The following is a 72,089-nucleotide window of genomic DNA, read 5'->3' as shown; positions in this document are numbered from 1 at the left end:
CTATATTATGCTTTCCGTATTCTCTATCCTATATTCTGTTTTCTACATTGTATATTCTAAATTCTATATTCAGTATTCTGTATTCTATATTCTAAATTCTGTGTTCTACATTGTATATTCATATTCTATATTCAGTATTCGGTATTCAATTTTCTAAATTCTGTGTTCTACATTCTAAATTCTAAATTCCATATTCAGTAGTCTGTTTTCTATAATCTAAATTCTGTGTTCTGCATTCCATGTTCTAAATCCTGGGTTCTATATCCTGTTTTCCATATTCTAAATTCTGTGTTCTACATTCTATATTCTGTACTCAATATTCTGCATTCCCTATTCTATATTCTATATTCTGTGTCCTACATTCTATATTCTAAATTCTATATTCAGTATTCTGTATTCTATTTTCTAAATATTGTGTTCTGCATTCCATGTTCTGAATTCTGGGTTCTATATACTATACTCTATATTCTATATTCTGTGTTCTACATTGTATATTCTAAATTCTATATTAAGTATTCCGTATTCTATATTCTATATTCTGGGTTCTACATTCCATGTTCTAAATTATATATTCAGTATTCTATATTCTATATTCTGATTGCTGTGTTCCGCATTCTAAGTTCTAAATACTATATTAAGTATTCTGTATTCTATACTGTAAATTCTGTGTTCCGCATTCTATGTTTTAAATTCTATATTCAGTATTCTGTATTCTGTATTCTAAATTCTGTGTTCGGCATTCCATGTTCAAAATTCTGGGTTCTACATTCTCTATTCTATAATCTATATTCTGTGTTCTACATTCTATATTCCAAATTCTATATTCAGCATTCTTTATTTTATATTCCAAATTCTGTGTTCTGCATTCCATGTTTTAAATCCTGGGATCTAAATTGTGTTTTCATTATTCTAAATTCTGTGTTCTATATTCTATATTCTGTATTCCATATTGTGCATTCCGTATTCTACATTCCATATACTCTGTTATACATTCTATATTCTAAATTCGATATTCAGTATTCTGTATTGTATATTCTAAATTCTGTGTTCTACATAAATTCCATGTTATAAATTCTGGGTTCTATATTCTGTATTCTTTATTCTATATTTTGTGTTCATTATTCTATATTCTATATACAATATTCTGCATTCCGAAGTGTATATTCTAAATTCTGTGTTCTACATTCTATATTCTAAATTCTATATTTAGTAATCTGTATTCTATATTCTAAATTCTGTGTTCGGCATTCCATGTTCTAAATTCTGGGTTCTGTATTCTGTTTTTCATATTCTATATTCTGTGTTCTACATTCTATATTCTGTATTCTATATTCTGCATTCCGTATTCTACATTCCATATTTTGTGTTCTACATTCTATATTCTAAATTTTATATTCAGTATTCTGTAGTATATACTCTAAATTCTGTGTTATGCATTCCATGTTCTAAATTTTGGGTTCTGTATTCTGTTTTCCATATTCTATATTTTGTGTTCTATATTCTATATTCTTTATTATATATTCTAATTTCCGTGTCCTATATTCTAAATTCTGAGTTCTATATTCTATATTCTAAATTCGATACTCAGTATTCTGTATTCTATATTCTAAATTCTGTGTTTTAAATTCCATGTTCTAAATTCTCTGTTCTATATTTCCTATTCTATATTCTCTATTCTGTGTTCTAAATTCTATATTCTAAATTCTATATTCAGTATTCTGTTTTCTATATTCTAAATTCTGTGTTCAACATTGTATATTCGAAATTCTATATTCAGTATTCTGTTCTCTATATTCTAAATTCTGTGTTCTGCATTCCATGTTCTAAATTCTGGGTTTTGTATTCTGTTTTCCATATTCTATATTCTGTGCTCTACATTCTACATTCTGTATTCTATATTCTGCTTTCCGTATTCTATATTCTTTATTCTGTTTTCTACATTGTATATTCTAAATTCTATATTCAGTATTCTGTATTCTATATTCTAAATTCTGTGTTCTACATTGTATATTCATTTTCTATATTCAGTATTCGGTATTGTATATTCTAAATTCTGTGTTCTACATTCTAAATTCTAAATTCTATATTCAGTTGTCTGTATTCTATATTCTAAATTCTGTGTTCTACATTCTATATTCTAAATTGTTTATTCAGTATTCTATACACTATATTCTTAATTCTGTGTTCTACATTCTATATTCTAAATTCTATATTCAGAAATCTGTATTCTATTTTCTAAATTCTGTGTTCTGCATTCCATGTTCTAAATTCTGTGTTCTATATTCTGTTTTATATATTCTAAATTCAGTCTTCTACATTCTATATTCTGTATTCAATATTCTGCATTTCGTATTCTACATTACATATTCTGTGTTATACATTCTATATTCTAAATTCGATATTATGTATTCTGTAATCTATATTCTAAATTCTGTGTTATTCATTCCATGTTCTATATTTTGGGTTCCATATTCTCTATTCTATATACTGTATTCTGTTTTCTACTTTCCATGTTCTTAATTCTGGGTTCTATATTCTCTATTCTATATTCTATATTTTGTGTTCATCATTCTATATTGTGTATTCTATATTCTGCATTCCGTAGTCTATATTCTATATTCTGTGTTCTACATCCTATATTCTAAATCCTATATTCAGTATTCTGTATTCTATATTCTCAATTCTGTTTTCTGCATTCCATGTTCTAAATTCTGGGTTCTATATTCTCTATTCTATATTCTATATTCTGTTTACTACATCCTATATTCTAAATTCTATATTCAGTATTTTTTATTGTATATTCTAAATTCTGTGTTCTGCATTCCATGTTCTAATTTTTGTGTTCCATATACTCTATTCTATATTCTATATTCTGTGTTCTCCATTCTATATTCTGTATTCTATATTCTGCATTCCATATTCTATATTCTATATTCTGTGTTCTACATTGTATATTCTAAATTCTATATTCAGTAATCTGTATTCTATATTTTAAATTCAGTGTTCTGCATTCCATGTTCTAAATTCTGGGTTCTATATTCTGTTTTCCATATTCTAATTTCTGTGTTCTACATTCTATATTCTGTATTCAATATTCTGCATTCCGTTTTCTGCGTTCCATATTCTGTGTTCTACATTCTATATTCTAAATTTTATATTCAGTAATCTGTATTATATACTGTACATTCTGTGTTCTGCATTCCATGTTCTAAATTTTGGGTTCTGTATTCTGTTTTCCATATTCTATATTTTGTGTTCTACATTCTATATTCTGTATTCTATATTCTACATTCCGTATCCTATATTCTTAATTCTGTGTTCTAAATTCTTTATTTAAAATTCTATATTCATTATTCGGTATTCTATATTCTATATTTTGCATTCTGCATTCCATGTCCTACATTCTGGTTTCTATATTCTCTATACTATATTCTATATTCTGTGTTCTTCATTCTATATTCTAAATTCTATATTCAGTTTTCTGTATTCTATATTCTAACATCTGTGTTCTGCATTACATGTTCTATATTCTTAGTTCTCTATTCTGTTATCCATATTCTATATTCTGTGTTCTGCATTCTATATTCTGTATTGAATATTCTGCATGCCGTATTCTATATTCTGTGTTCTAATTCTATATTCAGTATTCTGTATTTTATATTCTAAATTCTATGTTCTGCATTTTATGTTCTAAATTTTGGGTTCCATATACTCTATTCAATATTCTATATTCTGTGTTCTGCATTCTATATTCTGTATTCTAAATTCTGAATTCCGTATTCTATATTCTATATTCTGCGTTCTACATTCTATATTCTAAATTCTATATTCATTATTCCGTATTCTATAATCTATACTCTGTGTTCAACATTCTATATTCTAAATTTTATATTAAGTCTTCTGTATTCTATATTCTAAATTCTGTATTCTGCATTCCATGTTCTAAGTTCTCGGTTCTATACTCTTTATTCTCTATTCTATATTCTGTTTCTACATTCTATATTTTATATTCTATATTCAGTATTATTTATTTTATATTCTAAATTCTGCGTTCTGCATTTTATAGTCGAAATTCTATATTCAGTATTCTGTTTTCTATATTCTAAATTCTGTGTTCTGCATTCCATTTTCTCAATTCAGTGTTTTGTTTCTGTTTTTCATATTCTATATTCTGTGTTCTACATTGTATATTCATATCCTATATTCAGTATTCGGTATTCTATATACTAAATTCTGTGTTCTGCATTCCATGTGCTAAATTCTGGGTTCTATATTCTCTATTCTACATTTTGTGCTCATTATTCTATATTCTATATTCTATATTCTGCATTCTATATTCTAAATTCTATATTCAGTATTCTGTATTCTATACTCTAAATTCTGTGTTCTACATCCTATATTCTAAATTCTATATTCAGTAATCTGTAGTCTATATTCTAAATTCTGTGTTCTGCATTCCATGTTCTATATTCTGACTTCTATATTCTGTTTTCCATATTCTAAATTCTGTGTTCTATATTCTATATTCTGTATTCAATATTCTGCATTTCGTATTCTGTATTCCATATTCTGTGTTCTACATTCTATATTCTAAATTCTATGTTCAGAAATCTGTATTCTATTTTCTAAATTCTGTGTTCTGCATTCCATGTTCTAAATTCTGACTTCTATATTCTGTTTTCCATATTCTAAATTCTGTGTTCTATATTCTATATTCTGTATTCAATATTCTGCATTCCGTATTCTGTATTCCATATTCTGTGTTCCACATTCTATATTCTAAATAAGATATTATGTATTCTGCATTCTATATTCTAAATTCTGTGTTCTACTTTCCATGTTCTTAATTTTGGATTCTATATTCTCTATTCTATATTCTATATTTTGTGTTCATCATTCTATACTCTGCATTCTGAAGTCTATATTCTATACTCTGTGTTCAACATTCTATATTCTAAATCCTATTTTCAGTATTCTCTATTCTATATTCTCAATTCTGTTTTCTGCATTCCATGTTGTAAATTCTGGGTTCTATATTCTCTATTCTATATTCTATATTCTGTTTTCTACATTCTATATTCTAAATTCTATATTCTATTTTTTATTCTATATTCTAAATTCTGTGTTCAACATTGTATATACATATTCTATATTCAGAATTCGGTATTCTATATTCTAAATCCTCTGTTGTGCATTCAATGTTCTAAATTTTGTGTTCTATATTCTGTATACTATATTCTGCATTCCGTATTCTATATTCTATATTCTGTGTTCTACATTGTATATTCTAAATTCTATATTCTGTATTCTGTATTCTATATTCTAAATTCTGTGTTCTACATTCTATATTCTAAATTCTATATTCAGTATTCTGTATTCTATTTTCTAAATTCTGTGTTCTGCATTCCATGTTCTAATTTTTGTGTTCCATATACTCTATTCTATATTCTAAATTCTGTGTTCTCAATTCTATATTCTGTATCCTATATTCTGCATTCCATATTCTATATTCTATATTCTCTGTTCTACATTGTATATTCTAAATTCTATATTCAGTAATCTGTATTCTATATTTTAAATTCAGTGTTCTGCATTCCATGTTCTAAATTCTGGGTTGTATATTCTGTTTTCCATATTCTAAATTCTGTGTTCTACATTCTATATTCTGTATTCATTATTCTGCATTCCGTTTTCTGCATTCCATATTCTGTGTTCTACATTCTATATTCTAAATTTTATATTCAGTAATCTGTATTATATACTGTAATTTCTGTGTTCTGCATTCCATGTTCTAAATTTTGGGTTCTGTATTCTGTTTTCCATATTCTATAATTTGTGTTCTACATTCTATATTCTGTATTCTATATTCTACATTCCGTATCCTATATTCTAAATTCTGTGTTCCACATTCTTTATTTAAAATTCTATATTCATTTTCGGTATTCTATATTCTAAATTCTGCATTCTGCATTCCATGTTCTACATTCTGGGTTCTATATTCTCTATACTATATTCTATATTCTGTGTTCTTCATTCTATATTCTAAATTCTATATTCAGTATTCTGTATTCTATATTCTAAAATCTGTGTTCTGCATTCCATGTTCTATATTCTGAGTTCTCTATTCTGTTTTCCATATTCTATATTCTGTGTTCTGCATTCTATATTCTGTATTGAATATTCTGCATGCCGTATTCTATATTCTGTGTTCTAATTCTATATTCAGTATTCTGTATTTTATATTCTAAATTCTATGTTCTGCATTTTATGTTCTAAATTTTGGGTTCCATATACTCTATTCAATGTTCTATATTCTGTGTTCTACATTCTATATTCTGTATTCTAAATTCTGCATTCCGTATTCTATATACTATATTCTGTGTTCTACATTCTATATTCTAAATTCTATATTCAGTATTCTGTATTCTATATTCTAAATTCTGTGTTCTACATTCTATATTCTAAATTCTATATTCAGTAGTCTGTATTCTATATTCTAAATTCTGTTTTCTACATTCTATATTCAAATTATATATTCAGTATTCTGTATTCTATAGTCTAAATTATGTGTTGTGCATTCCATGTTCTAAATTCTCGTTTCTGCATTCTGTTTTCCATATTCTACATTCTGTGTTCTACTTTCTATATTCTGTAGTCTTTATTTTGCATTCCGTATTGTACATTCTATATTCTATGTCCTACATTCTATAATCTAAATTCTATATTCAGTATTCTGTATTCTATATTCTAAATTCTGTGTTCTGCATTCCATGTTCTAAATTCTGGGTTCTATATCCTATACTCTATATTTTATATTCTGTGTTCTAAATTCTAAATTCTATATTCAGTATCCCGTATTCTATATTGTATATTCTGGGTTCTGCATTCCATGTTCTATAATCCATATTAGGTATTCTGTATTCTATATACTAAATACTGAATTTTGCATTCCATGTTCTAAATTCTGTGTTGTATATTTTCTATTCTATATTCTATATACTATGTTCATCTTTCTATATACTATATTCTATATTCTGCATTCCGTAGTCTATATTCTATATTCTGTGTTCTACATTCTGTATGCTGTATTCAATAGTCTGCATTCCGTATCTAACATTCCATATTCTGTGTTCTATATTCTATATTCTAAGTTCGATATTCAGTTTTCTGTATTCTATAATCTAAATTCTGTGTTCTACATTCCATGTTCTTAATTCTGGGTTCTAATATACTATTCTATTTTCTATAATTTGGGTTCATCATTCTATATTCTATATTCTATATTCTGCATTCCGTAGTCTATATTCTATATTCTGTGTTCTACATTCTATATTCTGTATTCAATATTCTGCTTTCCGTATTCTATATTCTATATTCTGTTTTCTACATTGTATATTCTACATTCTATTTTCAGTATTCTGTGTTCTATATTCTAAATTCTGTGTTCTACATTGTATATTCATATTCTATATTCAGTATTCTGTATTCTATTTTGTAAATTCATTGTTCTACATTCTAAATTCTAAATTCTATATTCAGTAGTCTGTATTCTATATTCTAAATTCTGTGTTCTTCATTCCACGTTCTAAATCCTGGGTTCTATATTCTGTTTTCCATATTCTAAATTCTGTGTTCTATATTCTATATTCTGTACTCAATATTCTGCATTCTGTATTCTACATTCCATATTCTGTGTTCTACATTCTATATTCTAAATTTTATATTCAGTATTCTGTATTACATACTCTGAATTCTGTGTTCTGCATACCATGTTCTAAATTTTGGGTTCTGTATTCTGTTTTCCATATTCTATACTATGTGTCCTGCATTCTATATTCTGTATTGGGTATTATGCATGCCTTATTCTATATTCTGTGTTCTACATTCTATATTCTAAATTCTATATTCAGTATACTTTATTCTATATTCTAAATTCTCTGTTCTGCATTCCATTTCTAAATACTGCGTTCTATATTCTCTATTCTATATTGTATATTTTGTGTTCTTCATTCTATATTCTATATTCTATATTCTAAATTCCTTTGTCTATATTCTATATTCTGTCTTATTCATTCTATATTCTAAGTTCTATATACAGTATTCTGCATTCTATATTCTAAATTCTGTGTTCTGCATTCTATATTCTATATTGTATATTCTGCATGCCGTATTCTATATTCAGTGTTCTACATCCTTTATTCTAAATTCTATATTCAGTATTCTGTATTCTATATTCTAAATTCTGTGTTCTGCATTCCATGTTCTATATTTTGTGTTCCATATACTCTATTCTATGTTCTCTATTCTGTGTTCTACATTCTATATTCTGTATTCTATTTTCGGCATTCCGTATTCTTTATTCTCTATTCTGTGTTCTACATTCTATATTCTAAATTCTATATTCAGTATTCCGTATTCTATATTGTATACTCTGCGTTCAACATTCTATATTGTATATTTTATATTAAGTATTCTGTATCCTATATTCTAAATTCTGTGTTCTGCTTTCCGTGTTCTAATTTCTGGGTCTATATTCTCTATTCTATATTCTATATTCTGTGTTCTACATTCTATATTCTAAATTCTATATTCAGGATTCTTTATTCTATATTCTAAATTCTGTGTTCTACATTGTATATTCGAAATTTTATATTCAGTATTCTGTTTTCTATATTCTACATTCTGTGTTCTGCATTCCATGTTCTCAATTCTGGGTTTTGTATTCTGTTTTCCATATTCTATATTCTGTGTTCTACATTCTATATTCTGTATTTTATATTCTGCATTCCGTATTCTATATTCTAAATTTGTGTTATACATTGTATATTCTTAATTCTATATTCAGTATTCTGTATTCTTATTCTTAATTCTGTGTTCTACATTGTATATTCATATTCTATATACAGTATTCGGTATTCTATATTTTAAATTCTGTGTTCTACATTCCATGTTCTTAATTCTGGGTTCTATATTTCTATTCTATATTCTATACTTTGGGTTCATCATTCTATATTCTATATTCTGCATTCCGTAGTCTATATTCTATATTCTGTGTTCAACATTCTATATTCTAAATTCTATATTCAGTATTCCTTATTCTATATCCTAAATTCTGTGTTCTGCATTCCATGTTCTAAATTCTGGGTTCTATATTCTGTATTTTATATTTTGTGCTCATTAATCTATATTCTATATACTATATTCTGCATTCCGTACTCTATATTCTATATTCTGTGTTCTACATTCTATATTCTAAATTCTATATTCAGTATTGTGTATTCTATATTCTAAAATCTGTGTTCTGCATTCCATGTTCTAAATTTTGGGTTCTATATTCTCTATTCTATATTCTATATTCTGTGTTCTAATTTCTATATTCTAAATTCTATATTCAGTATTCTATATTCTATATTCTTAATTCTGTGTTCAACATTCTATATTCGAAATTCTATATTGAGTATTCTGTTTACTATATTCTAAATTCTGTGTTCTGCATTCCATGTTCTCATTTCTGGGTTTTGTATTCTGTTTTCCATATTCTATATTCTGTGTTCTATATTCTATATTCTGTATTCTATATTCTGCATTCCGTATTCTATATTCTATATTGTGTGTTCTACATTGTATATTCTTAATTCTATATTCAGTATTCTGTATTCTATATTCTAAATTCTGTGTTCTACATTGTATATTCATATTCTATATACAGTATTCGGTATTCTATATTCTAAATTCTGTGTTCTGCATTCCATGTTCTAAATTCTGGGTTCTATATTCTCTCTTCTATATTTTGTGCTCATTATTCTATATTGTATATTCTATATTCTGCATTCCGTAGTCTATATTCCATATTCTGTGTTCTACATTGTATTTTCTAAATTCTATATTCAGTATTCTGTATTCTATATTCTAAATTCTGTGTTCTACATTCTATATTCTAAATTCTATATTCAGTGGTCTGTAGTCTATATTCTAAATTCTGTGTTCTTCATTCCATGTTCTAAATCCTGGGTTCTATATTCTGTTTTCCATATTCTAAATTCTGTGTTCTATATTCTATATTCTGTACTGAATATTCTGCATTCGATATTCTACATTCCATATTCTGTGTTCAACATTCTATATTCTAAATTTTATATTCAGTATTCTGTATTACATACTCTGAATTCTGTGTTCTGCATACCATGTTCTAAATTTTGGGTTCTGTATCCTGTTTTCCATATTCTATACTATGTGTCCTGCATTCTATATTCTGTATTGTGTATTATGCATGCCTTATTCTATATTCTGTGTTCTACATTCTATATTCTAAATTCTATATTCAGTATACTTTATTCTATATTCTAAATTCTCTGTTCTGCATTCCATTTCTAAATTCTGCGTTCTATATTCTCTATTCTATATTGTATATTTTGTGTTCTTCATTCTATATTCTATATTCTATATTCTAAATTACTTTGTCTATATTCTATATTCTGTCTTATTCATTCTATATTCTAAATTCTATATACATTATTCTGCATTCTATATTCTAAATTCTGTGTTCTGCATTTTATATTCTATATTGTATATTCTGCATGCCGTATTCTATATTCAGTGTTCTACATTCTTTATTCTAAATTCTATATTCATTATCTGTATTCTATATTCTAAATTCTGTGTTCTGCATTCCATGTTCTATATTTTGTGTTCCATATACTCTATTCTATGTTCTCTATTCTGTGTTCTACATTCTATATTCTGTATTTTATATTCTGCATTCCGTATTCTTTATTCTCTATTCTGTGTTCTAAATTCTATATTCTAAATTCTATATTCAGTATTCCGTATTCTATATTCTATACTCTGTGTTCAACATTCTATATTGTATATTTTATATTAAGTATTCTGTATCCTATATTCTAAATTCTGTGTTCTACATTGTATATTCGAAATTTTATATTCAGTATTCTGTTTTCTATATTCTACATTCTGTGTTCTGCATTCCATGTTCTCAATTCTGGGTTTTGTATTCTGTTTTCCATATTCTATATTCTGTGTTCTACATTCTATATTCTGTATTCTATATTCTGCATTCCATATTCTATATTTGTGTTATACATTGTATATTCCTAATTCTATATTCAGTATTCTGTATTCTATATTCTAAATTCTGTGTTCTAGATTGTATATTCATATTCTATATACAGTATTCGGTATTCTATATTTTAAATTCAGTGTTCTACATTCCATGTTCTTAATTCTGGGTTCTATATTTCTATTCTATATTCTATACTTTGGGTTCATCATTCTATATTCTATATTCTGCATTCCGAAGTCTATATTCTATATTCTGTGTTCAACACTCTATATTCTAAATTCCATATTCAGTATTCTGTATTCTATATCCTAAATTCTGTGTTCTGCATACCATGTTCTAAATTCTGTGGTCTATATTCTGTATTCTATATTTTGTGCTCATTAATCTATATTCTATATACTATATTCTGCATTCCGTAGTCTATATTCTATATTCTGTGTCCTACATTCTATATTCTAAATTCTATATTCAGTATTCTGTATTCTATATTCTAAAATCTGTGTTCTGCATTCCATGTTCTAAATTTTGGGTTCTATATTCTCTATTCTATATTCTATATTCTGTGTTCTAATTTCTATGTTCTAAATTCTATATTCAGTATTCTATTTTCTATATTCTAAATTTTGTGTTCAACATTCTATATTCGAAATTCTATATTGAGTATTCTGGTTACTATATTCTAAATTCTGTGTTCTGCATTCCATGTTCTCATTTCTGTGTTTTGTATTCTGTTTTCCATATTCTATATTCTGTGTTCTATACTCTATAATCTTTATTCAATATTCTGCTTTCCGTGTTCTATATTATATATTCTGTATTCTACATTCTAAATTCTAAATTCCTTTTTCAGCTGTCTGTATTCTCTATTCTAAATTCTGTGTTCTACATTCTATATTCAAAATTTATATTCAGTATTCTGTATTCTATAGTCTAAACTCTGTGTAGTGCATTCCATGTTCTAAATTCTCGTTTCTGTATTCTGTTTTCCATATTCTACATTCTGTGTTCTACATTCTATATTCTGTGTTCTATATTTTGCATTCCGTATTGTATATTCTATATTCTGTGTCCTACATTCTATAATCAAAATTCTATATTCATTATTCTGTTTTCTATATTCTAAATTCTGAGTTCTGCATTTCATGTTCTCAATTCTGGGTTTTGTATTCTGTTTTCCATATTCTATATTCTGTGTTCTACATTCTATATTCTGTATTCTATATTCTGCATTCCGTTTTGTATATTCTATATTCTGTGTTCTACATTGTATTATCTTAATTCTATATTCAGTATTCTGTATGCTATATCCTAAATTCTGTGTTCTACATTGTATATTCATATTCTATATACAGTATTCGGTATTCTATATTCTAATTTCTGTGTTCTGTATTCTATATTCTGAATTCTGGGTTCTATATTCTCTATTCTACATTTTTTGCTCATTATTTTGTATTCTATATTCCATATTCTGCATTCCGTAGTCTATATTCTATATTCTGTGTTCTACATTCTATATTGAAAATTCTATATTCAGTATTCTGTATTCTATATTCTAAATTCTCTGTTCTGCATTCCATTTCTAAATTCTGTGTTCTATATTGTCAATTCTATATTGTATATTTGGTGGTCTTCATTCTATATTCTATATTCTATATTCTCCTTTCCTTTGTCTATATTCTATATTCTGTGTTATTCATTCTATATTCTATATACAGTATTCTGCATTCTATGTTCTAAATTCTGTGTTCTGCATTCGATATACTATATTGTATATTCTGCATGCCGTATTCTATATTCTATATTTGTGTTATACATTTTACATTCTTAATTCAATATTCAGTATTCTGTATTCTATATTCTAAATTCTGTGTTCTGCATTCCATGTTTTATATTTTGTGTTCCATATACTCTATTCTATATTCTATATTCTGTGTTCTACATTTGATATTCTGAATTCTATATTCTGCATTCCATATTCTATATTCTCTGATCTGTGTTCTACATTCTATATTCAAAATACTATATACCGTATTCCGTATTCTATATTCTATTCTCTGTGTTCAACATTCTATATTGTAAATTTTATATAAAGTATTCTGTATTCTATATACAAAATTGTGTGTTCTGCTTTCCGTGTTCTAAATTCTGGGTCTATATTCTCTTTTCTATATTCTAAATTCTGTGTTCTACATTCTATATTCTAAATTCTATATTCAGTATTCGTTACTCTATATTCTAAATTCTGTGATGTACATTCTATATTCGAAATTTTATATTCAGTATTCTGTTTTCTCTATCCTATATTCTGAGTTCTGCATTCCATGTTCTCATTTCCGGGTTTTGTATTCTGTTTTCCATATTCTATATTCTGTGTTCTACATTCTATATTCTGTATTCTATATTCTGCATTCCGTATTCTATATTCAATATTGTGTGTTCTACATTGTATATTCTTAATTCTATATTCAGTATTCGGTATTCTATATTCTAAATTCTGTGTTCTACATTGTATATTCATATTCTATATACAGTATTCGGTATTCTATATTCTAAATTCTGTGTTCTGCATTCCATGTTCTAAATTCTGGGTTCAATATTCTCTCTTCTATATTTTGTGCTCATTATTCTATATTGTATATTCTATATTCTGCATTCCGAAGTGTATATTCTATATTCTGTGTTCTACATTGTATTTTCTAAATTCTATATTCAGTATTCTGTATTCTATATTCTAAATTCTGTGTTCTACATTCTATATTCTAAATTCTATATTCAGTATTCTGTATTCTATATTCTAAATTCTGTGTTCTACATTGTATATTCATATTCTATTTACAGTATTCGGTATTCTATATTTTAAATTCTGTGATCTACATTCCATGTTCTTAATCCTGGGTCCTATAATTCTATTCTATATTCTATACTTTGGGTTCATCATTCTATATTCTATATTCTGCATTCCGTAGTCTATATTCTATATTCTGTGTTCTACATTCTGTATTCTGTATTCAATAGTCTGCATTCCGTATCTAACATTCCATATTCTGTGTTCTACATTGTATATTCTAAATTCGATATTCAGTATTCTGTATTCTATAATCTAAATTCTGTGTTCTGCATTCCATGTTCTATATTTTGTGTTCCATATACTCTATTCTATGTTCTCTATTCTGTGTTCTACATTCTATATTCTGTATTCTATTTTCTGCATTCCGTATTCTTTATTCTCTATTCTGTGTTCTATATTCTATATTCTAAATTCTATATTCAGTATTCCGTATTCTATATTCTATACTCTGTGTTCAACATTCTATATTGTATATTTTATATTAAGTATTCTGTATCCTATATTCTAAATTCTGTGTTCTGCTTTCCGTGTTCTAATTTCTGGGTCTATATTCTCTATTCTATATTCTATATTCTGTGTTCTACATTCTATATTCTAAATTCTATATTCAGGATTTTTTATTCTATATTCTAAGTTCTGTGTTCTACATTGTATATTCGAAATTTTATATTCAGTTTTCTGTTTTCTATATACTACATCCTGTGTTCTGCATTCCATGTTCTCATTTCTGGGTTTTGTATTCTGTTTTCCATATTCTATATTCTGTGTTCTATATTCTATATTCTGTATTCTATATTCTGCATTCCGTATTCTATATTCTATATTGTGTGTTCTACATTGTATATTCTTAATTCTATATTCAGTATTCTGTATTCTATATTCTAAATTCTGTGTTCTACATTGTATATTCATATTCTATATACAGTATTCGGTATTCTATATTCTAAATTCTGTGTTCTGCATTCCATGTTCTAAATTCTGGGTTCAATATTCTCTCTTCTATATTTTGTGCTCATTATTCTATATTGTATATTCTTTATTCTGCATTCCGTAGTCTATATTCCATATTCTGTATTCTACATTGTATTTTCTAAATTCTATATTCAGTATTCTGTATTCTATATTCTAAATTCTGTGTTCTACATTCTATATTCTAAATTCTATATTCAGTAGTCTGTATTCTATATTCTTAATTCTGTGTTCTACATTCTATATTCAAAATTTTATATTCAGTATTCTGTATTCTATAGTCTAAACTATGTGTTGTGCATTCCATGTTCTAAATTCTCGTTTCTGTATTCTGTTTTCCATATTCTACATTCTGTGTTCTACATTCTATATTCTGTAGTCTTTATTTTGCATTCCGTATTGTACATTCAATATTCTATGTCCTACATTCTATAATCTAAATTCTATATTCAGTATTCTGTATTCTATATTCTAAATTCTGTGTTCTGCATTCCATGTTCTAAATTCTGGGATCTATATACTATACTCTATATTCTATATTCTGTGTTCTAAATTCTAAATTCAAAATTCTATATTCAGTATCCCGTATTCTATATTGTATATTCTGGGTTCTGCATTCCATGTTCTATAATCCATATTAGGTATTCTCTATTCTATATACTAAATACTGAATTCTGCTTTCCAAGTTCTAAATTCTGTGTTGTATATTTTCTATTCCATATTCTATATACTATGTTCAGCTTTCTATGTACTATATTCTATATTCTGCATTCCGTATTCTACATTCTATATTCTGTGTTCTACATTCTGTATTCTGTATTCAATAGTCTGCATTCCGTATCTAACATTCCATATTCTGTGTTCTACATTCTATATTCTAAATTCGATATTCAGTATTCTGTATTCTATAATCTAAATTCTGTTTTCTACATTCCATGTTCTTAATTCTGGGTTCTAATATTTTATTCTATTTTCTAAATTTTGGGTTCATCATTCTATATTCTATATTCTATATTCTGCATTCCGTAGTCTATATTCTATATTCTGTGTTCTACATTCTATATTCTGTATTCAATATTCTGCTTTCCGTATTCTATATTCTATATTCTGTTTTCTACATTGTATATTCTACATTCTATTTTCAGTATTCTGTGTTCTATATTCTAAATTCTGTGTTCTACATTGTATATTCATATTCTATATTCACTATTCGGTATTCTATAATGTAAATTCATTGTTCTACAATCTAAATTCTAAATTCTATATTCAGTAGTCTGTATTCTATATTCTAAATTCTGTGTTCTTCATTCCATGTTCTAAATCCTGGGTTCTATATTCTGTTTTCCATATTATAAATTCTGTGTTCTATATTCTATATTCTGTACTCAATATTCTGCATTCGATATTCTACATTCCATATTCTGTGTTCTACATTCTATATTCTAAATTTTATATTCAGTATTCTGTATTACATACTCTGAATTCTGTGTTCTGCATACCATGTTCTAAATTTTGGGTTCTGTATTCTGTTTTCCATATTCTATACTATGTGTCCTGCATTCTATATTCTGTATTGTGTATTATGCATGCCTTATTCTATATTCTGTGTTCTACATTCTATATTCTAAATTCTATATTCAGTATACTTTATTCTATATTCTAAATTCTCTGTTCTGCATTCCATTTCTAAATTCAGCGTTCTATATTCTCTATTCTATATTGTATATTTTGTGTTCTTCATTCTATATTCTATATTCTATATTCTAAATTACTTTGTCTGTATTCTATATTCTGTCTTATTCATTCTATATTCTAAATTCTATATACATTATTCTGCATTCTATATTCTAAATTCTGTGTTCTGCATTCTATATTCTATATTGTATATTCTGCATGCCATATTCTATATTCAGTGTTCTACATTCTTTATTCTAAATTCTATATTCAGTATCTGTATTCTATATTCTAAATTCTGTGTTCTGCATTCCATGTTCTATATTTTGTTTTCCATATACTCTATTCTATGTTCTCTATTCTGTGTTCTACATTCTATATTCTGTATTTTATATTCTGCATTCCGTACTCTTTATTCTCTATTCTGTGTTCTAAATTCTATGTTCTAAATTCTATATTCAGTATTCCGTATTCTATATTCTATACTCTGTGTTCAACATTCTATATTGTATATTTTATATTAAGTATTCTGTATCCTATATTCTAAATTCTGTGTTCTACATTGTATATTCGAAATTTTATATTCAGTATTCTGTTTTCTATATTCTACATTCTGTGTTCTGCATTCCATGTTCTCAATTCTGGGTTTTGTATTCTGTTTTCCATATTCTATATTCTGTGTTCTACATTCTATATTCTGTATTCTATATTCTGCATTCCATATTCTATATTTGTGTTATACATTGTATATTCTTAATTCCATATTCAGTATTCTGTATTCTATATTCTAAATTCTGTGTTCTAGATTGTATATTCATATTCTATATACAGTATTCGGTATTCTATATTTTAAATTCAGTGTTCTACATTCCATGTTCTTAATTCTGGGTTCTATATTTCTATTCTATATTCTATACTTTGGGTTCATCATTCTATATTCTATATTCTGCATTCCGTTGTCTATATTCTATATTCTGTGTTCAACATTCTATATTCTAAATTCTATATTCAGTATTCTGTATTCTATATCCTAAATTCTGTGTTCTGCATTCCATGTTCTAAATTCTGTGTTCTATATTCTGTATTCTATATTTTGTGCTCATTATTCTATATTCTATACACTATATTCTGCATTCCGTAGTCTATATTCTATATTCTGTGTCCTACATTCTATATTCTAAATTCTATATTCAGTATTGTGTAGTCTATGTTCTAAAATCTGTGTTCTGCATTCCATGTTCTAAATTTTGGGTTCTATATTCTCTATTCTATATTCTATATTCTGTGTTCTAATTTCTATATTCTAAATTCTATATTCAGTATTCTATTTTCTATATTCTAAATTCTGTGTTCAACATTCTATATTCGAAATTCTATATTGAGTATTCTGGTTACTATATTCTAAATTCTGTGTTCTGCATTCCATGTTCTCATTTCTGTGTTTTGTATTCTGTTTTCCATATTCTATATTCTGTGTTCTATATTCTATAATCTGTATTCAATATTCTGCTTTCCGTGTTCTATATTATATATTCTGTATTCTACATTCTAAATTCTAAATTCCTTTTTCAGTTGTCTGTATTCTATATTCTAAATTCTGTGTTCTACATTCTATATTCAAAATTTATATTCAGTATTCTGTATTCTATAGTCTAAACTCTGTGTAGTGCATTCCATGTTCTAAATTCTCGTTTCTGTATTCTGTTTTCCATATTCTACATTCTGTGTTCTACATTCTATATTCTGTATTCTATATTCTGCATTCCGTTTTGTATATTCTATATTCTGTGTTCTACATTCTATAATCAAAATTCTATATTCAGTATTCTGTATTCTATATCCTAAATTCTGTGTTCTACATTGTATATTAATATTCTATATACAGTATTCGGTATTCTATATTCTAATTTCTGTGTTCTGTATTCCATGTTCTGAATTCTGGGTTCTATATTCTCTATTCTACATTTTTTGCTCATTATTTTGTATTCTATATTCTATATTCTGCATTCCGTAGTCTATATTCTATATTCTGTGTTCTACATTCTATATTCAAAATTCTATATTCAGTATTCTGTATTCTATATTCTAAATTCTCAGTTCTGCATTCCATTTCTAAATTCTGTGTTCTATATTGTCAATTCTATATTGTATATTTGGTGGTCTTCATTCTATATTCTATATTCTATATTCTCCTTTCCTTTGTCTATATTCTATATTCTGTGTTATTCATTCTATATTCTATATACAGTATTCTGCATTCTATATTCTTAATTCTGTGTTCTGCATTCTATATACTATATTGTATATTCTGCATGCCGTATTCTATATTCTATATTTGTGTTATACATTTTACATTCTTAATTCAATATTCAGTATTCTGTATTCTATATTCTAAATTCTGTGTTCTGCATTCCATGTTTTATATTTTGTGTTCCATATACTCTATTCTATATTCTATATTCTGTGTTCTACATTTGATATTCTGAATTCTATATTCTGCATTCCATTTTCTATATTCTCTAATCTGTGTTCTACATTCTATATTCAAAATACTATATACAGTATTCCGTATTCTATATTCTATTCTCTGTGTTCAACATTCTATATTGTAAATTTTATATTAAGTATTCTGTATTCTATATTCTAAATTGTGTGTTCTGCTTTCCGTGTTCTAAATTCTGGGTCTATATTCTCTTTTCTATATTCTAAATTCTGTGTTCTACATTCTATATTCTAAATTCTATATTCAGTATTCGTTACTCTATATTCTAAATTCTGTGATGTACATTCTATATTCGAAATTTTATATTCAGTATTCTGTTTTCTCTATTCTATATTCTGAGTTCTGCATTCCATGTTCTCATTTCTGGCTTTTGTATTCTGTTTTCCATATTCTATATTCTGTGTTCTACATTCTATATTCTGTATTCTATATTCTGCATTCCGTATTCTATATTCAATATTGTGTGTTCTACATTGTATATTCTTAATTCTATATTCAGTATTCTGTATTCTATATTCTAAATTCTGTGTTCTACATTGTATATTCATATTCTATATACAGTATTCGGTATTCTATATTCTAAATTCTGTGTTCTGCATTCCATGTTCTAAATTCTGGGTTCAATATTCTCTCTTCTATATTTTGTGTTCATTATTCTATATTGTATATTCTATATTCTGCATTCCGTAGTCTATATTCCATATTCTGTATTCTACATTGTATTTTCTAAATTCTATATTCAGTATTCTGTATTCTATATTCTAAATTCTGTGTTCTACATTCTATATTCTAAATTCTATATTCAGTAGTCTGTATTCTATATTCTTAATTCTGTGTTCTACATTCTATATTCAAAATTTTATATTCAGTATTCTGTATTCTATAGTCTAAACTATGTGTTGTGCATTCCATGTTCTAAATTCTCGTTTCTGTATTCTGTTTTCCATATTCTACATTCTGTGTTCTACATTCTATATTCTGTAGTCTTTATTTTGCATTCCGTATTGTACATTCAATATTCTATGTCCTACATTCTATAATCTAAATTCTATATTCAGTATTCTGTATTCTATATTCTAAATTCTGTGTTCTGCATTCCATGTTCTAAATTCTGGGATCTATATACTATACTCTATATTCTATATTCTGTGTTGTAAATTCTAAATTCTAAATTCTATATTCAGTATCCCGTATTCTATATTGTATATTCTGGGTTCTGCATTCCATGTTCTATAATCCATATTAGGTATTCTGTATTCTATATACTAAATACTGAATTCTGCTCTCCAAGATCTAAATTCTGTGTTGTATATTTTCTATTCCATATTCTATATACTATGTTCAGCTTTCTATGTACTATATTCTATATTCTGCATTCCGTAGTCTATATTCTATATTCTGTGTTCTACATTCTGTATTCTGTATTCAATAGTCTGCATTCCGTATCTAACATTCCATATTCTGTGTTCTACATTCTATATTCTAAATTCGATATTCAGTATTCTGTATTCTATAATCTAAATTCTGTTTTCTACATTCCATGTTCTTAATTCTGGGTTCTAATATTTTATTCTATTTTCTAAATTTTGGGTTCATCATTCTATATTCTATATTCTATATTCTGCATTCCGTAGTCTATATTCTATATTCTGTGTTCTACATTCTATATTCTGTATTCAATATTCTGCTTTCCGTATTCTATATTCTATATTCTGTTTTCTACATTGTATATTCTACATTCTATTTTCAGTATTCTGTGTTCTATATTCTAAATTCTGTGTTCTACATTGTATATTCATATTCTATATTCACTATTCGGTATTCTATATTGTAAATTCATTGTTCTACAATCTAAATTCTAAATTCTATATTCAGTAGTCTGTATTCTATATTCTAAATCCTGTGTTCTTCATTCCATGTTCTAAATCCTGGGTTCTATATTCTGTTTTCCATATTCTAAATTCTGTGTTCTATATTCTATATTCTGTACTCAATATTCTGCATTCGATATTCTACATTCCATATTCTGTGTTCAACATTCTATATTCTAAATTTTATATTCAGTATTCTGTATTACATACTCTGAATTCTGTGTTCTGCATACCATGTTCTAAATTTTGGGTTCTGTATTCTGTTTTCCATATTCTATACTATGTGTCCTGCATTCTATATTCTGTATTGTGTATTATGCATGCCTTATTCTATATTCTGTGTTCTACAATCTATATTCTAAATTCTATATTCAGTATACTTTATTCTATATTCTAAATTCTCTGTTCTGCATTCCATTTCTAAATTCTGCGTTCTATATTCTCTTTTCTATATTGTATATTTTGTGTTCTTCATTCTATATTCTATATTCTATATTCTAAATTACTTTGTCTATATTCTATATTCTGTCTTATTCATTCTATATTCTAAATTCTATATACATTATTCTGCATTCTATATTCTAAATTCTGTGTTCTGCATTCTATATTCTATATTGTATATGCTGCATGCCGTATTCTATATTCAGTGTTCTTCATTCTTTATTCTAAATTCTATATTCAGTATCTGTATTCTATATTCTAAATTCTGTGTTCTGCATTCCATGTTCTATATTTTGTTTTCCATATACTCTATTCTATGTTCTCTATTCTGTGTTCTACATTCTATATTCTGTATTTTATATTCTGCATTCCGTACTCTTTATTCTCTATTCTGTGTTCTAAATTCTATGTTCTAAATTCTATATTCAGTATTCCGTATTCTATATTCTATACTCTGTGTTCAACATTCTATATTGTATATTTTATATTAAGTATTCTGTATCCTATATTCTAAATTCTGTGTTCTACATTGTATATTCGAAATTTTATATTCAGTATTCTGTTTTCTATATTCTACATTCTGTGTTCTGCATTCCATGTTCTCAATTCTGGGTTTTGTATTCTGTTTTCCATATTCTATATTCTGTGTTCTACATTCTATATTCTGTATTCTGTATTCTGCATTCCATATTCTATATTTGTGTTATACATTGTATATTCTTAATTCCATATTCAGTATTCTGTATTCTATATTCTAAATTCTGTGTTCTAGATTGTATATTCATATTCTATATACAGTATTCGGTATTCTATATTTTAAATTCAGTGTTCTACATTCCATGTTCTTAATTCTGGGTTCTATATTTCTATTCTATATTCTATACTTTGGGTTCATCATTCTATATTCTATATTCTGCATTCCGTTGTCTATATTCTATATTCTGTGTTCAACATTCTATATTCTAAATTCTATATTCAGTATTCTGTATTCTATATCCTAAATTCTGTGTTCTGCATTCCATGTTCTAAATTCTGTGTTCTATATTCTGTATTCTATATTTTGTGCTCATTATTCTATATTCTATATACTATATTCTGCATTCCGTAGTCTATATTCTATATTCTGTGTCCTACATTCTATATTCTAAATTCTATATTCAGTATTGTGTATTCTATGTTCTAAAATCTGTGTTCTGCATTCCATGTTCTAAATTTTGGGTTCTATATTCTCTATTCTATATTCTATATTCTGTGTTCTAATTTCTATATTCTAAATTCTATATTCAGTATTCTATTTTCTATATTCTAAATTCTGTGTTCAACATTCTATATTCGAAATTCTATATTGAGTATTCTGGTTACTATATTCTAAATTCTGTGTTCTGCATTCCATGTTCTCATTTCTGTGTTTTGTATTCTGTTTTCCATATTCTATATTCTGTGTTCTATATTCTATAATCTGTATTCAATATTCTGCTTTCCGTGTTCTATATTATATATTCGGTATTCTACATTCTAAATTCTAAATTCCTTTTTCAGTTGTCTGTATTCTATATTCTAAATTCTGTGTTCTACATTCTATATTCAAAATTTATATTCAGTATTCTGTATTCTATAGTCTAAACTCTGTGTAGTGCATTCCATGTTCTAAATTCTCGTTTCTGTATTCTGTTTTCCATATTCTACATTCTGTGTTCTACATTCTATATTCTGTATTCTATATTCTGCATTCCGTTTTGTATATTCTATATTCTGTGTTCTACATTCTATAATCAAAATTCTATATTCAGTATTCTGTATTCTATATCCTAAATTCTGTGTTCTACATTGTATATTAATATTCTATATACAGTATTCGGTATTCTATATTCTAATTTCTGTGTTCTGTATTCCATGTTCTGAATTCTGGGTTCTATATTCTCTATTCTACATTTTTTGCTCATTATTTTGTATTCTATATTCTATATTCTGCATTCCGTAGTCTATATTCTATATTCTGTGTTCTACATTCTATATTCAAAATTCTATATTCAGTATTCTGTATTCTATATTCTAAATTCTCTGTTCTGCATTCCATTTCTAAATTCTGTGTTCTATATTGTCAATTCTATATTGTATATTTGGTGGTCTTCATTCTATATTCTATATTCTATATTCTCCTTTCCTTTGTCTATATTCTATATTCTGTGTTATTCATTCTATGTTCTATATACAGTATTCTGCATTCTATATTCTTAATTCTGTGTTCTGCATTCTATATACTATATTGTATATTCTGCATGCCGTATTCTATATTCTATATTTGTGTTATACATTTTACATTCTTAATTCAATATTCAGTATTCTGTATTCTATATTCTAAATTCTGTGTTCTGCATTCCATGTTTTATATTTTGTGTTCCATATACTCTATTCTATATTCTATATTCTGTGTTCTACATTTGATATTCTGAATTCTATATTCTGCATTCCATTTTCTATATTCTCTAATCTGTGTTCTACATTCTATATTCAAAATACTATATACAGTATTCCGTATTCTATATTCTATTCTCTGTGTTCAACATTCTATATTGTAAATTTTATATTAAGTATTCTGTATTCTATATTCTAAATTGTGTGTTCTGCTTTCCGTGTTCTAAATTCTGGGTCTATATTCTCTTTTCTATATTCTAAATTCTGTGTTCTACATTCTATATTCTAAATTCTATATTCAGTATTCGTTACTCTATATTCTAAATTCTGTGATGTACATTCTATATTCGAAATTTTATATTCAGTATTCTGTTTTCTCTATTCTATATTCTGAGTTCTGCATTCCATGTTCTCATTTCTGGCTTTTGTATTCTGTTTTCCATATTCTATATTCTGTGTTCTACATTCTATATTCTGTATTCTATATTCTGCATTCCGTATTCTATATTCAATATTGTGTGTTCTACATTGTATATTCTTAATTCTATATTCAGTATTCTGTATTCTATATTCTAAATTCTGTGTTCTACATTGTATATTCATATTCTATATACAGTATTCGGTATTCTATATTCTAAATTCTGTGTTCTGCATTCCATGTTCTAAATTCTGGGTTCAATATTCTCTCTTCTATATTTTGTGTTCATTATTCTATATTGTATATCCTATATTCTGCATTCCGTAGTCTATATTCCATATTCTGTATTCTACATTGTATTTTCTAAATTCTATATTCAGTATTCTGTATTCTATATTCTAAATTCTGTGTTCTACATTCTATATTCTAAATTCTATATTCAGTAGTCTGTATTCTATATTCTTAATTCTGTGTTCTACATTCTATATTCAAAATTTTATATTCAGTATTCTGTATTCTATAGTCTAAACTATGTGTTGTGCATTCCATGTTCTAAATTCTCGTTTCTGTATTCTGTTTTCCATATTCTACATTCTGTGTTCTACATTCTATATTCTGTAGTCTTTATTTTGCATTCCGTATTGTACATTCAATATTCTATGTCCTACATTCTATAATCTAAATTCTATATTCAGTATTCTGTATTCTATATTCTAAATTCTGTGTTCTGCATTCCATGTTCTAAATTCTGGGATCTATATACTATACTCTATATTCTATATTCTGTGTTGTAAATTCTAAATTCTAAATTCTATATTCAGTATCCCGTATTCTATATTGTATATTCTGGGTTCTGCATTCCATGTTCTATAATCCATATTAGGTATTCTGTATTCTATATACTAAATACTGAATTCTGCTCTCCAAGATCTAAATTCTGTGTTGTATATTTTCTATTCCATATTCTATATACTATGTTCAGCTTTCTATGTACTATATTCTATATTCTGCATTCCGTAGTCTATATTCTATATTCTGTGTTCTACATTCTGTATTCTGTATTCAATAGTCTGCATTCCGTATCTAACATTCCATATTCTGTGTTCTACATTCTATATTCTAAATTCGATATTCAGTATTCTGTATTCTATAATCTAAATTCTGTGTTCTACATTCCATGTTCTTAATTCTGGGTTCTAATATTGTATTCTATTTTCTAAATTTTGGGTTCATCATTCTATATTCTATATTCTATATTCTGCATTCCGTAGTCTATATTCTATATTCTGTGTTCTACATTCTATATTCTGTATTCAATATTCTGCTTTCCGTATTCTATATTCTATATTCTGTTTTCTACATTGTATATTCTACATTCTATTTTCAGTATTCTGTGTTCTATATTCTAAATTCTGTGTTCTACATTGTATATTCATATTCTATATTCACTATTCGGTATTCTATATTGTAAATTCATTGTTCTACAATCTAAATTCTAAATTCTATATTCAGTAGTCTGTATTCTATATTCTAAATCCTGTGTTCTTCATTCCATGTTCTAAATCCTGGGTTCTATATTCTGTTTTCCATATTCTAAATTCTGTGTTCTATATTCTATATTCTGTACTCAATATTCTGCATTCGATATTCTACATTCCATATTCTGTGTTCAACATTCTATATTCTAAATTTTATATTCAGTATTCTGTATTACATACTCTGAATTCTGTGTTCTGCATACCATGTTCTAAATTTTGGGTTCTGTATTCTGTTTTCCATATTCTATACTATGTGTCCTGCATTCTATATTCTGTATTGTATATTATGCATGCCTTATTCTATATTCTGTGTTCTACATTCTATATTCTAAATTCTATATTCAGTATACTTTATTCTATATTCTAAATTCTCTGTTCTGCATTCCATTTCTAAATTCTGCGTTCTATATTCTCTTTTCTATATTGTATATTTTGTGTTCTTCATTCTATATTCTATATTCTATATTCTAAATTACTTTGTCTATATTCTATATTCTGTCTTATTCATTCTATATTCTAAATTCTATATACATTATTCTGCATTCTATATTCTAAATTCTGTGTTCTGCATTCTATATTCTATATTGTATATGCTGCATGCCGTATTCTATATTCAGTGTTCTTCATTCTTTATTCTAAATTCTATATTCAGTATCTGTATTCTATATTCTAAATTCTGTGTTCTGCATTCCATGTTCTATATTTTGTTTTCCATATACTCTATTCTATGTTCTCTATTCTGTGTTCTACATTCTATATTCTGTATTTTATATTCTGCATTCCGTACTCTTTATTCTCTATTCTGTGTTCTAAATTCTATGTTCTAAATTCTATATTCAGTATTCCGTATTCTATATTCTATACTCTGTGTTCAACATTCTATATTGTATATTTTATATTAAGTATTCTGTATCCTATATTCTAAATTCTGTGTTCTACATTGTATATTCGAAATTTTATATTCAGTATTCTGTTTTCTATATTCTACATTCTGTGTTCTGCATTCCATGTTCTCAATTCTGGGTTTTGTATTCTGTTTTCCATATTCTATATTCTGTGTTCTACATTCTATATTCTGTATTCTATATTCTGCATTCCATATTCTATATTTGTGTTATACATTGTATATTCTTAATTCCATATTCAGTATTCTGTATTCTATATTCTAAATTCTGTGTTCTAGATTGTATATTCATATTCTATATACAGTATTCGGTATTCTATATTTTAAATTCAGTGTTCTACATTCCATGTTCTTAATTCTGGGTTCTATATTTCTATTCTATATTCTATACTTTGGGTTCATCATTCTATATTCTATATTCTGCATTCCGTTGTCTATATTCTATATTCTGTGTTCAACATTCTATATTCTAAATTCTATATTCAGTATTCTGTATTCTATATCCTAAATTCTGTGTTCTGCATTCCATGTTCTAAATTCTGTGTTCTATATTCTGTATTCTATATTTTGTGCTGATTAATCTATATTCTATATACTATATTCTGCATTCCGTAGTCTATATTCTATATTCTGTGTCCTACATTCTATATTCTAAATTCTATATTCAGTATTGTGTATTCTATGTTCTAAAATCTGTGTTCTGCATTCCATGTTCTAAATTTTGGGTTCTATATTCTCTATTCTATATTCTATATTCTGTGTTCTAATTTCTATATTCTAAATTCTATATTCAGTATTCTATTTTCTATATTCTAAATTCTGTGTTCAACATTCTATATTCGAAATTCTATATTGAGTATTCTGGTTACTATATTCTAAATTCTGTGTTCTGCATTCCATGTTCTCATTTCTGTGTTTTGTATTCTGTTTTCCATATTCTATATTCTGTGTTCTATATTCTATAATCTGTATTCAATATTCTGCTTTCCGTGTTCTATATTATATATTCTGTATTCTACATTCTAAATTCTAAATTCCTTTTTCAGTTGTCTGTATTCTATATTCTAAATTCTGTGTTCTACATTCTATATTCAAAATTTATATTCAGTATTCTGTATTCTATAGTCTAAACTCTGTGTAGTGCATTCCATGTTCTAAATTCTCGTTTCTGTATTCTGTTTTCCATATTCTACATTCTGTGTTCTACATTCTATATTCTGTATTCTATATTCTGCATTCCGTTTTGTATATTCTATATTCTGTGTTCTACATTCTATAATCAAAATTCTATATTCAGTATTCTGTATTCTATATCCTAAATTCTGTGTTCTACATTGTATATTAATATTCTATATACAGTATTCGGTATTCTATATTCTAATTTCTGTGTTCTGTATTCCATGTTCTGAATTCTGGGTTCTATATTCTCTATTCTACATTTTTTGCTCATTATTTTGTATTCTATATTCTATATTCTGCATTCCGTAGTCTATATTCTATATTCTGTGTTCTACATTCTATATTCAAAATTCTATATTCAGTATTCTGTATTGTATATTCTAAATTCTCTGTTCTGCATTCCATTTCTAAATTCTGTGTTCTATATTGTCAATTCTATATTGTATATTTGGTGGTCTTCATTCTATATTCTATATTCTATATTCTCCTTTCCTTTGTCTATATTCTATATTCTGTGTTATTCATTCTATATTCTATATACAGTATTCTGCATTCTATATTCTTAATTCTGTGTTCTGCATTCTATATACTATATTGTATATTCTGCATGCCGTATTCTATATTCTATATTTGTGTTATACATTTTACATTCTTAATTCAATATTCAGTATTCTGTATTCTATATTCTAAATTCTGTGTTCTGCATTCCATGTTTTATATTTTGTGTTCCATATACTCTATTCTATATTCTATATTCTGTGTTCTACATTTGATATTCTGAATTCTATATTCTGCATTCCATTTTCTATATTCTCTAATCTGTGTTCTACATTCTATATTCAAAATACTATATACAGTATTCCGTATTCTATATTCTATTCTCTGTGTTCAACATTCTATATTGTAAATTTTATATTAAGTATTCTGTATTCTATATTCTAAATTGTGTGTTCTGCTTTCCGTGTTCTAAATTCTGGGTCTATATTCTCTTTTCTATATTCTAAATTCTGTGTTCTACATTCTATATTCTAAATTCTATATTCAGTATTCGTTACTCTATATTCTAAATTCTGTGATGTACATTCTATATTCGAAATTTTATATTCAGTATTCTGTTTTCTCTATTCTATATTCTGAGTTCTGCATTCCATGTTCTCATTTCTGGCTTTTGTATTCTGTTTTCCATATTCTATATTCTGTGTTCTACATTCTATATTCTGTATTCTATATTCTGCATTCCGTATTCTATATTCAATATTGTGTGTTCTACATTGTATATTCTTAATTCTATATTCAGTATTCTGTATTCTATATTCTAAATTCTGTGTTCTACATTGTATATTCATATTCTATATACAGTATTCGGTATTCTATATTCTAAATTCTGTGTTCTGCATTCCATGTTCTAAATTCTGGGTTCAATATTCTCTCTTCTATATTTTGTGTTCATTATTCTATATTGTATATCCTATATTCTGCATTCCGTAGTCTATATTCCATATTCTGTATTCTACATTGTATTTTCTAAATTCTATATTCAGTATTCTGTATTCTATATTCTAAATTCTGTGTTCTACATTCTATATTCTAAATTCTATATTCAGTAGTCTGTATTCTATATTCTTAATTCTGTGTTCTACATTCTATATTCAAAATTTTATATTCAGTATTCTGTATTCTATAGTCTAAACTATGTGTTGTGCATTCCATGTTCTAAATTCTCGTTTCTGTATTCTGTTTTCCATATTCTACATTCTGTGTTCTACATTCTATATTCTGTAGTCTTTATTTTGCATTCCGTATTGTACATTCAATATTCTATGTCCTACATTCTATAATCTAAATTCTATATTCAGTATTCTGTATTCTATATTCTAAATTCTGTGTTCTGCATTCCATGTTCTAAATTCTGGGATCTATATACTATACTCTATATTCTATATTCTGTGTTGTAAATTCTAAATTCTAAATTCTATATTCAGTATCCCGTATTCTATATTGTATATTCTGGGTTCTGCATTCCATGTTCTATAATCCATATTAGGTATTCTGTATTCTATATACTAAATACTGAATTCTGCTCTCCAAGATCTAAATTCTGTGTTGTATATTTTCTATTCCATATTCTATATACTATGTTCAGCTTTCTATGTACTATATTCTATATTCTGCATTCCGTAGTCTATATTCTATATTCTGTGTTCTACATTCTGTATTCTGTATTCAATAGTCTGCATTCCGTATCTAACATTCCATATTCTGTGTTCTACATTCTATATTCTAAATTCGATATTCAGTATTCTGTATTCTATAATCTAAATTCTGTGTTCTACATTCCATGTTCTTAATTCTGGGTTCTAATATTGTATTCTATTTTCTAAATTTTGGGTTCATCATTCTATATTCTATATTCTATATTCTGCATTCCGTAGTCTATATTCTATATTCTGTGTTCTACATTCTATATTCTGTATTCAATATTCTGCTTTCCGTATTCTATATTCTATATTCTGTTTTCTACATTGTATATTCTACATTCTATTTTCAGTATTCTCTGTTCTATATTCTAAATTATGTGTTCTACATTGTATATTCATATTCTATATTCACTATTCGGTATTCTATATTGTAAATTCATTGTTCTACAATCTAAATTCTAAATTCTATATTCAGTAGTCTGTATTCTATATTCTAAATCCTGTGTTCTTCATTCCATGTTCTAAATCCTGGGTTCTATATTCTGTTTTCCATATTCTAAATTCTGTGTTCTATATTCTATATTCTGTACTCAATATTCTGCATTCGATATTCTACATTCCATATTCTGTGTTCAACATTCTATATTCTAAATTTTATATTCAGTATTCTGTATTACATACTCTGAATTCTGTGTTCTGCATACCATGTTCTAAATTTTGGGTTCTGTAATCTGTTTTCCATATTCTATACTATGTGTCCTGCATTCTATATTCTGTATTGTGTATTATGCATGCCTTATTCTATATTCTGTGTTCTACATTCTATATTCTAAATTCTATATTCAGTATACTTTATTCTATATTCTAAATTCTCTGTTCTGCATTCCATTTCTAAATTCTGCGTTCTATATTCTCTTTTCTATATTGTATATTTTGTGTTCTTCATTCTATATTCTATATTCTATATTCTAAATTACTTTGTCTATATTCTATATTCTGTCTTATTCATTCTATATTCTAAATTCTATATACATTATTCTGCATTCTATATTCTAAATTCTGTGTTCTGCATTCTATATTCTATATTGTATATGCTGCATGCCGTATTCTATATTCAGTGTTCTTCATTCTTTATTCTAAATTCTATATTCAGTATCTGTATTCTATATTCTAAATTCTGTGTTCTGCATTCCATGTTCTATATTTTGTTTTCCATATACTCTATTCTATGTTCTCTATTCTGTGTTCTACATTCTATATTCTGTATTTTATATTCTGCATTCCGTACTCTTTATTCTCTATTCTGTGTTCTAAATTCTATGTTCTAAATTCTATATTCAGTATTCCGTATTCTATATTCTATACTCTGTGTTCAACATTCTATATTGTATATTTTATATTAAGTATTCTGTATCCTATATTCTAAATTCTGTGTTCTACATTGTATATTCGAAATTTTATATTCAGTATTCTGTTTTCTATATTCTACATTCTGTGTTCTGCATTCCATGTTCTCAATTCTGGGTTTTGTATTCTGTTTTCCATATTCTATATTCTGTGTTCTACATTCTATATTCTGTATTCTATATTCTGCATTCCATATTCTATATTTGTGTTATACATTGTATATTCTTAATTCCATATTCAGTATTCTGTATTCTATATTCTAAATTCTGTGTTCTAGATTGTATATTCATATTCTATATACAGTATTCGGTATTCTATATTTTAAATTCAGTGTTCTACATTCCATGTTCTTAATTCTGGGTTCTATATTTCTATTCTATATTCTATACTTTGGGTTCATCATTCTATATTCTATATTCTGCATTCCGTTGTCTATATTCTATATTCTGTGTTCAACATTCTATATTCTAAATTCTATATTCAGTATTCTGTATTCTATATCCTAAATTCTGTGTTCTGCATTCCATGTTCTAAATTCTGTGTTCTATATTCTGTATTCTATATTTTGTGCTGATTAATCTATATTCTATATACTATATTCTGCATTCCGTAGTCTATATTCTATATTCTGTGTCCTACATTCTATATTCTAAATTCTATATTCAGTATTGTGTATTCTATGTTCTAAAATCTGTGTTCTGCATTCCATGTTCTAAATTTTGGGTTCTATATTCTCTATTCTATATTCTATATTCTGTGTTCTAATTTCTATATTCTAAATTCTATATTCAGTATTCTATTTTCTATATTCTAAATTCTGTGTTCAACATTCTATATTCGAAATTCTATATTGAGTATTCTGGTTACTATATTCTAAATTCTGTGTTCTGCATTCCATGTTCTCATTTCTGTGTTTTGTATTCTGTTTTCCATATTCTATATTCTGTGTTCTATATTCTATAATCTGTATTCAATATTCTGCTTTCCGTGTTCTATATTATATATTCTGTATTCTACATTCTAAATTCTAAATTCCTTTTTCAGTTGTCTGTATTCTATATTCTAAATTCTGTGTTCTACATTCTATATTCAAAATTTATATTCAGTATTCTGTATTCTATAGTCTAAACTCTGTGTAGTGCATTCCATGTTCTAAATTCTCGTTTCTGTATTCTGTTTTCCATATTCTACATTCTGTGTTCTACATTCTATATTCTGTATTCTATATTCTGCATTCCGTTTTGTATATTCTATATTCTGTGTTCTACATTCTATAATCAAAATTCTATATTCAGTATTCTGTATTCTATATCCTAAATTCTGTGTTCTACATTGTATATTAATATTCTATATACAGTATTCGGTATTCTATATTCTAATTTCTGTGTTCTGTATTCCATGTTCTGAATTCTGGGTTCTATATTCTCTATTCTACATTTTTTGCTCATTATTTTGTATTCTATATTCTATATTCTGCATTCCGTAGTCTATATTCTATATTCTGTGTTCTACATTCTATATTCAAAATTCTATATTCAGTATTCTGTATTCTATATACTAAATTGTGTGTTCTGCTTTCCGTGTTCTAAATTCTGGGTCTATATTCTCTTTTCTATATTCTAAATTCTGTGTTCTACATTCTATATTCTAAATTCTATATTCAGTATTCGTTAATCTATATTCTAAATTCTGTGATGTACATTCTATATTCGAAATTTTATATTCAGTATTCTGTTTTCTCTATCCTATATTCTGAGTTCTGCATTCCATGTTCTCATTTCCGGGTTTTGTATTCTGTTTTCCATATTCTATATTCTGTGTTCTACATTCTATATTCTGTATTCTATATTCTGCATTCCGTATTCTATATTCAATATTGTGTGTTCTACATTGTATATTCTTAATTCTATATTCAGTATTCTGTATTCTATATTCTAAATTCTGTGTTCTACATTGTATATTCATATTCTATATACAGTATTCGGTATTCTATATTCTAAATTCTGTGTTCTGCATTCCATGTTCTAAATTCTGGGTTCAATATTCTCTCTTCTATATTTTGTGCTCATTATTCTATATTGTATATTCTATATTCTGCATTCCGTAGTGTATATTCTATATACTGTGTTCTACATTGTATTTTCTAAATTCTATATTCAGTATTCTGTATTCTATATTCTAAATTCTGTGTTCTACATTCTATATTCTAAATTCTATATTCAGTATTCTGTATTCTATATTCTAAATTCTGTGTTCTACATTGTATATTCATATTCTATTTACAGTATTCTGTATTCTATATTTTAAATTCTGTGTTCTACATTCCATGTTCTTAATCCTGGGCCCTATAATTCTATTCTATATTCTATACTTTGGGTTCATCATTCTATATTCTATATTCTGCATTCCGTAGTCTATATTCTATATTCTGTGTTCTACATTCTGTATTCTGTATTCAATAGTCTGCATTCCGTATCTAACATTCCATATTCTGTGTTCTACATTGTATATTCTAAATTCGATATTCAGTATTCTGTATTCTATAATCTAAATTCTGTGTTCTGCATTCCATGTTCTATATTTTGTGTTCCATATACTCTATTCTATGTTCTCTATTCTGTGTTCTACATTCTATATTCTGTATTCAATTTTCTGCATTCCGTATTCTTTATTCTCTATTCTGTGTTCTATATTCTATATTCTAATTTCTATATTCAGTATTCCGTATTCTATATTCTATACTCTGTGTTCAACATTCTATATTGTATATTTTATATTAAGTATTCTGTATCCTATATTCTAAATTCAGTGTTCTGCTTTCCGTGTTCTAATTTCTGGGTCTATATTCTCTATTCTATATTCTATATTCTGTGTTCTACATTCTATATTCTAAATTCTATATTCAGGATTCTTTATTCTATATTCTAAATTCTGTGTTCTACATTGTATATTCGAAATTTTATATTCAGTTTTCTGTTTTCTATATTCTACATTCTGTGTTCTGCATTCCATGTTCTCAATTCTGGGTTTTGTATTCTGTTTTCCATATTCTATATTCTGTGTTCTACATTCTATATTCTGTATTGTATATTCTGCATTCCGTATTCTATATTCTATATTTGTGTTATACATTGTATATTCTTAATTCTATATTCAGTATTCTGTATTCTATATTCTAAATTCTGTGTTCTACCTTGTATATTCATATTCTATATACAGTATTCGGTATTCTATATTTTAAATTCTGTGTTCTACATTCCATGTTCTTAATTCTGGGTTCTATATTTCTATTCTATATTCTATACTTTGCGTTCATCATTCTATATTCTATATTCTGCATTCCGTAGTCTATATTCTATATTCAGTGTTCAACATACTATATTCTAAATTCTATATTCAGTATTCTGTTTTCTATATCCTAAATTCTGTGTTCTGCATTCCATGTTCTAAATTCTGTGTTCTATATTCTGTATTCTATATTTTGTGCTCATTAATCTATATTCTATATACTATATTCTGCATTCCGTAGTCTATATTCTATATTCTGTGTCCTACATTCTATATTCTATATTCTGTATTCAGTATTCGGTATTCTATATTCTAAATACTGTGTTCTGCATTCCATGTTCTAAATTCTGGGTTCTATATTCTCTCTTCTATATTTTGTGCTCATTATTCTAAATTGTATATTCTATATTCTGCATTCCGTTGTCTATATTCTATATTCTGTGTTCTACATTGTATTTTCTAAATTCTATATTCAGTATTCTGTATTCTATATTCTAAATTCTGTGTTCTACATTCTATATTCTAAATTCTATATTCAGTAGTCTGTATTCTATATTCTAAATTCTGTGTTCTACATTCTATATTCAAATTTTATATTCAGTATTCTGTATTCTATAGTCTAAACTATGTGTTCTGCATTCCATGTTCTAAATTCTCGTTTCTGTATTCTGTTTTCCATATTCTACATTCTGTGTTCTACATTCTATATTCTGTAGTCTTTATTTTGCATTCCGTATTGTACATTCTATATTCTATGTCCTACATTCTATAATCTAAATTCTATATTCAGTATTCTGTATTCTATATTCTAAATTCTGTGTTCTGCATTCCATGTTCTAAATTCTGGGTTCTATATCCTATACTCTATATTTTATATTCTGTGTTCTAAATTCTAAATTCTGAATTCTATATTCAGTATCCCGTATTCTGTATTGTATATTCTGGGTTCTGCATCCCATGTTCTATAATCCATATTAGGTATTCTGTATTCTATATACTAAATACTGAATTCTGCTTTCCATGTTCTAAATTGTGTGTTGTATATTTTCTATTCTATATTCTATATACTATGTTCATCTTTCTATATACTATATTCTATATTCTGCATTCCGTAGTCTATATTCTATATTCTGTGTTCTACATTCTGTATTCTGTATTCAATTGTCTGCATTCCGTATCAAACATTCCATATTCTGTGTTCTACATTCTATATTCTAAATTCGATATTCAGTATTCTGTATTCTATAATCTAAATTCTGTGTTCTACATTCCATGTTCTTAATTCTGGGTTCTAATATTCTATTCTATTTTCTATTATTTGGGTTCATCATTCTATATTCTATATTCTATATTCTGCATTCCGTAGTCTATATTCTATATTCTGTGTTCTACATTCTATATTCTGTATTCAATATTCTGCTTTCCGTATTCTATATTCTATATTCTGTTTTCTACATTGTATATTCTACATTCTATTTTCAGTATTCTGTGTTCTATATTCTAAATTCTGTGTTCTACATTGTATATTCATATTCTATATTCAGTATTCTGTATTCTATATTCTAAATTCATTGTTCTACATTCTAAGTTCTAAATTCTATATTCAGTAGTCTGTATTCTATATTCTAAATTCTGTGTTCTTCATTCCACGTTCTAAATCCTGGGTTCTATATTCTGTTTTCCATATTCTAAATTCTGTGTTCTATATTCTATATTCTGTATTCAATATTCTGCATTCCGTATTCTGTATTCCATATTCTGTGTTCAACATTCTATATTGTATATTTTATATTAAGTATTCTGTATCCTATATTCTAAATTCTGTGTTCTGCTTTCCGTGTTCTAATTTCTGGGTCTATATTCTCTATTCTATATTTTATATTCTGTGTTCTACATTCTATATTCTAAAATCTATATTCAGTATTCTTTATTCTATATTCTAAATTCTGTGTTCTACACTGTATATTCGAAATTTTATATTCAGTATTCTGTTTTCTATATTCTACATTCTGTGTTCTGCATTCCATGTTCTCAATTCTGGGTTTTGTATTCTGTTTTCCATATTCTATATTCTGTGTTCTACTTTCTATATTCTGTATTCTATATTCTGCATTCCTTATTCTATATTCTATATTTGTGTTATACATTGTATATTCTTAATTCTATATTCAGTATTCTGTATCCTATATTCTAAATTCTGTGTTCTACCATGTATATTCATATTCTATATACAGTATATGGTATTCTATATTTTAAATTCTGTGTTCTACATTCCATGTTCTTAATTCTGGGTTCTATATTTCTATTCAATATTCTATACTTTGGGTTCATCATTCTATATTCTATATTCTGCATTCCGTAGTCTATATTCTATATTCTGTGTTCAACATTCTATATTCTAAATTCTATATTCAGTATACTGTTTTCTATATCCTAAATTCTGTGTTCTGCATTCCATCTTCTAAATTCTGTTTTCTATATTCTGTATTCTATATTTTGTGCTCATTAATCTATATTCTATATTCTATATTCTGCATTCCGTAGTCTATATTCTATATTCTGTGTTCTACATTCTATATTCTGTATTCAATATTCTGCTTTCCGTATTCTATATTCTATATTCTGTTTTCTACATTGTATATTCTACATTCTATTTTCAGTATTCTCTGTTCTATATTCTAAATTATGTGTTCTACATTGTATATTCATATTCTATATTCACTATTCGGTATTCTATATTGTAAATTCATTGTTCTACAATCTAAATTCTAAATTCTATATTCAGTAGTCTGTATTCTATATTCTAAATCCTGTGTTCTTCATTCCATGTTCTAAATCCTGGGTTCTATATTCTGTTTTCCATATTCTAAATTCTGTGTTCTATATTCTATATTCTGTACTCAATATTCTGCATTCGATATTCTACATTCCATATTCTGTGTTCAACATTCTATATTCTAAATTTTATATTCAGTATTCTGTATTACATACTCTGAATTCTGTGTTCTGCATACCATGTTCTAAATTTTGGGTTCTGTATTCTGTTTTCCATATTCTATACTATGTGTCCTGCATTCTATATTCTGTATTGTGTATTATGCATGCCTTATTCTATATTCTGTGTTCTACATTCTATATTCTAAATTCTATATTCAGTATACTTTATTCTATATTCTAAATTCTCTGTTCTGCATTCCATTTCTAAATTCTGCGTTCTATATTCTCTTTTCTATATTGTATATTTTGTGTTCTTCATTCTATATTCTATATTCTATATTCTAAATTACTTTGTCTATATTCTATATTCTGTCTTATTCATTCTATATTCTAAATTCTATATACATTATTCTGCATTCTATATTCTAAATTCTGTGTTCTGCATTCTATATTCTATATTGTATATGCTGCATGCCGTATTCTATATTCAGTGTTCTTCATTCTTTATTCTAAATTCTATATTCAGTATCTGTATTCTATATTCTAAATTCTGTGTTCTGCATTCCATGTTCTATATTTTGTTTTCCATATACTCTATTCTATGTTCTCTATTCTGTGTTCTACATTCTATATTCTGTATTTTATATTCTGCATTCCGTACTCTTTATTCTCTATTCTGTGTTCTAAATTCTATGTTCTAAATTCTATATTCAGTATTCCGTATTCTATATTCTATACTCTGTGTTCAACATTCTATATTGTATATTTTATATTAAGTATTCTGTATCCTATATTCTAAATTCTGTGTTCTACATTGTATATTCGAAATTTTATATTCAGTATTCTGTTTTCTATATTCTACATTCTGTGTTCTGCATTCCATGTTCTCAATTCTGGGTTTTGTATTCTGTTTTCCATATTCTATATTCTGTGTTCTACATTCTATATTCTGTATTCTATATTCTGCATTCCATATTCTATATTTGTGTTATACATTGTATATTCTTAATTCCATATTCAGTATTCTGTATTCTATATTCTAAATTCTGTGTTCTAGATTGTATATTCATATTCTATATACAGTATTCGGTATTCTATATTTTAAATTCAGTGTTCTACATTCCATGTTCTTAATTCTGGGTTCTATATTTCTATTCTATATTCTATACTTTGGGTTCATCATTCTATATTCTATATTCTGCATTCCGTTGTCTATATTCTATATTCTGTGTTCAACATTCTATATTCTAAATTCTATATTCAGTATTCTGTATTCTATATCCTAAATTCTGTGTTCTGCATTCCATGTTCTAAATTCTGTGTTCTATATTCTGTATTCTATATTTTGTGCTGATTAATCTATATTCTATATACTATATTCTGCATTCCGTAGTCTATATTCTATATTCTGTGTCCTACATTCTATATTCTAAATTCTATATTCAGTATTGTGTATTCTATGTTCTAAAATCTGTGTTCTGCATTCCATGTTCTAAATTTTGGGTTCTATATTCTCTATTCTATATTCTATATTCTGTGTTCTAATTTCTATATTCTAAATTCTATATTCAGTATTCTATTTTCTATATTCTAAATTCTGTGTTCAACATTCTATATTCGAAATTCTATATTGAGTATTCTGGTTACTATATTCTAAATTCTGTGTTCTGCATTCCATGTTCTCATTTCTGTGTTTTGTATTCTGTTTTCCATATTCTATATTCTGTGTTCTATATTCTATAATCTGTATTCAATATTCTGCTTTCCGTGTTCTATATTATATATTCTGTATTCTACATTCTAAATTCTAAATTCCTTTTTCAGTTGTCTGTATTCTATATTCTAAATTCTGTGTTCTACATTCTATATTCAAAATTTATATTCAGTATTCTGTATTCTATAGTCTAAACTCTGTGTAGTGCATTCCATGTTCTAAATTCTCGTTTCTGTATTCTGTTTTCCATATTCTACATTCTGTGTTCTACATTCTATATTCTGTATTCTATATTCTGCATTCCGTTTTGTATATTCTATATTCTGTGTTCTACATTCTATAATCAAAATTCTATATTCAGTATTCTGTATTCTATATCCTAAATTCTGTGTTCTACATTGTATATTAATATTCTATATACAGTATTCGGTATTCTATATTCTAATTTCTGTGTTCTGTATTCCATGTTCTGAATTCTGGGTTCTATATTCTCTATTCTACATTTTTTGCTCATTATTTTGTATTCTATATTCTATATTCTGCATTCCGTAGTCTATATACTATATTCTGTGTTCTACATTCTATATTCAAAATTCTATATTCAGTATTCTGTATTCTATATACTAAATTGTGTGTTCTGCTTTCCGTGTTCTAAATTCTGGGTCTATATTCTCTTTTCTATATTCTAAATTCTGTGTTCTACATTCTATATTCTAAATTCTATATTCAGTATTCGTTAATCTATATTCTAAATTCTGTGATGTACATTCTATATTCGAAATTTTATATTCAGTATTCTGTTTTCTCTATCCTATATTCTGAGTTCTGCATTCCATGTTCTCATTTCCGGGTTTTGTATTCTGTTTTCCATATTCTATATTCTGTGTTCTACATTCTATATTCTGTATTCTATATTCTGCATTCCGTATTCTATATTCAATATTGTGTGTTCTACATTGTATATTCTTAATTCTATATTCAGTATTCTGTATTCTATATTCTAAATTCTGTGTTCTACATTGTATATTCATATTCTATATACAGTATTCGGTATTCTATATTCTAAATTCTGTGTTCTGCATTCCATGTTCTAAATTCTGGGTTCAATATTCTCTCTTCTATATTTTGTGCTCATTATTCTATATTGTATATTCTATATTCTGCATTCCGTAGTGTATATTCTATATACTGTGTTCTACATTGTATTTTCTAAATTCTATATTCAGTATTCTGTATTCTATATTCTAAATTCTGTGTTCTACATTCTATATTCTAAATTCTATATTCAGTATTCTGTATTCTATATTCTAAATTCTGTGTTCTACATTGTATATTCATATTCTATTTACAGTATTCTGTATTCTATATTTTAAATTCTGTGTTCTACATTCCATGTTCTTAATCCTGGGCCCTATAATTCTATTCTATATTCTATACTTTGGGTTCATCATTCTATATTCTATATTCTGCATTCCGTAGTCTATATTCTATATTCTGTGTTCTACATTCTGTATTCTGTATTCAATAGTCTGCATTCCGTATCTAACATTCCATATTCTGTGTTCTACATTGTATATTCTAAATTCGATATTCAGTATTCTGTATTCTATAATCTAAATTCTGTGTTCTGCATTCCATGTTCTATATTTTGTGTTCCATATACTCTATTCTATGTTCTCTATTCTGTGTTCTACATTCTATATTCTGTATTCAATTTTCTGCATTCCGTATTCTTTATTCTCTATTCTGTGTTCTATATTCTATATTCTAATTTCTATATTCAGTATTCCGTATTCTATATTCTATACTCTGTGTTCAACATTCTATATTGTATATTTTATATTAAGTATTCTGTATCCTATATTCTAAATTCAGTGTTCTGCTTTCCGTGTTCTAATTTCTGGGTCTATATTCTCTATTCTATATTCTATATTCTGTGTTCTACATTCTATATTCTAAATTCTATATTCAGGATTCTTTATTCTATATTCTAAATTCTGTGTTCTACATTGTATATTCGAAATTTTATATTCAGTTTTCTGTTTTCTATATTCTACATTCTGTGTTCTGCATTCCATGTTCTCAATTCTGGGTTTTGTATTCTGTTTTCCATATTCTATATTCTGTGTTCTACATTCTATATTCTGTATTGTATATTCTGCATTCCGTATTCTATATTCTATATTTGTGTTATACATTGTATATTCTTAATTCTATATTCAGTATTCTGTATTCTATATTCTAAATTCTGTGTTCTACCTTGTATATTCATATTCTATATACAGTATTCGGTATTCTATATTTTAAATTCTGTGTTCTACATTCCATGTTCTTAATTCTGGGTTCTATATTTCTATTCTATATTCTATACTTTGCGTTCATCATTCTATATTCTATATTCTGCATTCCGTAGTCTATATTCTATATTCAGTGTTCAACATACTATATTCTAAATTCTATATTCAGTATTCTGTTTTCTATATCCTAAATTCTGTGTTCTGCATTCCATGTTCTAAATTCTGTGTTCTATATTCTGTATTCTATATTTTGTGCTCATTAATTTATATTCTATATACTATATTCTGCATTCCGTAGTCTATATTCTATATTCTGTGTCCTACATTCTATATTCTATATTCTGTATTCAGTATTCGGTATTCTATATTCTAAATACTGTGTTCTGCATTCCATGTTCTAAATTCTGGGTTCTATATTCTCTCTTCTATATTTTGTGCTCATTATTCTAAATTGTATATTCTATATTCTGCATTCCGTTGTCTATATTCTATATTCTGTGTTCTACATTGTATTTTCTAAATTCTATATTCAGTATTCTGTATTCTATATTCTAAATTCTGTGTTCTACATTCTATATTCTAAATTCTATATTCAGTAGTCTGTATTCTATATTCTAAATTCTGTGTTCTACATTCTATATTCAAATTTTATATTCAGTATTCTGTATTCTATAGTCTAAACTATGTGTTCTGCATTCCATGTTCTAAATTCTCGTTTCTGTATTCTGTTTTCCATATTCTACATTCTGTGTTCTACATTCTATATTCTGTAGTCTTTATTTTGCATTCCGTATTGTACATTCTATATTCTATGTCCTACATTCTATAATCTAAATTCTATATTCAGTATTCTGTATTCTATATTCTAAATTCTGTGTTCTGCATTCCATGTTCTAAATTCTGGGTTCTATATCCTATACTCTATATTTTATATTCTGTGTTCTAAATTCTAAATTCTGAATTCTATATTCAGTATCCCGTATTCTGTATTGTATATTCTGGGTTCTGCATCCCATGTTCTATAATCCATATTAGGTATTCTGTATTCTATATACTAAATACTGAATTCTGCTTTCCATGTTCTAAATTGTGTGTTGTATATTTTCTATTCTATATTCTATATACTATGTTCATCTTTCTATATACTATATTCTATATTCTGCATTCCGTAGTCTATATTCTATATTCTGTGTTCTACATTCTGTATTCTGTATTCAATTGTCTGCATTCCGTATCAAACATTCCATATTCTGTGTTCTACATTCTATATTCTAAATTCGATATTCAGTATTCTGTATTCTATAATCTAAATTCTGTGTTCTACATTCCATGTTCTTAATTCTGGGTTCTAATATTCTATTCTATTTTCTATAATTTGGGTTCATCATTCTATATTCTATATTCTATATTCTGCATTCCGTAGTCTATATTCTATATTCTGTGTTCTACATTCTATATTCTGTATTCAATATTCTGCTTTCCGTATTCTATATTCTATATTCTGTTTTCTACATTGTATATTCTACATTCTATTTTCAGTATTCTGTGTTCTATATTCTAAATTCTGTGTTCTACATTGTATATTCATATTCTATATTCAGTATTCTGTATTCTATATTCTAAATTCATTGTTCTACATTCTAAGTTCTAAATTCTATATTCAGTAGTCTGTATTCTATATTCTAAATTCTGTGTTCTTCATTCCACGTTCTAAATCCTGGGTTCTATATTCTGTTTTCCATATTCTAAATTCTGTGTTCTATATTCTATATTCTGTATTCAATATTCTGCATTCCGTATTCTGTATTCCATATTCTGTGTTCAACATTCTATATTGTATATTTTATATTAAGTATTCTGTATCCTATATTCTAAATTCTGTGTTCTGCTTTCCGTGTTCTAATTTCTGGGTCTATATTCTCTATTCTATATTTTATATTCTGTGTTCTACATTCTATATTCTAAAATCTATATTCAGTATTCTTTATTCTATATTCTAAATTCTGTGTTCTACATTGTATATTCGAAATTTTATATTCAGTATTCTGTTTTCTATATTCTACATTCTGTGTTCTGCATTCCATGTTCTCAATTCTGGGTTTTGTATTCTGTTTTCCATATTCTATATTCTGTGTTCTACTTTCTATATTCTGTATTCTATATTCTGCATTCCTTATTCTATATTCTATATTTGTGTTATACATTGTATATTCTTAATTCTATATTCAGTATTCTGTATCCTATATTCTAAATTCTGTGTTCTACCATGTATATTCATATTCTATATACAGTATATGGTATTCTATATTTTAAATTCTGTGTTCTACATTCCATGTTCTTAATTCTGGGTTCTATATTTCTATTCAATATTCTATACTTTGGGTTCATCATTCTATATTCTATATTCTGCATTCCGTAGTCTATATTCTATATTCTGTGTTCAACATTCTATATTCTAAATTCTATATTCAGTATACTGTTTTCTATATCCTAAATTCTGTGTTCTGCATTCCATCTTCTAAATTCTGTTTTCTATATTCTGTATTCTATATTTTGTGCTCATTAATCTATATTCTATATACTATATTCTGCATTCCGTAGTCTATATTCTATATTCTGTGTCCTACATTCTATATTCTAAATTCTATATTCAGTATTCTGTATTCTATATTCTAAAATCTGTGTTCTGCATTCCATGTTCTAAATTTTGGGTTCTATATTCTCTATTCTATATTCTATATTCTGTGTTCTAATTTCTATATTCTAAATTCTATATTCAGTATTCTATTTTCTATATTCTAAATTCTGTGTTCAACATTCTATATTCGAAATTCTATATTGAGTATTCTGGTTACTATATTCTAAATTCTGTGTTCTGCATCCATGTTCTCATTTCTGGGTTTTGTATTCTGTTTTCCATATTCTATATTCTGTGTTCTATATTCTATAATCTGTATTCAATATTCTGCTTTCCGTATTCTATATTCTATATTCTGTATTCTACATTCTAAATTCTAATTTCCTTTTTCAGTTGTCTGTATTCTATATTCTAAATTCTGTGTTCTACATTCTATATTCAAAATTTTATATTCAGTATTCTGTATTCTATAGTCTAAATTCTGTGTAGTGAATTCCATGTTCTAAATTCTCGTTTCTGTATTCTGTTATCCATATTCTACATTCTGTGTTCTACATACTATATTCTGTATTCTATATTATGCATTTCTTATTGTACATTCTATATTCTGTGTCCTACATTCTATAATCAAAATTCTATGTTCAGTATTCTGTTTTCTATATTCTAAATTCTGTGTTCTGCATTTCATGTTCTCAATTCTTGGTTTTGTATTCTGTTTTCCATATTCTATATTCTGTGTTCTACATTCTATATTCTGTATTCTATATTCTGCATTCCGTATTGTATATTCTATATTCTGTGTTCTACATTGTATTATCTTAATTCTATATTCAGTATTCTGTATTCTATATCCTAAATTCTGTGTTCTACATTGTATATTCCTATTCTATATACAGTATTCGGTTTTCTGTATTCTAAAGTCTGTGTTCTGTATTCCATGTTCTGAATTCTGGGTTCTATATTCTCTATTCTATATTTTATGCTCATTATTTTGTATTCTTTATTCTATATTCTGCATTCCGTAGTCTATATTCTATATTCTGTGTTCTACATTCTATATTCAAAATTCTATATTCAGTATACTGTATTCTATATTCTAAATTCTCTGTTCTGCATTCCATTTCTAAATTCTGTGTTCTATATTCTCAATTCTATATTGTATATTTGGTGTTCTTCATTCTATATTCTATATTCTATATTCTCCTTTCCTTTGTCTATATTCTATATTCTGTGTTATTCATTCTATATTCTATATTCTATATACAGTATTCTGCATTCTATATTCTAAATTCTGTGTTCTGCATTCTATATACTATATTGTATATTCTGCATGCCATATTCTATATTCTATATTTGTGTTATACATTGTACATTCTTAATTCAATATTCAGTATTCTGTATTCTATATTCTAAATTCTGTGTTCTGCATTCCATGTTTTATATTTTGTGTTCCATATACTCTATTCTATATTCTATATTCTGTGTTCTACATTTGATATTCTGAATTCTATATTCTGCATTCCATATTCTATATTCTCTAATCTGTGTTCTACATTCTATATTCAAAATATTATATACAGTATTCCGTATTCTATATTCTATTCTCTGTGTTCAACATTCTATATTGTAAGTTTTATATTAAGTATTCTGTATTCTATATTCTAAATTGTGTGTTCTGCTTTCCGTGTTCTAAATTCTGGGTCAATATTCTCTTTTCTATATTCTAAATTCTGTGTTCTACATTCTATATTCTAAATTCTATATTCAGTATTCGTTACTCTATATTCTAAATTCTGTGATGTACATTCTATATTCGAAATTTTATATTCAGTATTCTGTTTTCTCTATTCTATATTCTGAGTTCTGCATTCCATGTTCTCATTTCTCGGTTTTGTATTCTGTTTTCCATATTCTATATTCTGTGTTCTACATTCTATATTCTGTATTCTATATTCTGCATTCCGTATTCTATATTCTATATTGTGTGTTCTACATTGTATATTCTTAATTCTATATTCAGTATTCTGTATTCTATATTCTAAATTCTGTGTTCTACATTGTATATTCATATTCTATATACAGTATTCGGTATTCTATATTCTAAATTCTGTGTTCTGCATTCCATGTTTTAAATTCTGGGTTCTATATTCTCTCTTCTATATTTTGTGCTCATTATTCTATATTGTATATTCTATATTCTGCATTCCGTTGTCTATATTCTATATTCTCTGTTCTACATTGTATTTTCTAAATTCTATATTCCGTATTCTGTATTCTATATTCTAAATTCTGTGTTCTACATTCTATATTCTAAATTCTATATTCAGTAGTCTGTATTCTATATTCTAAATTCTGTGTTCTACATTCTATATTCAAATTTTATATTCAGTATTCTGTATTCTATAGTCTAAACTATGTGTTGTACATTCCATGTTCTAAATTCTCGATTCTGTATTCTGTTTTCCATATTCTACATTCTGTGTTCTACATTCTATATTCTGTATTCTTTATTTTGCATTCCGTATTGTACATTTTATATTCTATGTCCTACATTCTATAATCTAAATTCTATATTCAGTATTCTGTATTCTATATTCTAAATTCTGTGTTCTGCATTCCATGTACTAAATTCTGGGTTCTATATCCTATACTCTATATTCTATATTCTGTGTTCTAAATTCTAAATTCTATATTCAGTATCCCGTATTCTATATTGTTTATTCTGGGTTCTTCATTCCATGTTCTATAATCCATATTTGGTATTCTGTATTCTATATACTAAATACTGGATTCTGCTTTCCATGTTCTAAATTCTGTGTTGTATATTTTCTATTTTATATTCTATATACTATGTTCATCTTTCTATATACTATATTCTATATTCTGCATTCCGTAGTCTATATTCTATATTCTGTGTTCTACATTCTGTATTCTGTATTCAATAGTCTGCATTGCGTATCTAACATTCCATATTCTGTGTTCTACATTCTATATTCCAAATTTCGATATTCAGTATTCTGTATTCTATAATCTAAATTCTGTGTTCTACATTCCATGTTCTTAATTCTGGGTTCTAATATTCTATTCTATTTTCTATAATTTGGGTTCATCATTCTATATTCTATATTCTATATTCTGCATTCCGTAGTCTATATTCTATATTCTGTGTTCTACATTCTATATTCTGTATTCAATATTCTGCTTTCCGTATTCTATATTCTATATTCTGTTTTCTACATTGTATATTCTACATTCTATTTTCAGTATTCTTTGTTCTATATTCTAAATTCTGTGTTCTACATTGTATATTCATATTCTATATTCAGTATTCGGTATTCTATATTCTGAATTCATTGTTCTACATTCTAAATTCTAAATTCTATATTCAGTAGTCTGTATTCTATATTCTAAATTCTGTGTTCTTCATTCCACGTTCTCAATCCTGGGTTCTATATTCTGTTTTCCATATTATAAATTCTGTGTTCTATATTCTATATTCTGTACTCAATATTCTGCATTCGGTATTCTACATTCCATATTCTGTGTTCTACATTCTATATTCTAAATTTTATATTCAGTATTCTGTATTACATACTCTGAATTCTGTGTTCTGCATACCATGTTCTAAATTTTGGGTTCTGTATTCTGTTTTCCATATTCTATACGATGTGTCCTGCATTCTATATTCTGTATTGTGTATTATGCATGACTTATTCTATATTCTGTATTGTGTATTATGCATGCCTTATTCTATATTCTGTGTTCTACATTCTATATTCTAAATTCTATATTCAGTATACTTTATTCTATATTCTAAATTCTCTGTTCTGCATTCCATTTCTAAATTCTGCGTTCTATATTCTCTATTCTATATTGTATATTTTGTGTCCTTCATTCTATATTCTATAATCTATATTCTAAATTCCTTTGTCTATATTCTATATTCTGTCTTATACATTCTATATTCTAAATTCTATATACATTATTCTGCATTCTATATTCTAAATTCTGTGTTCTGCATTCTATATTCTATATTGTATATTCTGCTTGCCGTATTCTATATTCAGTGTTCTACATTCTTTATTCTAAATTCTATATTCAGTATTCTGTATTCTATATTCTAAATTCTGTGTTCTGCATTCCATGTTCTATATTTTGTGTTCCATATACTCTATTCTATGTTCTCTATTCTGTGTTCTACATTCTATATTCTAAATTCTATATTCAGTATTCCGTATTCTATATTCTATACTCTGTGTTCAACATTCTATATTGTATATTTTATATTAAGTATTCTGTATCCTATATTCTAAATTCTGTGTTCTGCTTTCCGTGTTCTAATTTCTGGGTCTATATTCTCTATTCTATATTTTATATTCTGTGTTCTACAATCTATATTCTAAATTCTATATTCAGTATTCTTTATTCTATATCCTAAATTCTGTGTTCTACATTGTATATTCGAAATTTTATATTCAGTATTCTGTTTTCTATATTCTACATTCTGTGTTCTGCATTCCATATTCTCAATTCTGGGTTTTGTATTCTGTTTTCCATATTCTATATTCTGTGTTCAACATTCTATATTCTGTATTCTATATTCTGCATTACTTATTCTATATTCTATATTTGTGTTATACATTGAATATTCTTAATTCTATATTCAGTATTCTGTATTCTATATTCTAAAATCTGTGTTCTACCTTGTATATTCATATTCTATATACAGTATTCGGTATTCTATATTTTAAATTCTGTGTTCTACATTCCATGTTCTTAATTCTGGGTTCTATATTTCTATTCTATATTCTATACTTTGGGTTCATCATTCTATATTCTATATTCTGCATTCCGTAGTCTATATTCTATATTCTGTGTTCAACATTCTATGTTCTAAATTCTATATTCAGTATTCTGTTTTCTATATCCTAAATTCTGTGTTCTGCATTCCATCTTCTAAATTCTGTTTTCTATATTCTGTATTCTATATTTTGTGCTCATTAATCTATATTCTATATACTATATTCTGCATTCCGTAGTCTATATTCTATATTCTGTGTCCTACATTCTATATTCTAAATTCTATATTCAGTATTCTGTATTCTATATTCTAAAATCTGTGTTCTGCATTCCATGTTCTAAATTTTGGGTTCTATATTCTCTATTCTATATTCTATATTCTGTGTTCTAATTTCTATATTCTAAATTCTATATTCAGTATTCTATTTTCTATATTCTAAATTCTGTGTTCAACATTCTATATTCGAAATTCTATATTGAGTATTCTGGTTAGTATATTCTAAATTCTGTGTTCTGCATTCCATGTTCTAATTTCTGGGTTTTGTATTCTGTTTTCCATATTCTATATTCTGTTTTCTCTATTCTAAAATCTGTATTCAATTTTCTGCTTTCCGTATTCTATATTCTATATTCTGTATTTTACATTCTAAATTCTAATTTCCTTTTTCAGTTGTCTGTATTCTATATTCTAAATTCTGTGTTCTACATTGTATATTCAAAATTTTATATTCAGTATTTTGTATTCTATAGTCTAAATTCTGTGAAGTGAATTCCATGTTCTAAATTCTCGTTTTTGTATTCTGTTTTCCATATTCTACATTCTGTGTTCTACATACTATATTCTGTATTCTATATTTTGCATTTCGTATTGTACATTCTATATCCTGTGTCCTACATTCTATAATCAAAATTCTATATACAGTATTCATTATTCTATATTCTAAATTCTGTGTTCTACATTCTAAATTCTAAATTCTATATTCAGTAGTCTGTATTCTATATTCTAAATTCTGTGTTCTGTATTCCATGTTCTAAATCCTGGGTTCTATATTCTGTTTTCCATATTATAAATTCTGTGTTCTACATTCTATATTCTGTACACAATATTCTGCATTCCGTATTCTACATTCCATATTCTGTCTTCTACATTTTATGTTCTAAATTTTATATTCAGTATTCTGTATTATATACTCTAAATTCTGTGTTCTGCTTTCCATGTTCTAAATTTTGGGTTTTGTATTCTGTGTTCCATACTCTATATTATGTGTTCTGCATTCTATATTATGTATTGTGTATTATGAATGCCTTATTCTATATTCTGTGTTCTACATTCTATATTATAAATTCTATATTAAGTATTCTTTATTCTATATTCTAAATTCTCTGTTCTGCATTCCATTTCTAAATTCTGGGTTCTATATTCTCTATTCTATATTGTATATTTTGTGTTCTTCATTCTATATTCTATATTCTATATTGTCCATTCCTTTGTCTATATTCTATATTCTGTGTTATTCATTCTATATTCTAAATTCTATATACATTATTCTGCATTCTATATTCTAAATTCTGTGTTCTGCATTCTATATTCTATATTGTATATTCTGCATGCTGTATTCTATATTCAGTGTTCTACATTCTATATTCTAAATACTATATTCAGTATTCTGTATTCTATATTCTAAATTCTGTGTTCTGCATTCCATGTTCTATATTTTCTGTTCCATATACTCTATTCTATGTTCTCTATTCTGTGTTCTACATTCTAAATTCTGTATTCTATATTCTGCATTCCGTATTCTATATTCTCTATTTTGTGTTCTACATTGTATATTCTAAATTCTATATTCAGTATTCCGTATTCTATATTCTATACTCTGTGTTCAACATTCTATATTGTATATTTTATATTAAGTTTTCTGTATTCTATATTCTAAATTCTGTGTTCTGCTTTCCGTGTTCTAAATTCTATATTCAGTATTCTTTATTCAATATTCCTAATTCTGGGTTCTACATTCTATATTTGAAATTTTATATTCAGTATTCTGTTTTCTATATTCTAAATTCTGTGTTCTGCATTCCATGTTCTCAATTCTGAGTTTTCTATTCTGTTTTCCATATTCTATAATCTGTGTTCTTCATTCTATATTCTGTATTCAGTATTCTGCTTTTCGTATACTATATTCCATATTCTGTTTTCTACATTGTATATTCTACATTCTATATTCAGTATTCTGTATTCTATATTCTATATTCTGTGTTCTACATTCTTTATTCTAAATTCTATATTCAGTAATCTGTATTCTATATTGTAAATTCTGTGATCTACATTCTATATTCAAAATTTTATATTTAGTGTTCTGTATTCTATTGTCTAAACACTATGTTGTGCATTCCATGTTCTAAATTCTCGTTTCTGTATTCTGTTTTCCATATTCTTCATTCTGTGTTCTACATTCTATATTCTGTAGTCTTTATTTTGCATTCCATAATGTACATTCTATATTCTGTGTCCTTCATTCTATAATCTAAATTCTGTATTCAGTGTTCTGTATTGTATATTCTAAATTCTGTGTTCTGCATTCCATGTTGTAAATTCTGGGTTCTATATCCTATACTCTATATTCTATATTTTGTGTTCTAAATTCTATATTCTAAATTCCATATTCAGTATCCCGTATTCTATATTGTGTATTCTGATTTCTGCATTCCATGTTCTATAATCCATATTTGGTATTCTGTATTCTATATACTAAATACTGAATTCTGCTTTCCATGTTCTAAATTCTGGTTGTATATTTTCTATTCTATATTCTATATACTGTGTTCAACTTTCTGTATACTATATTCTATATTCTGCATTCCGTACTCTATATTCTATATTCTGTGTTCTACATTCTATACTCTGTATTCAATAGTCTGCATTCCGTATCTAACATTCCATATTCTGTGTTCTACATTCTATATTCTAAATTGTATATTCAGTGTTCTGTATACTATATTCTAAATTCTGTGTTCGGCATTCCATGTTCTAAATTCTGGGTTCTAAATTCTCTGTTCTCTATTCTATATTCTGTGTTGTACATTCTATTTTAAATTCTATATTCAGTATTTTTTATTCTATATAATAAATTCTGTGTTCTACATTCTATATTCGAAATTCAATATTCAGTATACTGTTTTCTATATTCTAAATTCTGTGTTCTGCATTCCATGTTCTCAATTCTGGGTTTTGTATTCTGTTTTCCATATTCTAAATTCTGTGTTCTACATTCTATATTCTAAATTCTATATTCAGTATTCTGTATTCTATATTCTAAATTCTGTGTTCTGCATCCATATTCTAAATTCTGGGTTCTCTCTTCTCTCTTCTCTATTCTATATTCTGTGTTCTACATTCTATATTCTAAATTCTATATACAGTATTTTTTACTATATACTAAATTCTGTGTTCTGCATTCTATATTCTCTTTTCTATATTCTAAATACAGTTTTCTGCATTCCATGTTCTCAATCCTTGGTTTTGTATTCTGTTTTCCATATTTTATATTCTGTGTTCTACATTCTATATTCTGTATTCTACATTCTGCATTCCGTGGTCTATATTGTATATTCTGAGTTCTACATTGTATATTGTAAATTCTATGTTCAGTATTCTGTTTTCTATATTCTAAATTCTGGGTTCTGCATTCCATGTTCTCAATTCTGGGTTTTGTATTCTGTTTTCCATATTCTATATTCTGTGTTCTACATTCTATATTCTAAATTCTATATTCAGTATTCTGTATTCTATATTCTAAATACTGTGTTCTGCATCCCATGTCCTAAATTCTTGGTTTTATATTGTCTATTCCCTATTCTTTATTCTGTGTTCTGCATTCTATATTCTAAATTCTATATTCAGTATTCTTTATTCTATATAATAAATTCTGTGTTCTACATTCTAAATTCGAAATTATATATTCAGTATTCTGTATTCTATATTCTAAATTATGTGTTCTGCATCCCATGTTCTTAATTCTGTGTTCTATATTCTCTATTCTATATTTTGTGTTCTTCATTCTATATTGTAAATTCTGTATTCTGCATTCCGTACGCTATATTCTATTTTCTGTGTTCTACATTCTATACTGTAAATTCTATATTCAATATTCTGTTTTCGCTATTCTAAATTGTGTGTTCTGCATTCCATGTTCTAAATTCTGGGTTCTATATTCTCTATTCTCTATTCTATATTCTGTGTTCTACATTCTTTATTCAAAATACTATATTCAGTATTCTGTATACCATATTCTCTATTCTGTGTTCTACATTATATATTTTAAAGTCTATATATAGTATTCAGTATTCTATATTCTAAATTCTGTGTTCCAAATTCCATGTTCTAAATTGTGTGTTCTGAATTCTGTACTAAATTCTATATTCTGTGTTCTACATTCTATATTCTAAATTGTATATTCAGTATTCTGTATACTATATTCTAAATTATGTGTTCTGCATACCATGTTCTAAAGTCTGGCTTCTATATTCTATATTCTCTATTCTATATTCTGTGTTATTCATTCTATATTTTAAATTCTATTTTCTGCATTCAGTATTCTATATTCTAAATTCTGTGTTCTGCGTTCCATGTTCTAAATTCTCTGTTCTGTATTCGATATTCTATATACTATATTCTGTGTTCTACATTCTATATTCTAAATTCTGAGATATGCATTCCATGTTCTGATTTCTGGGTTCCATATTCTCTTTTCTCTATTCTATATTCTGTGTTCTACATTCTATATTCTAAATTCGATATTCAGTATTCAACATTCTATATTCTAAATTCTGAGTTCTGCATTCCATGTTCTAAATTCTGGGTTCTAAATTCTCTAATCTCTATTCTATATTCTGTGTTCTTCATTGTATATTCTAAATTCTATATTCAGTATATTGTTTCCTTTATTCTAAATTCTGTGCTCTAAATTGTATGTTCATATTCTATATTCAGTATTCGGTATCCTATATTCTATATTCTGTGTTCTGTATTCCATGTTCCAAATTCTGGGTTCTATATACTGTATTCTATATTCTATATTCTGTGTTCTACATTCTATATTCTAAATTCTATATTCAGTATTCTATACTCTATATTCTAAATTCTGTGTTCATTCTATATTCGATATTCTATATTCAGTATTCCGTATTCTATATTCTAAATTCTGTGCTCTAAATTGTATATTCATATACTATTTTCAGTACTCGGTATACTATATTCTATATTCTCTGTTCTGCATTCCATTTTCCAAATTCTGGGTTCTATATACTGTAATCTATATTCTATGTTCTGTGTTCTACGTTCTATATTCTAAATTCCATATTCAGTATTCTATACTCTATATTCTAAATTCTGTGTTCTACATTTTATATTCTAAATTCTATATTCAGTAATCAGTATTCCATATTCTAAATACTGTGTTCTATATTATATATTCTGTATTTAATATTCTGCATTCCCTATTCTATATTCTGTGTTCTACATTATATATTCTAAATTCTATATTCAGTATTCTGTTTCTATATTCTAAATTCTGTGCTCTATATTGTATATTCATATTCTATATTCAGAATTCGGTATTCTATATACTTAATTCTGTGTTCTGCATTCCATGTTCCAAATACTGTGTTCTATATACTATATTCTATATTCTATATTCTGTGTTCTACATTCTATATTCTAAATTCTATATTCAGTATTCTGTATTTTATATTACAAATTCTGTGTTCTGCATTCCATGTTCTCAATTCTGGGTTTTGTAATTTGTTTTCCATATTCTATATTCTGTGTTCTACATTCTATATTCTGTATTCTATATTCTGCATTCCGAATCTTTATTCTATATTCTGCGTTCTACATTGTATATTCTAAATTCTATATTCAGTATTCTGTTTTCTATATTCTAAATTCTGTGTTCTGCATTCCATATTCTTAATTCTGGGTTCTCTATTCTCTATTCTCTATTCTATATTCTGTGTTCTACATTCTATATTCTGATTTCTATATTTAGTATTCTTTATTCTATATACGAAATTCTGTGTTCTACATTCTATATTCGAAATTCTATATTCAGTATTCTGTTTTCTATATTCTAAATCTGTGTTCTGCATACCATGTTCTCAATTCCTGGTTTTGTATTCTCTTTTCCATATTCTATATTCTGTTTTCTACATTCTATATTCTGTATTCTAAATTCTGCATTCCGTATTCTATATTCTGTGTTCCACATTGTATATTCATATTCTATATTCAGTATTCTGTACTCTATATTCTACATTCTATGTTCTGCATTCCATGTTCTAAATTCTGGGTTCTATATTCTCTATTTTCTATTCTTTATTCTGTGTTCTACATTCTATATTCTAAATTCTATATTCAGTATTCTTTATTCCATATACTAAATACTGTGTTCTACATTCTATATTCGAAATCCTATATTCAGTATTTGTTTTCTATATTCTAAATTCTGTGTTCTGCATTCGATGTTCTCAATACTGGGTTTTGTATTCTGTTTTCCATATTCTAAATTCTGTGTTCTACATTCTATATTCTGTATTCTATATTCTGCGTTCCGTATTCTATATTCTATATTCTGTGTTCTACATTGTATATTCCATATTCTATATTCAGTATTCTGTATTCTATATTCTAAATTCTGTGCTCTACATTCTATATTCATATTCTATATTCAGTATTCGGTATTCTATATTCTAAATTCTGTGTTCTGCATTCCATTTTCCAAATTTTTTGTTCCATATTCTGTATTCTATATTCTGTATTCTGTGTTCTATATTCTATATTCTAATTTCTATATTCTGTATTCTATACTCTATATTCTGTGTTCTGTGTTCTTCATTCTATATTCTAAATTCGATATTCAGTATTCTGTATTCTATATTCTAATTTCTGTGTTCCACATTCTATGTTCTCAATTCTGGGTTTTGAATTCTCTTTTCCATATTCTATACTATGTGTTCTACATTCTACATCATATATTCTATATTCAGTATTCTGTATTCTATATTCTAAATTCTGCGTTCTGCATTCCATGTTCTCAATTCTGGGTTTTGTATTCTGTTTTCCATATTCTATATTCTGTGTTCTACATTCTATATTCTGTATTCTATATTCTGCATTCCTTATTCTATATTCTATATTTGTGTTATACATTGTATATTCTTAATTCTATATTCAGTATTCTGTATCCTATATTCTAAATTCTGTGTTCTACCATGTATATTCATATTCTATATACAGTATATGGTATTCTATATTTTAAATTCTGTGTTCTACATTCCATGTTCTTAATTCTGGGTTCTATATTTCTATTCAATATTCTATACTTTGGGTTCATCATTCTATATTCTATATTCTGCATTCCGTAGTCTATATTCTATATTCTGTGTTCAACATTCTATATTCTAAATTCTATATTCAGTATACTGTTTTCTATATCCTAAATTCTGTGTTCTGCATTCCATCTTCTAAATTCTGTTTTCTATATTCTGTATTCTATATTTTGTGCTCATTAATCTATATTCTATATACTATATTCTGCATTCCGTAGTCTATATTCTATATTCTGTGTCCTACATTCTATATTCTAAATTCTATATTCAGTATTCTGTATTCTATATTCTAAAATCTGTGTTCTGCATTCCATGTTCTAAATTTTGGGTTCTATATTCTCTATTCTATATTCTATATTCTGTGTTCTAATTTCTATATTCTAAATTCTATATTCAGTATTCTATTTTCTATATTCTAAATTCTGTGTTCAACATTCTATATTCGAAATTCTATATTGAGTATTCTGGTTACTATATTCTAAATTCTGTGTTCTGAATCCATGTTCTCATTTCTGGGTTTTGTATTCTGTTTTCCATATTCTATATTCTGTGTTCTATATTCTATAATCTGTATTCAATATTCTGCTTTCCGTATTCTATATTCTATATTCTGTATTCTACATTCTAAATTCTAATTTCCTTTTTCAGTTGTCTGTATTCTATATTCTAAATTCTGTGTTCTACATTCTATATTCAAAATTTTATATTCAGTATTTTGTATTCTATAGTCTAAATTCTGTGTAGTGAATTCCATGTTCTAAATTCTCGTTTCTGTATTCTGTTATCCATATTCTACATTCTGTGTTCTACATACTATATTCTGTATTCTATATTATGCATTTCTTATTGTACATTCTATATTCTGTGTCCTACATTCTATAATCAAAATTCTATGTTCAGTATTCTGTTTTCTATATTCTAAATTCTGTGTTCTGCATTTCATGTTCTCAATTCTTGGTTTTGTATTCTGTTTTCCATATTCTATATTCTGTGTTCTACATTCTATATTCTGTATTCTATATTCTGCATTCCGTATTGTATATTCTATATTCTGTGTTCTACATTGTATTATCTTAATTCTATATTCAGTATTCTGTATTCTATATCCTAAATTCTGTGTTCTACCTTGTGTATTCCTATTCTATATACAGTATTCGGTTTTCTGTATTCTAAAGTCTGTGTTCTGTATTCCATGTTCTGAATTCTGGGTTCTATATTCTCTATTCTATATTTTATGCTCATTATTTTGTATTCTTTATTCTATATTCTGCATTTCGTAGTCTATATTCTATATTCTGTGTTCTACATTCTATATTCAAAATTCTATTTTCAGTATACTGTATTCTATATTCTAAATTCTCTGTTCTGCATTCCATTTCTAAATTCTGTGTTCTATATTCTCAATTCTATATTGTATATTTGGTGTTCTTCATTCTATATTCTATATTCTATATTCTCCTTTCCTTTGTCTATATTCTATATTCTGTGTTATTCATTCTATATTCTATATTCTATATACAGTATTCTGCATTCTATATTCTAAATTCTGTGTTCTGCATTCTATATACTATATTGTATATTCTGCATGCCATATTCTATATTCTATATTTGTGTTATACATTGTACATTCTTAATTCAATATTCAGTATTCTGTATTCTATATTCTAAATTCTGTGTTCTGCATTCCATGTTTTATATTTTGTGTTCCATATACTCTATTCTATATTCTATATTCTGTGTTCTACATTTGATATTCTGAATTCTATATTCTGCATTCCATATTCTATATTCTCTAATCTGTGTTCTACATTCTATATTCAAAATATTATATACAGTATTCCGTATTCTATATTCTATTCTCTGTGTTCAACATTCTATATTGTAAATTTTATATTAAGTATTCTGTATTCTATATTCTAAATTGTGTGTTCTGCTTTCCGTGTTCTAAATTCTGGGTCAATATTCTCTTTTCTATATTCTAAATTCTGTGTTCTACATTCTATATTCTAAATTCTATATTCAGTATTCGTTACTCTATATTCTAAATTCTGTGATGTACATTCTATATTCGAAATTTTATATTCAGTATTCTGTTTTCTCTATTCTATATTCTGAGTTCTGCATTCCATGTTCTCATTTCTCAGTTTTGTATTCTGTTTTCCATATTCTATATTCTGTGTTCTACATTCTATATTCTGTATTCTATATTCTGCATTCCGTATTTTATATTCTATATTGTGTGTTCTACATTGTATATTCTTAATTCTATATTCAGTATTCTGTATTCTATATTCTAAATTCTGTGTTCTACATTGTATATTCATATTCTATATACAGTATTCGGTATTCTATATTCTAAATTCTGTGTTCTGCATTCCATGTTTTAAATTCTGGGTTCTATATTCTCTCTTCTATATTTTGTGCTCATTATTCTATATTGTATATTCTATATTCTGCATTCCGTTGTCTATATTCTATATTCTCTGTTCTACATTGTATTTTCTAAATTCTATATTCCGTATTCTGTATTCTATATTCTAAATTCTGTGTTCTACATTCTATATTCTAAATTCTATATTCAGTAGTCTGTATTCTATATTCTAAATTCTGTGTTCTACATTCTATATTCAAATTTTATATTCAGTATTCTGTATTCTATAGTCTAAACTATGTGTTGTACATTCCATGTTCTAAATTCTCGTTTCTGTATTCTGTTTTCCATATTCTACATTCTGTGTTCTACATTCTATATTCTGTATTCTTTATTTTGCATTCCGTATTGTACATTTTATATTCTATGTCCTACATTCTATAATTTAAATTCTATATTCAGTATTCTGTATTCTATATTCTAAATTCTGTGTTCTGCATTCCATGTTCTAAATTCTGGGTTCTATATCCTATACTCTATATTCTATATTCTGTGTTCTAAATTCTAAATTCTATATTCAGTATCCCGTATTCTATATTGTTTATTCTGGGTTCTTCATTCCATGTTCTATAATCCATATTAGGTATTCTGTATTCTATATACTAAATACTGAATTCTGCTTTCCATGTTCTAAATTCTGTGTTGTATATTTTCTATTTTATATTCTATATACTATGTTCATCTTTCTATATACTATATTCTATATTCTGCTTTCCGAAGTCTATATTCTATATTCTGTGTTCTACATTCTGTATTCTCTATTCAATAGTCTGCATTGCGTATCTAACATTCCATATTCTGTGTTCTACATTCTATATTCTAAATTCGATATTCAGTATTCTGTATTCTATAATCTAAATTCTGTGTTCTACATTCCATGTTCTTAATTCTGGGTTCTAATATTCTATTCTATTTTCTATAATTTGGGTTCATCATTCTATATTCTATATTCTATATTCTGCATTCCGTAGTCTATATTCTATATTCTGTGTTCTACATTCTATATTCTGTATTCAATATTCTGCTTTCCGTATTCTATATTCTATATTCTGTTTTCTACATTGTATATTCTACATTCTATTTTCAGTATTCTTTGTTCTATATTCTAAATTCTGTGTTCTACATTGTATATTCATATTCTATATTCAGTATTCGGTATTCTATATTCTGAATTCATTGTTCTACATTCTAAATTCTAAATTCTATATTCAGTAGTCTGTATTCTATATTCTAAATTCTGTGTTCTTCATTCCACGTTCTCAATCCTGGGTTCTATATTCTGTTTTCCATATTATAAATTCTGTGTTCTATATTCTATATTCTGTACTCAATATTCTGCATTCGGTATTCTACATTCCATATTCTGTGTTCTACATTCTTTATTCTAAATTTTATATTCAGTATTCTGTATTACATACTCTGAATTCTGTGTTCTGCATACCATGTTCTAAATTTTGGGTTCTGTATTCTGTTTTCCATATTCTATACGATGTGTCCTGCATTCTATATTCTGTATTGTGTATTATGCATGCCTTATTCTATATTCTGTGTTCTACATTCTATATTCTAAATTCTATATTCAGTATACTTTATTCTATATTCTAAATTCTCTGTTCTGCATTCCATTTCTAAATTCTGCGTTCTATATTCTCTATTCTATATTGTATATTTTGTGTCCTTCATTCTATATTCTATAATCTATATTCTAAATTCCTTTGTCTATATTCTATATTCTGTCTTATACATTCTATATTCTAAATTCTATATACATTATTCTGCATTCTATATTCTAAATTCTGTGTTCTGCATTCTATATTCTATATTGTATATTCTGCTTGCCGTATTCTATATTCAGTGTTCTACATTCTTTATTCTAAATTCTATATTCAGTATTCTGTATTCTATATTCTAAATTCTGTGTTCTGCATTCCATGTTCTATATTTTGTGTTCCATATACTCTATTCTATGTTCTCTATTCTGTGTTCTACATTCTATATTCTAAATTCTATATTCAGTATTCCGTATTCTATATTCTATACTCTGTGTTCAACATTCTATATTGTATATTTTATATTAAGTATTCTGTATCCTATATTCTAAATTCTGTGTTCTGCTTTCCGTGTTCTAATTTCTGGGTCTATATTCTCTATTCTATATTTTATATTCTGTGTTCTACAATCTATACTCTAAATTCTATATTCAGTATTCTTTATTCTATATCCTAAATTCTGTGTTCTACATTGTATATTCGAAATTTTATATTCAGTATTCTGTTTTCTATATTCTACATTCTGTGTTCTGCATTCCATATTCTCAATTCTGGGTTTTGTATTCTGTTTTCCATATTCTATATTCTGTGTTCTACATTCTATATTCTGTATTCTATATTCTGCATTACTTTTTCTATATTCTATATTTGTGTTATACATTGAATATTCTTAATTCTATATTCAGTATTCTGTATTCTATATTCTAAAATCTGTGTTCTACCTTGTATATTCATATTCTATATACAGTATTCGGTATTCTATATTTTAAATTCTGTGTTCTACATTCCATGTTCTTAATTCTGGGTTCTATATTTCTATTCTATATTCTATACTTTGGGTTCATCATTCTATATTCTATATTCTGCATTCCGTAGTCTATATTCTATATTCTGTGTTCAACATTCTATGTTCTAAATTCTATATTCAGTATTCTGTTTTCTATATCCTAAATTCTGTGTTCTGCATTCCATCTTCTAAATTCTGTTTTCTATATTCTGTATTCTATATTTTGTGCTCATTAATCTATATTCTATATACTATATTCTGCATTCCGTAGTCTATATTCTATATTCTGTGTCCTACATTCTATATTCTAAATTCTATATTCAGTATTCTGTATTCTATATTCTAAAATCTGTGTTCTGCATTCCATGTTCTAAATTTTGGGTTCTATATTCTCTATTCTATATTCTATATTCTGTGTTCTAATTTCTATATTCTAAATTCTATATTCAGTATTCTATTTTCTATATTCTAAATTCTGTGTTCAACATTCTATATTCGAAATTCTATATTGAGTATTCTGGTTAGTATATTCTAAATTCTGTGTTCTGCATTCCATGTTCTCATTTCTGGGTTTTGTATTCTGTTTTCCATATTCTATATTCTGTTTTCTCTATTCTAAAATCTGTATTCAATTTTCTGCTTTCCGTATTCTATATTCTATATTCTGTATTTTACATTCTAAATTCTAATTTCCTTTTTCAGTTGTCTGTATTCTATATTCTAAATTCTGTGTTCTACATTGTATATTCAAAATTTTATATTCAGTATTTTGTATTCTATAGTCTAAATTCTGTGAAGTGAATTCCATGTTCTAAATTCTCGTTTTTGTATTCTGTTTTCCATATTCTACATTCTGTGTTCTACATACTATATTCTGTATTCTATATTTTGCATTTCGTATTGTACATTCTATATCCTGTGTCCTACATTCTATAATCAAAATTCTATATACAGTATTCATTATTCTATATTCTAAATTCTGTGTTCTACATTCTAAATTCTAAATTCTATATTCAGTAGTCTGTATTCTATATTCTAAATTCTGTGTTCTGCATTCCATGTTCTAAATCCTGGGTTCTATATTCTGTTTTCCATATTATAAATTCTGTGTTCTACATTCTATATTCTGTACACAATATTCTGCATTCCGTATTCTACATTCCATATTCTGTCTTCTACATTTTATGTTCTAAATTTTATATTCAGTATTCTGTATTATATACTCTAAATTCTGTGTTCTGCTTTCCATGTTCTAAATTTTGGGTTCTGTATTCTGTGTTCCATACTCTATATTATGTGTTCTGCATTCTATATTCTGTATTGTGTATTATGAATGCCTTATTCTATATTCTGTGTTCTACATTCTATATTATAAATTCTATATTAAGTATTCTTTATTCTATATTCTAAATTCTCTGTTCTGCATTCCATTTCTAAATTCTGGGTTCTATATTCTCTATTCTATATTGTATATTTTGTGTTCTTCATTCTATTTTCTATATTCTATATTGTCCATTCCTTTGTCTATATTCTATATTCTGTGTTATTCATTCTATATTCTAAATTCTATATACATTATTCTGCATTCTATATTCTAAATTCTGTGTTCTGCATTCTATATTCTATATTGTATATTCTGCATGCTGTATTCTATATACAGTGTTCTACATTCTATATTCTAAATTCTATATTCAGTATTCTGTATTCTATATTCTAAATTCTGTGTTCTGCATTCCATGTTCTATATTTTCTGTTCCATATACTCTATTCTATGTTCTCTATTCTGTGTTCTACATTCTAAATTCTGTATTCTATATTCTGCATTCCGTATTCTATATTCTCTATTTTGTGTTCTACATTGTATATTCTAAATTCTATATTCAGTATTCCGTATTCTATATTCTATACTCTGTGTTCAACATTCTATATTGTATATTTTATATTAAGTTTTCTGTATTCTATATTCTAAATTCTGTGTTCTGCTTTCCGTGTTCTAAATTCTATATTCAGTATTCTTTATTCAATATTCCTAATTCTGGGTTCTACATTCTATATTTGAAATTTTATATTCAGTATTCTGTTTTCTATATTCTAAATTCTGTGTTCTGCATTCCATGTTCTCAATTCTGAGTTTTCTATTCTGTTTTCCATATTCTATAATCTGTGTTCTTCATTCTATATTCTGTATTCAGTATTCTGCTTTTCGTATACTATATTCCATATTCTGTTTTCTACATTGTATATTCTACATTCTATATTCAGTATTCTGTATTCTATATTCTATATTCTGTGTTCTACATTCTTTATTCTAAATTCTATATTCAGTAATCTGTATTACATACTCTGAATTCTGTGTTCTGCATACCATGTTCTAAATTTTGGGTTCTGTATTCTGTTTTCCATATTCTATACGATGTGTCCTGCAGTCTATATTCTGTATTGTGTATTATGCATGCCGTATTCTATATTCTGTGTTCTATAGTCTATATTCTAAATTCTATATTCAGTATACTTTATTCTATATTCTAAATTCTCTGTTCTGCATTCCATTTCTAAATTCTGCGTTCTATATTCTCTATTCTATATTGTATATTTTGTGTCTTTCATTCTATATTCTATAATCTATATTCTAAATTCCTTTGTCTATATTCTATATTATGTCTTATACATTCTATATTCTAAATTCTATATACATTATTCTGCATTCTATATTCTAAATTCTGTGTTCTGCATTCTATATTCTATATTGTATATTCTGCTTGCCGTATTCTATATTCAGTGTTCTACATTCTTTATTCTAAATCCTATATTCAGTATTCTGTATTCTATATTCTAAATTCTGTGTTCTGCATTCCATGTTCTATATTTTGTGTTCCATATACTCTATTCTATGTTCTCTATTCTGTGTTCTGCATTCTATATTCTAAATTCTATATTCAGTATTCCGTATTCTATATTCTATACTCTGTGTTCAACATTCTATATTGTATATTTTATATTAAGTATTCTGTATCCTATATTCTAAATTCTGTGTTCTGCTTTCCGTGTTCTAATTTCTGGGTCTATATTCTCTATTCTATATTTTATATTCTGTGTTCTACAATCTATATTCTAAATTCTATATTCAGTATTCTTTATTCTATATTCTAAATTCTGTGTTCTACATTGTATATTCGAAATTTTATATTCAGTATTCTGTTTTCTATATTCTACATTCTGTGTTCTGCATTCCATATTCTCAATTCTGGGTTTTGTATTCTGTTTTCCATATTCTATATTCTGTGTTCTACATTCTATATTCTGTATTCTATATTCTGCATTACTTATTCTATATTCTATATTTGTGTTATACATTGAATATTCTTAATTCTATATTCAGTATTCTGTATTCTATATTCTAAATTCTGTGTTCTACCTTGTATATTCATATTCTATATACAGTATTCGGTATTCTATAATTTAAATTCTGTGTTCTACATTCCATGTTCTTAATTCTGGGTTCTATATTTCTATTCTATATTCTATACTTTGGGTTCATCATTCTATATTCTATATTCTGCATTCCGTAGTCTATATTCTATATTCTGTGTTCAACATTCTATGTTCTAAATTCTATATTCAGTATTCTGTTTTCTATATCCTAAATTCTGTGTTCTGCATTCCATCTTCTAAATTCTGTTTTCTATATTCTGTATTATATATTTTGTGCTCATTAATCTATATTCTATATACTATATTCTGCATTCCGTAGTCTATATTCTATATTCTGTGTCCTACATTCTATATTCTAAATTCTATATTCAGTATTCTGTATTCTATATTCTAAAATCTGTGTTCTGCATTCCATGTTCTAAATTTTGGGTTCTATATTCTCTATTCTATATTCTATATTCTGTGTTCTAATTTCTATATTCTAAATTCTATATTCAGTATTCTATTTTCTATATTCTAAATTCTGTGTTCAACATTCTATATTCGAAATTCTATATTGAGTATTCTGGTTACTATATTCTAAATTCTGTGTTCTGCATTCCATGTTCTCATTTCTGGGTTTTGTATTCTGTTTTCCATATTCTATATTCTGTTTTCTCTATTCTAAAATCTGTATTCAATTTTCTGCTTTCCGTATTCTATATTCTATATTCTGTATTTTACATTCTAAATTCTAATTTCCTTTTTCAGTTGTCTGTATTCTATATTCTAAATTCTGTGTTCTACATTGTATATTCAAAATTTTATATTCAGTATTTTGTATTCTATAGTCTAAATTCTGTGAAGTGAATTCCATGTTCTAAATTCTCGTTTTTGTATTCTGTTTTCCATATTCTACATTCTGTGTTCTACATACTATATTCTGTATTCTATATTTTGCATTTCGTATTGTACATTCTATATTCTGTGTCCTACATTCTATAATCAAAATTCTATATACAGTATTCATTATTCTATATTCTAAATTCTGTGTTCTACATTCTAAATTCTAAATTCTATATTCAGTAGTCTGTATTCTATATTCTAAATTCTGTGTTCTGCATTCCATGTTCTAAATCCTGGGTTCTATATTCTGTTTTCCATATTATAAATTCTGTGTTCTACATTCTATATTCTGTACACAATATTCTGCATTCCGTATTCTACATTCCATATTCTGTCTTCTACATTTTATGTTCTAAATTTTATATTCAGTATTCTGTATTATATACTCTAAATTCTGTGTTCTGCTTTCCATGTTCTAAATTTTGGGTTCTGTATTCTGTGTTCCATACTCTATATTATGTGTTCTGCATTCTATATTCTGTATTGTGTATTATGAATGCCTTATTCTATATTCTGTGTTCTACATTCTATATTATAAATTCTATATTAAGTATTCTTTATTCTATATTCTAAATTCTCTTTTCTGCATTCCATTTCTAAATTCTGGGTTCTATATTCTCTATTCTATATTGTATATTTTGTGTTCTTCATTCTATATTCTATATTCTATAGTGTCCATTCCTTTGTCTATATTCTATATTCTGTGTTATTCATTCTATATTCTAAATTCTATATACATTATTCTGCATTCTATATTCTAAATTCTGTGTTCTGCATTCTATATTCTATATTGTATATTCTGCATGCTGTATTCTATATTCAGTGTTCTACATTCTATATTCTAAATACTATATTCAGTATTCTGTATTCTATATTCTAAATTCTGTGTTCTGCATTCCATGTTCTATATTTTCTGTTCCATATACTCTATTCTATGTTCTCTATTCTGTGTTCTACATTCTAAATTCTGTATTCTATATTCTGCATTCCGTATTCTATATTCTCTATTTTGTGTTCTACATTGTATATTCTAAATTCTATATTCAGTATTCCGTATTCTATATTCTATACTCTGTGTTCAAAATTCTATATTGTATATTTTATATTAAGTTTTCTGTATTCTATATTCTAAATTCTGTGTTCTGCTTTCCGTGTTCTAAATTCTATATTCAGTATTCTTTATTCAATATTCCTAATTCTGGGTTCTACATTCTATATTTGAAATTTTATATTCAGTATTCTGTTTTCTATATTCTAAATTCTGTGTTCTGCATTCCATGTTCTCAATTCTGAGTTTTCTATTCTGTTTTCCATATTCTATAATCTGTGTTCTACATTCTATATTCTGTATTCAGTATTCTGCTTTTCGTATACTATATTCCATATTCTGTTTTCTACATTGTATATTCTACATTCTATATTCAGTATTCTGTATTCTATATTCTATATTCTGTGTTCTACATTCTTTATTCTAAATTCTATATTCAGTAATCTGTATTCTATATTGTAAATTCTGTGATCTACATTCTATATTCAAAATTTTATATTCAGTGTTCTGTATTCTATTGTCTAAACACTATGTTGTGCATTCCATGTTCTAAATTCTCGTTTCTGTATTCTGTTTTCCATATTCTTCATTCTGTGTTCTACATTCTATATTCTGTAGTCTTTATTTTGCATTCCATAATGTACATTCTATATTCTGTGTCCTTCATTCTATAATCTAAATTCTGTATTCAGTGTTCTGTATTGTATATTCTAAATTCTGTGTTCTGCATTCCATGTTGTAAATTCTGGGTTCTATATCCTATACTCTATATTCTATATTTTGTGTTCTAAATTCTATATTCTAAATTCCATATTCAGTATCCCGTATTCTATAATGTGTATTCTGATTTCTGCATTCCATGTTCTATAATCCATATTCGGTATTCTGTATTCTATATACTAAATACTGAATTCTGCTTTCCATGTTCTAAATTCTGGTTGTATATTTTCTATTCTATATTCTATATACTGTGTTCAACTTTCTGTATACTATATTCTATATTCTGCATTCCGTACTCTATATTCTATATTCTGTGTTCTACATTCTATACTCTGTATTCAATAGTCTGCATTCCGTATCTAACATTCCATATTCTGTGTTCTACATTCTATATTCTAAATTGTATATTCAGTGTTCTGTATACTATATTCTAAATTCTGTGTTCGGCATTCCATGTTCTAAATTCTGGGTTCTAAATTCTCTATTCTCTATTCTATATTCTGTGTTCTACATTCTATTTTAAATTCTATATTCAGTATTTTTTATTCTATATAATAAATTCTGTGTTCTACATTCTATATTCGAAATTCAATATTCAGTATACTGTTTTCTATATTCTAAATTCTGTGTTCTTCATTCCATGTTCTCAATTCTGGGTTTTGTATTCTGTTTTCCATATTCTAAATTCTGTGTTCTACATTCTATATTCTAAATTCTATATTCAGTATTCTGTATTCTATATTCTAAATACTGTGTTCTGCATCCCATGTCCTAAATTCTTGGTTTTATATTGTCTATTCCCTATTCTTTATTCTGTGTTCTGCATTCTATATTCTAAATTCTATATTCAGTATTCTTTATTCTATATACTAAATTCTGTGTTCTACATTCTAAATTCGAAATTATATATTCAGTATTCTGTATTCTATATTCTAAATTATGTGTTCTGCATCCCATGTTCTTAATTCTGTGTTCTATATTCTCTATTCTATATTTTGTGTTCTTCATTCTATATTGTAAATTCTGTATTCTGCATTCCGTACGCTATATTCTATTTTCTGTGTTCTACATTCTATACTGTAAATTCTATATTCAATATTCTGTTTTCTCTATTCTAAATTGTGTGTTCTGCATTCCATGTTCTAAATTCTGGGTTCTATATTCTCTATTCTCTATTCTATATTCTGTGTTCTACATTCTTTATTCAAAATACTATATTCAGTATTCTGTATACCATATTCTCTATTCTGTGTTCTACATTATATATTTTAAAGTCTATATATAGTATTCAGTATTCTATATTCTAAATTCTGTGTTCCCAATTCCATGTTCTAAATTGTGTGTTCTGAATTCTGTACTAAATTCTATATTCTGTGTTGTACATTCTATATTCTAAATTGTATATTCAGTATTCTGTATACTATATTCTAAATTATGTGTTCTGCATACCATGTTCTAAAGTCTGGCTTCTATATTCTATATTCTCTATTCTATATTCTGTGTTATTCATTCTATATTTTAAATTCTATTTTCTGCATACAGTATTCTATATTCTAAATTCTGTGTTCTGCGTTCCATGTTCTAAATTCTCTGTTCTGTATTCGATATTCTATATTCTATATTCTGTGTTCTACATTCTATATTCTAAATTCTGAGATATGCATTCCATGTTCTGATTTCTGGGTTCCATATTCTCTTTTCTCTATTCTATATTCTGTGTTCTACATTCTATATTCTAAATTCGATATTCAGTATTCAACATTCTATATTCTAAATTCTGAGTTCTGCATTCCATGTTCTAAATTCTGGGTTCTAAATTCTCTAATCTCTATTCTATATTCTGTGTTCTTCATTGTATATTCTAAATTCTATATTCAGTATATTGTTTCCTTTATTCTAAATTCTGTGCTCTAAATTGTATGTTCATATTCTATATTCAGTATTCGGTATCCTATATTCTATATTCTGTGTTCTGTATTCCATGTTCCAAATTCTGTGTTCTATATACTGTATTCTATATTCTATATTCTGTGTTCTACATTCTATATTCTAAATTCTATATTCAGTATTCTATACTCTATATTCTAAATTCTGTGTTCTACATTCTATATTCGATATTCTATATTCAGTATTCCGTATTCTATATTCTAAATTCTGTGCTCTAAATTGTATATTCATATACTATTTTCAGTACTCGGTATTCTATATTCTATATTCTCTGTTCTGCATTCCATTTTCCAAATTCTGGGTTCTATATACTGTAATCTATATTCTATGTTCTGTGTTCTACCTTCTATATTCTAAATTCCATATTCAGTATTCTATACTCTATATTCTAAATTCTGTGTTCTACATTTTATATTCTAAATTCTATATTCAGTAATCTGTATTCCATATTCTAAATTCTGTGTTCTATATTATATATTCTGTATTTAATATTCTGCATTCCCTATTCTATATTCTGTGTTCTACATTGTTTATTCTAAATTCTATATTCAGTATTCTGTTTCTATATTCTAAATTCTGTACTCTATATTGTATATTCATATTCTATATTCAGAATTCGGTATTCTATATACTTAATTCTGTGTTCTGCATTCCATGTTCCAAATACTGTGTTCTATATACTATATTCTATATTCTATATTCTGTGTTCTACATTCTATATTCTAAATTCTATATTCAGTATTCTGTATTTTATATTACAAATACTGTGTTCTGCATTCCATGTTCTCAATTCTGGGTTTTGTAATTTGTTTTCCATATTCTATATTCTGTGTTCTACATTCTATATTCTGTATTCTATATTCTGCATTCCGAATCTTTATTCTATATTCTGCGTTCTACATTGTATATTCTAAATTCTATATTCAGTATTCTGTTTTCTATATTCTAAATTCTGTGTTCTGCATTCCATATTCTTAATTCTGGGTTCTCTATTCTCTATTCTCTATTCTATATTCTGTGTTCTACATTCTATATTCTGATTTCTATATTTAGTATTCTTTATTCTATATACGAAATTCTGTGTTCTACATTCTATATTCGAAATTCTATATTCAGTATTCTGTTTTCTATATTCTAAATCTGTGTTCTGCATACCATGTTCTCAATTCCTGGTTTTGTATTCTCTTTTCCATATTCTATATTCTGTTTTCTACATTCTATATTCTGTATTCTAAATTCTGCATTCCGTATTCTATATTCTGTGTTCCACATTGTATATTCATATTCTATATTCAGTTTTCTGTACTCTATATTCTACATTCTATGTTCTGCATTCCATGTTCTAAATTCTGAGTTCTATATTCTCTATTTTCTATTCTTTATTCTGTGTTCTACATTCTATATTCGAAATCCTATATTCAGTATTTGTTTTCTATATTCTAATTTCTGTGTTCTGCATTCGATGTTCTCAATACTGGGTTTTGTATTCTGTTTTCCATATTCTAAATTCTGTGTTCTACATTCTATATTCTGTATTCTATATTCTGCGTTCCGTATTCTATATTCTATATTCTGTGTTCTACATTGTATATTCCATATTCTATATTCAGTATTCTGTATTCTATATTCTAAATTCTGTGCTCTACATTCTATATTCATATTCTATATTCAGTATTCGGTATTCTATATTCTAAATTCTGTGTTCTGCATTCCATTTTCCAAATTTTTTGTTCCATATTCTGTATTCTATATTCTGTATTCTGTGTTCTATATTCTATATTCTAATTTCTATATTCTGTATTCTATACTCTATATTCTGTGTTCTGTGTTCTTCATTCTATATTCTAAATTCGATATTCAGTATTCTGTATTCTATATTCTAATTTCTGTGTTCCACATTCTATATTCTAAATTCTATATTCAGTATTCTGTATTCTATTTTCTAAATACTGTGTTCTGCATCCCATGTCCTAAATTCTTGGTTTTATATTGTCTATTCCCTATTGTTTATTCTGTGTTCTGCATTCTATATTCTAAATTCTATATTCAGTATTCTTTATTCTATATACTAAATTCTGTGTTCTACATTCTAAATTCGAAATTATATATTCAGTATTCTGTATTCTATATTCTAAATTATGTGTTCTGCATCCCATGTTCTTAATTCTGTGTTCTATATTCTCTATTCTATATTTTGTTTTCTTCATTCTATATTGTAAATTCTGTATTCTGCATTCCGTACGCTATATTCTATTTTCTGTGTTCTACATTCTATACTGTAAATTCTATATTCAATATTCTGTTTTCTCTATTCTAAATTGTGTGTTCTGCATTCCATGTTCTAAATTCTGGGTTCTATATTCTCTATTCTCTATTCTATATTCTGTGTTCTACATTCTATATTCTAAATTCTATATTCAGTATTCTTTATTCCATATACTAAATACTGTGTTCTACATTCTATATTCGAAATCCTATATTCAGTATTCTGTTTTCTATATTCTAAATTCTGTGTTCTACATTCTATATTCTGTATTCTATATTCTGCATTCCGTATTCTAT

Source organism: Vicugna pacos, unplaced genomic scaffold (genome assembly GCF_048564905.1).
Source record: "Vicugna pacos unplaced genomic scaffold, VicPac4 scaffold_16, whole genome shotgun sequence".
NCBI classification, from domain to species: domain Eukaryota; kingdom Metazoa; phylum Chordata; class Mammalia; order Artiodactyla; family Camelidae; genus Vicugna; species Vicugna pacos.
Note: the sequence above shows the minus strand (reverse complement) of the source record.